The 72,089-nt window shown below is 41.5% G+C and overlaps 1 protein-coding gene and 2 non-coding genes across 3 annotated transcripts; 2 read left to right on the top strand and 1 right to left on the bottom strand.

The window, feature by feature from the left end:
• Nucleotides 1-16,402: 16,402 nt before the first annotated feature.
• CSNK2A1 (casein kinase 2 alpha 1) lies at nt 16,403-51,221 on the bottom strand. Its single transcript, XM_006154689.3, has 12 exons — nt 51,012-51,221; nt 47,807-47,918; nt 37,666-37,767; nt 37,106-37,156; nt 34,967-35,026; nt 33,145-33,228; nt 31,031-31,141; nt 26,720-26,821; nt 24,915-25,015; nt 23,945-24,093; nt 21,629-21,715; nt 16,403-18,156 (listed from the first exon to the last, which is right to left on the bottom strand). The coding sequence occupies exons 1-12, from the start codon at nt 51,110-51,112 to the stop codon at nt 18,041-18,043; spliced, it is 1,176 nt and encodes a 391-aa protein (XP_006154751.2). The 5' UTR covers nt 51,113-51,221; the 3' UTR covers nt 16,403-18,040.
• Nucleotides 20,769-20,829, top strand: LOC114008947 (U7 small nuclear RNA). The gene has a single exon (XR_003550429.1). It is a non-coding gene; the product is annotated as a U7 small nuclear RNA (small nuclear RNA).
• On the top strand, nt 44,393-44,529 carry LOC114008946 (U4 spliceosomal RNA). Its single transcript, XR_003550428.1, has one exon. It is a non-coding gene; the product is annotated as a U4 spliceosomal RNA (small nuclear RNA).
• Nucleotides 51,222-72,089: the final 20,868 nt, after the last annotated feature.

Below are 72,089 nucleotides of genomic sequence, written 5' to 3'. Positions count from 1 at the left end.
TGTAGAAATACATTCGAGGCCAACAAAACAGCGTAGGCACTGGCACAGAGCTAATGGAAAGCAAATTACAGTCTAGATATAGGAAGTAGTTTAATGTTTTTACAGTACTGTATGAAAGAGTAAACTCTGGCATCAGGGGAGAGCAGAGAAGTGTACAGAGACAGGTCAGGTGGGGCCTTAAACCATGGGTATTATTACAGTATCTTAGCATCAAATGGGGGGGGGAGTCTATAAGGTGAACTAGATTTTCTTTTTTTTTTTTGGACCCTTCTCCATTCTCCTCTTGGGATCTTGGGCACACATGCACACACGCCCAGTGTGAGTTTAAGCCACCAAGGTCCAGGACTCAAACTGCGGTCAGCTACATGGGAGTTCAGCAACATAGCCATTACACTAACTGCTGGTCCCTAGATTTTCTTTTTAAAGAATTATCTTGGGGCCGGCAGGTGGCATGGTGGATAAGGGCACTGGATTCCCACATGGCTGACTGCAGTTTGACTTCCATACCTGGCAGCTTGCTTTCTTACTTTCTCTCTCACTCTGTCCCTTTCTGGTCAAATTAAAATAAATAAATAAAATAATTATTTAAAAAATGATCTTTTTCATTTTATTCATTATTATCACTTATTTTTCCATTTGACGAGAGAGACGGAGGGAGAGAAAAAAGGCAAGTGAGAAAGCAAGCTGCCAGGTATGGAAGTCAAACTGCAGTCAGCCATGTGGGAGTCCAGTGCCCCAATCACCATGCCACCTGTTGGCCCTGAGGTGATATAGATTAATTCTCACTTCCAATATAAGAATCACCTCCACTTATCCATGGAAATACTTACTGAGCACGAAAATTATGCTAGGCTGTGCACTGGGTGGGACTTTGAGTACTAAGGTTGAGTTGCTCAGCTTTTAATAGGAACAGAGACAAGTAGCCAGGCAAGTATAAACCTAGGTGGAAAAAATATCAGTCAGGGGAGAGCCTAGAGGTCTGGGAGAATGTGGGGAATTCCAGAAACCAGAAGAAATTAGGAAGACTGAGTGTAGGTCTCAAGGAGATCAGTTAGGTCTCTGTGGTAGGCAGAATTCTAAGACGGTCCCCAACATGCCCACTGTACTTGTCCACTGTAACTGTCTGTGTAGTGTGGGTAGTACTTGTGAATATGATGGGATTTCACTCTTGTGATTAGGTTATGTTTAAGGCAAAGAAGAAAGGGTTTTACAGATAGACAGTCAGTTGACTTTTAAATAGTCAAAAGAGAGACTGACCTGGGTAAACTTCACCTGGTTGAGTCTTTAGAGGGGCCAGGGCTTCCCTGAAGGAGAAATTCAAAGCAGCACAGATGCGCTCCTGCTGGCTGTTAAACAGCCCTGACAGGGAATGGTGGCCATTCTCTAGGACTGCAGGGCATCGGCATCAAACCACAAGGAACTGAATTTTGCCAATAGTAAGTGAGCTTCAAAGAGGACCTCGAACCTCAGCTGAGATGCCTGAGATGATGCTGATGCCTCAACCTCAGCTTGCTGAGACCATGAGCAAAGGACCCAGCTAACCCACATGTAGACTCCTGACCTACAGAAACAGACACATTTGTGCCATTTTAGGTTGCTGAATTTGTAGGACTTTGTTATACAACAAGTGACTGAAAATCTCAACCAGAACAACTTCCTACAGAAATATTTATTGGCTCACGTGACTGAGAAGTCCTTATCCTTTTGCATCCCCATCCTCCATCTCTCAGCTTTCTGCCTCTTCATGTTGAATGCATTCTCCACCAGGCCTTGAGTTCATAGTATAACAGGTAGTTCTAGGTCTCACGGTCAATGTCTTACCACTGTCCCAGCTCTCTCAAGCAAAGCCTTGCAATATCTTGCTGGCTCCGATTCAGTCACCTGTCTAGGTCAGGGTAATGCCATGGGCTCACTGGCTAGGTCTGAATTTCATGCTCCACCACTGGTGGGGCTAAAAGTGGAAAAAATGCAGAGAGATTAATTTTAGTGCTTGGCTTCGGATTTATAATATACATCTTTAATAAACCAGAGTTTACCTTCAAATGACATTACCCTGCTTTACATATAGCACAGAGACCATACAACAGCAGATCCCCATTTCTTCCCTCCTGCTTTTCATGCTGTTGTCATACACATTTTAAAATCCCTTCCTTTTCTTCCCTTCTTCCTTGCATCCCCTGACCACCTGGAGATAACCACTGATCTATATAGTCACTATAAATTGGCACACATTTTCTAATTTTACATGGATAGAATCATATAGTACATAGTCTTTTTTGGTCTGGCTTCTTTAACTCACCATAATTATTTTAAGAACAACCCATGCTTGGGGCTGGCAAGTGGTGTGGTGGTTAAGGGCACTGAATTCCCACATGGCTGACCGCGGTTCAAGTTCTGGACCTGGCAGCTTGCTTTCTCACTTTCTTTCTCTCTCTCTGTCATTAAAATAAGCAAATAAATAATGTTAAATAAAAATAATTATATAAAAGAGAGAACAACCCATGCTGTTCCATGAATCAACAGTTTATTCCCTTTTATACTGACTAGTATTTCATCATATGGATATACTATAATTAATCAATACTACATTTAAATTTTTGTTTATATGTTAAATATGCACAACTCATTACTACCATTTTTGCTTTACACTAGAGATTAGCAAAGTATGGCCTGACTACCTGAAAGCTAAAACCAGACTATTGCCTGATTTTTCATGGTTCATGAGCTAAAAATTGCTTTTACATTTTTAAATGATTGGAAAAAAAAATCGAAAGTATAGTAATATTGGGGTGCATAAAAATAATCAAATTCAGTCTCAACATCTATAAATTAAGTTTCATGGCAAGATAGCCAGGTCAGCCCAGCCTGTGGCATGGTGGTTAAGTTGGCCACATGGCTGACTGTGCAGTTCTAGTCCGGGACCCAGCATCTTGAGAAAAACTTGCCCAAAATCCCAAGAGGGAGACAGAGAGAAGGGATTGTGGTGTGACCATTCTCTGTGGGGACACTTTCTTACTTTCTCTGTTTCTCCCTCATTAGCACACACATCTAAAATAAAAAAAAAAAAGAAAAGGCAGGCCAGTAGGTGGGATAGTGGTTAAGTGTTAGATTGTTAGATTCCATATGACCAACACTGTAGTTCAAGTCTCACCTTGAAAAACATGGTGGGTGCATACATGTGCATGTTCAAAATTCTAAGAGGAGAATAGAGAAGGGACTGCAGTGTGGCTATCCCCCATGGGGGATGATTTATCACTTTCCCTGGTTCTTCTTCTTCTCTCTGGTGAGTACATGCATCCTATGGCAAATAACCTTTAAAACAAAAAAGATAGCGATATTCACTCACTTATCAATTGTTGATGGTGCGTTAGTGCCAATAGTAGTAGAGATGAGTGATTGTAGCAGAGATCATATGATCTGCAGAACCTAAAATGCTTATCTGCTCTTTTACAGAAAACGTTTGCCAACCCTCTACTTTAGGATTCAATTATTTATTTTGTTTTTGGAGAGGTTTTGCCCAGCATGAGTTTAAGCCACCAGGTCCGGGACTCGAACTGTGGTCAACTACATGGGAGTCCAGGGACATAGCCATTATGCCAACTGCTGGTCCCAGGATTCACTTACTTTAAAAGTAATTAAGAATAATTTGGTGGTGGGCAGTCCTATGGTCTAGCCGTTTCAAGAGGCTGGGTCTCATACAGCTGACTATTTGGTTCAAATCCTGAACCCTGAGACTTGAAAAACACCAGGCATGATGGCTCGCAAGTGGTGTGGTGGTTAAAGGCACCAGATTCCCACATGGCTGACTTCAGTTCAAGCCTCGGACCTGGTGGCCTATTTTCTCCCTTCCCTTTCTCTCTCTCTGTCTCTTACTTGTCAAATTAAAAAATAATAACAAATGGGGAACCAGCAGTTAGCGTAATGGCTATGTCGCTGGACTCCCACGTAGTCGACCGCGGTTCATGTCCCGGACCCGGTGGCTTAAAACTCATGCCAGGCGCATGTGCCTGCGTGCCCAAGATCCCGAGAGGAGAATGGAGGAGAAGGGATTGCGGCGTGACCATCCCCCCTGGGGGGTGATTTCTCGCTTTCTGTCTCTATGTCTCTCTCTGTCTGTCTGGCGAGCGCACGCGCCCTACAGTGAAAAATCTCTCCAAAAAAAAAAAAATAACAAATGGAATTAAATAAATAAATCTTAAAAAAAAAAAGAAAAAAGAAAAAAAGAAAAACACCAGGCATGTGTGCATGTGTGCTCCAACTGCCAACAGGAAGAAATGGAGGGGAGACTGCAGAGTGACCACACCCCACTGGGTGTGTGGGGGGGTGCTTTATCTCTACCCCTCTGACAAGAAAAGTTTTGCTACAGGGCACAGGAGTGCACCAGTGAGACAGTGAGTAAGAGAATGCAAACCACCAAGTCCAGGACTTGAACCACGAACAATTATATGGGAGTCTAGTGCCTAAAGTTAACCACCATGCCACCTGTTGGTCCCCATGTCGTGTTCTTAATTTCATGGTGTAAATCCAAGTTTCTGTCTGGTATCTTATTCCTTCTGCCTCAAGAATGTCCTTCACTATTCCTTGTAGAGTAGATCTGGCACTGAATTCCTTTGTCAGAGAAAGGCTTTATTTCTCCTTCATTTTGAATGATATTATTATTATTTTAATTTGCTCTAGGGCATGTGTGCTCACCAGAGAGAGAGAGAGAGTGTGAAACAGCAAGGTGCCTGGTCTGGGATTGTGGCTGGCCATGTGGGAGTCCAGCTCCCCAGCAGCCTCACCATCTGTCGGCCCCAGCAGTATTTACTTTTTTTTTGAGAAAGATTTTTGGTATAGGGCATATGCGTATGTGGTCTGGGACTATGGTTCTTGTTTCACTCTCTTTCTCTGGTGAGTACACATGCCCTATAGCAAATTAAAATAATAACAATAAATAAAAATTGAATAATTCTTTAAAGAGAAAATAATTATTTTTAAAAATACTGCTGCTGTGTTAACTGGGTGTTAGGATTCTGGGCTGACAGTACTTTTACTTCATTTTTCCTTTCAGCACTGAAGTCACGCCATTGTCTTCGAGCTTGAATGGTTTCTGAGAGGTCTCTGAGCTTTCCCTGTGTATAATGTCTTTTTTTTCCTCTGTCTTTACGATTTTTCTCTCTCGCTACAGCACTTTGAATAAGATACACCCAGATGCATGTGTGTAAACTTAGTCTGCTTGGTGTTCTCTAAGTTTCTTTGATTTGTAATTTGGTGTCTGTCTTTAATTTTGGAAAATTTGGGGCTAGCGGGACCAGCAGTTAGTGTAATGACTATGTTGCTGGACTCCCACATAGTCAACCGTGGTTCGAGTCCCGGACCCGGTGGCTTAAACTCACGCCGGGCGCGTGTGCATGCGTGCCCATACCCACTGGGAGGATTTCTCGCTTTCTGTCTCTCTGTCTCTGTCTGTCTGGCAAGCGCACGTGCCCTATAGCATAAACCTCTCAAAAAAAAAAAAAATTGGGGGCAGCAGGTGGGGTGGTGGTTAAGGGAGCTGGATTCTCACATGGCCAACCTTGGTTAGAGTCCCGGACCTAGCAGCTTGCTTTCTCACTTTCCCTTGCTCTCTTCTCACACTCTGTCCCTCTCTTGATTGGTTGATTGGTTACATACACACGTACATGTATACGTAAAGTTAAAATAATTCTTAACTTCTTTTGGAAAATTCCCAAACTTTATTTCTTCAAATTTTTTTTCTGTTTTATAAGTAAATACTGCTGGGCTGGGGCCAGCAGACAGTGCATTGGTTAAGTAGCTGGACTCCCATGTAGTCGACAGTGGTTTAAGTCCAGAACCTGGTGGCTTGAAACTCAAGTGGGGCGCCTGTGCATGCATGCACAAAATCCAGAAAGGAGAATGGAGAAGGGGTTGCGGCATGGCCACCTCCCTCTGGGGTGTGATTTCTCACTGTCTCTCTGTCTCCCTCTGTCTTTCTGGTGACCGCATACACCCTATACCAAAAATCTTTCTCAAAAAAAAAAAGTAAATACTGCTGGGGCCAACAGATGGTGGGGCAGTTGGGGAGCTGGACTCCCATATGGCCAACCACAGTCCCAGACCAGGGACCTTGCTGTTTCATTCTCTCTCTCTTTCTCTGGTGAGCACACATGCCCTATAGCAAATTAAAATAATAATAAAAAATAAAAATTGAATAATTCTTTAAAGAAAAAGGTAAATACTGCTGCTGTGTTGACAATAATAAAAAAAACCCTCAGGACCAGCAGTTAGCGTAATGGCTATGTCGCTGGACTCCCATGTAGTCAACTGTGGTTCGCGTCCTGGACCTGGTGGCTTAAAACTCACGCTGGGCATGTGTGCATGCGTGCCCAAGATCCTGAGAGGAGAATGGAGGAGAAGGGATTGCGGCGTGACCATCCCCTCTGGGGGGTGATTTCTCGCTTTCTGTCTCTATGTCTCTCTCTGTCTGTCTGGCGAGCGCACACGCCCTATAGCAAAAACCTCTTAAAAAAAAACAAAACCTCAAAGTAACATGCATATACTTCTTACTGGTTTTTCTTTTCTTTTTTGGAGAGGTTTCTGCTATAGGGCGTGTGGGCTCGCTAGAAAGACAAGAGAGATAGAAAGTGAGAAATCACCCCTCCAGGGGGAATAGCCATGCCGCAATCCCTTCTCCTCCATTCTCCTCTCAGGATCTTGGGCACGCATGCACACATGCCCAGCGTGAGTTTTAAGCCACCAGGTCCAGGACGCGAACCACAGTTGACTACATGGGAGTCCAGCGACATAGCCATTACACCAACTGCTGGTCCCCTTATTGGTTTTTCAGTTTTAGGCATTATTTATTTCTCAATACAAAAGATGAGAGTTTAGTGACTCTTAATATGCTGAGAAGTAGTTGCCTCAAACATAAATGTACAGTTTAACAAATAATTACAGGGTCCAGCAGATGGCGTGGGGGTCGCAGTGCTTGATTTCTACATGGTAGACAATGGTTTGAATCCTGGACCCAGTGGCTTGAGAATCATGCTAGGCATGTGTGCATGAGAGCCCAAGATCCTGGGAGATGAATGGAGGAGCAAGGATTGTACATGGTGTGGCCATCCCCCCCAGGGGTGTGATTTCTCACCTTCCTTCTCACTGTCTCTAATTCTGTCTATACCTCCCCAGGGAGCACATGTGCCCTAAGGCAAAAGCATCTTAAAAAAACAAAAACAAATTACAGAGCAACATATATGTAATTATCACCCCAATAAATAGAACATTGCTGGGGACGGCAGGTGGCATGGTGGTTAAGGTGCTGGACTCCCACATGGCCAACTGTGTTTTGAGTCCTTGACCTGGTTGCTTACTTTCTTACTCTCCCCATCCCCCTCTCCGTTAAATTAAAAAAAAAAATAAATAAAAGTAAATAAATTCTTTTTTATTTTTGTTTTTTTGAGAGGTTTTGGCAATAGGGCGCGTGCGCTCGCCAGAAAGACAGAGACAGAGATATAGAAAGCAAGAAATCACCCCCCAGGGGGGATGGCCATGCCACAATCCCTTCTCCCCCTTCTCCTCCATTCTCCTCTTGGGATCTTGGGCACGCACACACGTGCCTGACATGAGTTTAAGCTGCTGGGTCTGGGACTCGAACTGTGGTTGACTACATGAGAGTTCAGCAACATAGCCGTTATGCTAACTGCTGGTCCAAAAGTAAATAAATTCTTTTTTTATTTTTTTGGAGAGGTTTTCGCTGTAGGGTGCATGCGCTCGCCAGCCAGACAGAGAGACAGAGAGAAAGAAAGCGAGAAATCGCCCCCTGGGGGGATGGCCATGCCACAATCCCTTCTCCTCCATTCTCCTCTCGGGATCTTGGGCACACACGCACACGCGCCTGGCGTGAGTTTTAAGCCACCGGGTTGGGGATGCGAATCGCGGTCGACTACGTGGGAGTCCAGCGACATAGCCATTACGTTAACTGCTGGTCCCAAAGTAAATAAATTCTTAAAAAATAAAAATAGAACATTGCTAACTTTCAAACTCTGTGCACTGGGATTTTGTTTTGTTTCTGGCCACTGATTCTTGCTATCTGTTTCTGGAAATTAAGCATTCTCTGATAAATACATATATATGTAACTTACGTATAACTTGCAAATAAAAATAAAATTACCCACAATTTCCACTCCTTAGTAACAACCAGTTGGCATAGTTTATCATGGGTGTAATCCTTTTCTTTTCTTTTTGCTATAGGGTGCATGTGCTTGCTGGAGAGAGACAGAGACAGAGAAAGAGAGAAATTACCCCCTGGGGGGATAGCCACACTGCAATCCATTTCCCTCTTGGGATTTTGGTTACACATGCAAATGTGCCTGGAATGTTTTTCAAGTCGCTGGGTCCAGGACTCGAACCATGCAGTTAGCCATGTGGGGATCCAGCACTTTAACCACACCACCTGTTGGCCCTGGTGGAATGTTTTTCAATCCTACACATACAGATATGGGGCTGTCCACTCCTACTGAGATAATATGGCCGATTTCAACTCTTCACTCCCCTGTAAGTATCCACACAACCTTTGCCATATAACCTGACATAGCGGGTATACACCCCAATGTAGGGTAATACTTCTGTGCCTCGTGGATGTTGGGCTTGGTATGGCCTGCTTTGGCCAATAGGATGACAGTACATGTGACATAAGCAAGGGCTTGAAATACGTTTGTGTCTTCATTTGGCCTCTTGAGCTTCAGACATCTACCATGAGAAAAGCATGCCCCAGGGAGCAGCTGCAGCTGCAGCTTGGGATCCAGAAGGAATCACATGGGGCAAATATGAGTCCAGTTCACATGGAGATACCCAGATGAGCCCACTCTCAACCCGAAGCACAGCTACTTGGTTGAACCCAGGCAGATCACCTGAGCTACAGCTGACATAGAGATCTGAGTAAGACTAAGCCTAGAGAGAAAGCAAAAGTGAGAGAAAGAAAAGTTTATCTATAACCACTGGCTGGAAACATAGACAGGGATGCCAGGCAGCAGTTATGCCCAAGCAGCCCAGGAAGCAAAACTGAGTAAGGAGTCAGGGTTCTGATCCCAGGTGCTGGCATCGGCAGCTTCAGTGTGCCAACACCCTTGTTCTCCCTTGCCAGCTCAGACAGATAGTAGGGTCAATTCCAATTCTCTGCTCCCCGTAAATATCCATACAACTTTGAGAAAGAAGTCTTTGAGAAGGATTCCCTGACTACTCTCCCTTCTCCAGAGTTCAGAGCTCCTTCCTAGTGACTCTTTCTGTACCATCGATCTAAACTTCATCTCCCGGGGGCAACTGGTGATAACATTTTGTTTTCTTCCAGAGGTTTTTCCCAGGAGGCAGCCTTTTCAAGTGCCAGGAGATTATTTCAGTTTCTACTGGAAAGGCCCTGGGACAGTTGCCTGTCTCCCTGGGAGCATTCAAACCCTGGCTCCTTGACTCTGAGGCCAATCTGTATCCAGGCCTGTGTCCTGGAGGTCACTGTGACTTTAATACCCACTTACCCTCAGGATTGTCTTCCTTTTTGCTACCTGGGAATTTCCATTGCTTTTTCTTTTTTTTATTTATAATTATTTTATCGAATTTTATTTATTTACTTATTTTAATTTGACCAGAGGGGGAGAGAGAGAGAGAGAGAGAGAGAGATAGAGAGAGGGAGAGAAAGAGAGAAAGCAAGCTGCCAGGTCCAGGACTCGAACCACAGTTGGCCATGTGGAAGTCTAGCACCCTAAACCACCATGCCACCTGCCAGCTCCTCCATTGTTTTTTCAAAACAGGCTACTTATTGGAAGTAAATTAGGCTATTTTGGCCAGCACCCCCACATATTTGGAGCAAGAAGAAGGTACCCACATGAATTAGCTAAGTCAACCATGTTGATTGAAAAGCTGCAATTTTACTTAAGGATATTAATTTTAAAAAATATATTTGGAGACCAACAGGTGGCATGGTGGTTAAGGTGACTGGATCCTAGACAGCAGATTGTGGTTTGAGTCCTAGACCTGGCAGCTTGCTTTTTCTCACTTTCTTTCTGGTGAGCATACATGTCCTATAGCAAAATTTTTAAAAATAATAATAAATCTTAATAAAAAAAAGAATAAGAAAAGAAAAAACATGTCAGCACAAGTGTAAATGTGCCCGACGTCCCAAAAGGAGTAATGGAGAAAAGATTAAAGTGTGGCCATTCCCATGGGGGTTGCTTTCTCACTCTTTCTGTCTCTTTCCAGCATGTACAAGTGTCCTATGGCATAAAAGGATAAAAAAAAAAACCGGGACCAGCAGGTGGTGTGGTGGTTAAAGCGCTGGACACTCCCACATGGTCAACCACGTTTGCGTCCCAACCTGGTGGATTACTTTCTCACTTCCCTTCTCTTGCTCTCTGTGTGTCTTTCTGATTGAATTAAAATAAATGAATGAATAAATAAAACAAAAAGCAAAAAAAAATCCATGTTAGATTTATTCCATGTCCACAATTTTGCTTCTCACTTTTCTATTTAACAACATGTATTTTTCCTGGGCTTGTCTCTCATCTGTCCATCTTCAGTGTTTAGCACAGAGCCAGATTCACGGATACAAAAGTGTGTCGAATTGAAGGGCACCTTAGACACAAACTCTGGAAAAACCAGCCACGGTGGGTGGGTCAGGTATCCCAGATAAACCCCTGGGTAAAGTGGGGGACATAATGTGGTATATGCCAGTGTGAAGAACTGAGATATGCCACTGTGAAGAGCTGAGAATAATGGGCAGTTAAGCAGAGTTCCTAGAACTGTTCAGAACACATAGAAGCAAGGGCTCTTTTTGAGTATGGTTACATTGCTGGACTCCCAGGTAGTCAACCACGGTTCAAGTCCTGGACCCAGCAGCTTAAATCTCATGCTGGGCGAGTGTGCGCCTGTGCCTAAGACCCTGAGAGGAGAATGGAGGAGACAGGATTGCAGAGTGGCGATACCCTCTGGGAGTGGTTTCTCACTTTCTCTCTGGTAAATGCACACATGTTATAGCATAAATCTTTCAGAGTGAAGCTGACTCAGAAACACTCAATCTCTTCTAAACTTCTTTACATGACGGACTGGCCACCCTTGAAGCTCCCATCTGAAGCTACCTGGGGTAGGGCTTCTTATATTGAGGTCCAAAGAATCCTTAGTGATTATGAACATAACAAGCCAAGTCTAATTTGTAATGTGCTACAGTGAAAAAATACTTGGCTTTCAGTAGAGAAATCAAACATTTAGAAGAGACAGAGTAAAAGAATCTTTGAGTGGAAGAGGGTGAGAACAGGGAAAAGTTGGCTGTTGTATAAATTAGAAACTTGCATCTGTTGAAAGCCTCTTCATACTTAATGAATTCAACTTTTTCTTCTAGTGAAGACACTTAACAATACTGCCATCTGCTGGAAAAACTGTCAGAAAATATATTTTTTTTCCCAAGAGGTTTTTGCTATAGGGTGCGTGCGCTCGCCAGACAAGACAGAAAGTGAAAAATCACCCCCCAGGGGGGGAAGGTCACGCCACAATCCCTTCTCCTCCATTCTCCTCTCGGGATCTTGGGCACGCACGCACATGAGCCCGGCGTGAGTTTTAAGCCACCGGGTCCGGGACGCGAACCACGGTTGACCACGTGGGAGTCCAGCGACATAGCCATTACACTAACTGCTGGTTCCCAGAAAAAAAAATTTTGTAGAGAGATTTTGCTATAAGGTTCATGTGCTCACTGGAGAGACAGAAATGGAAAAATTGTCCCCGGAGAATACCACAATCCCTTCTCTTCCATTCTTCTCAGGATCTTGGCCATGCGTGCATGCACACACGCCTGGTGTGAGTTTTAAGCTGCCAGATCCAAGACTTGAACCATGGTTGACTATGTGGGAGTCTAGCGACGTAACCATTATACTATCTACTGGTCCCCCCAGCATGTTTTTTAAGCCGTGGGGTTTGGGGCTCAAAATGTGCAGTCAACCATGTGGGAATACAGCCCCTTAACTCGCATGTCACTGGTTGTACCTCAGATTTATTTAGAGGGAAAGCAAGAAAGAAATAGTCCTCCTTGGGGCCAGCAGGTGGCATGGTGGTTAAGGGGCTTGACACCCACATGGTTGACCACACTTCAAGTCCCAGGCCCAGTGACTTAAAAATCATGCCAGGCATGTGTGTAGGTATGTCCAAAATCCCAGGAGGAGAATGAAGGAGAAAGGATTGTGGTGTGGCTATGTGACTTTTCATTTTTACTGTCACTGTCAGTCTTTCTCTGGTTAGTACACACACCCTAAGACAAAAACTTCTTAAAAACAAGAAACAAAAAATAACAGTTTCCCTTGACAGTGAGGATCCAAATCTTCCAGTCAGGATCATGAGTGGGCATGGTTTGTTTCATACTGACCTGGGACCTTCCTCATGGCTCCAGCACTGCAGAGCAACAGCTTCCTACAGCCCGTGTTTCTGGCCTATTGCCTGCACCACTGCAGCCAGGGTGGACCCACTTACTTCTTTTCTCTTTATACACACACACACACACACACACATTTATATTAAAACATCTATATGTAGTTTTTAAGGGCCCACTTTCTGTTGTTGTTAGTTTGCTATATGGGGTATGCACTTGCCAGGGACAGGCAAGCAGACACAGAGAGAGCGATAACAAGAAATCACCCCTCAAAGAGGATGGCTATGCTGGGGCCATCCCTTCTCCTCCATGGTCTTCTTGGGATTTTGGGGTACACACACACATACACACACACACACCCAAGTTGTTTCTCAAGCCTCCGGGCCTGAGATTCGACCTGCATAGTCAGACACGTGGGATCAAGTCGCTTTACCCACTATGCCACCGGCTGGACCTGGGCCCACTTCTCAATGAAGAATTTTTATGAGGACCTAGATTAGTATAACATGTGAGGCTGTCAGGGAGTTTTTACATGCAAGTGTGGAGATGGACAAAATAATACAATAAAAGTTCTGATGTTATGGGGGAAAAAAGGAGGGCAGGGGTAGTGATGGCAGTGAGGAAGCAGAGAGAAGTGACTTCAGATGGGTTGAACATGAGTAAGGTTCACACTTTTTAGACTCATTTTGAGAACTAGCACCAACTTACTTCAAAGCGTTCTGGCTATTAAGGAAAACTAACCAGGAAAAAGTCCTGCAGACAGAGTCTCTAGCACACACATCACCTATGATCAGTCACAGTCCCTGAAGCTGAGGCACAAGGGAGAAAAATAAAAACAGCTAGTGGCGAAGTACGCAAGAACTGGTGATTAATAAAAACTATTCAAACCCAGTTCTAATCTTGGGTGAGAATCTATAGTGGGGATCTGTAGACAGTGTAAGAAAAACCACATTTCTCAAGAGGTGCTCAAATGGGCAGTTTTAATTATAATCACATGTGATAACAGGTAAAGCAGAAATGAAATTTAAAGGCTGAGGAAATTAATATTTCCCAATCTGTCACCTAATCTCCAATTTTTTCCTACTACTTTAGGCACTATGGTAATTACTCATACCCTCAAGATCTATGTTACAAAATATTCCTCTTCCACAGTTGCATTCTCTTTTATTCCCTTTATGAGGGTGGGGGTGGGAGAAGGGAGAGAGGTATTTGATAAAGTCTTGCCATGTGGAAATCCTCCTGCCCTAGCTTCCCAATTAACTAGGACTACAGGGGCCCACAACTGCACCTAGTGTTCAATTTGGCTCAGGAATGGAACCTGGGCCTTCCATGTAGAAGCTTCCAGTCTCCCAAGTGTTACCGCAGCTGAGACTCTGTGACAGTCTTACTCTTAACAATTTAAACTTCTTGGAGCCAGGTGGCGTGCTAGTTAAAGGGACTGGATTCCCACAAGGCTGACTACAGTTCAAGTCCCAGACCCGATGATTTGAAAGTCACAACTAATAAATAGATAAAATGTTTTTTTAAAAAGATTTTAAACTTCCTGTCTCTTGTATAAAATATGGATAAATATGCTAGAAATTAAAGTTGGACATGCATTTCAAACACAAGATAATACATGATGGTTCCTATCCAAGCCACACTTTTCAACATCTCACAAATATTAACACCAGTATGCTGGTGTCATAAAGCAGTAAATACTTAAAAACTAGAAATGTGAACATATCAGCATTTTCTTGTGTTTCAATTTTTGTTTGTTTTGCTACAGGGTCATGTACTGGGGGGGGTGAAGTGAGAAATTAGCCCTTTGGCGGGGGAGTGGGGGATGGTGACCACACTGTAATCCATTTCCTCCATTTTCCTCTTGGGATTTTAGGCATGCACGTACACACACCTGGCATGTTTTTCAAGCTGCTGGGTCTGGGATTCAAACTATGTAGTAGGCCATGTTGGATCCAGCCGCCTTAACCACCATGACACTAGCTGGCTTTTAATTTTTTTTTTTAATGGTGAAATGTGAAAAATGTCTACTCCTGTAGATTTTATTCAGATTCGCTTGGTATAGATAAAGTGGAAGCCTGTTACACCCTTTTCTCAGCTTGTTTGATGGTTTCTATTTAAGTTGCTAAATATGTTTCTACACACTCACCAGCACCTCCAATCCAGGCCCCAGGTCTCAACAAGTTGCCTTCAGGCTGGGGATATGTCCAAAAGGCCAACCTTTGACCACTTGACTTTTCTGCCAAAACAAACTATTTCCATAGACCTTCTAGGCACAACTCAAACTTTCTAAAATCAGTGTCAAAGCTGAAAAAGACCTCAGAAGCCACCTCATTCAGACTTCCCCTACTTAAACACACACAGAGGTTCTGAGGTCTTTGCCTGCGATTGTACTGAAAATCACTGACAGAGTCAGGGTCAAGGACTGATCTTCTGTATTCGAGGACCAGGGAATTAGGTTTATCAAGGGAACAGCAGGCGCCAGACACCTGACATACACTTTTATTTACTTCTAAGGAAGCAATGGCTTAATTTTATGGAAGAAACTGATTCAGAAGTAAAGAAATCTGCCTAGAAACCAAGCGTGTAAGGACAGCATTGTTCAGCAACATCATGGTCCCTTCACTGTACCTCAGTGTAAAAAACTGAGGGGCTCCAATACTCCCTGCCCACTCTCATCCATCCCCACCTTCCATTTTCACCAACCCAGTACTAAATTCAATCACGTGAAAACTAAGCCACCCATCACATACGGTGTCGGTTGGAGAAGCATATTGCTCAGGCTGCAGGGACATTTCATTTATTTAAATGTTTTTATTTTTAAAAAAAATTAAAGACCTTCATGGCACAACTTCTTCCCAGCACAGTTAAGTTTTAGTTATACCAATTACAATACAATTACAACCAATAAATCAAGGAGGGGAGGGCGGCTTCTGACTTCAAACTTAAAAAGGGGGGGGGGCACTTCAAACAAAGTTAAAAAATAGTTTAAAAATCTTTCAGAGTCATTGCCAACACAACTGTCTTATACTGGCACTCCACTTCCTGCCATCTAAGCAATGCAGACACAGGTAGTGCTGAGAAATCAAAGTGTCCCAATACAAGGTATACAGATGAGGTAATTTACAACAACATGGAAGTTGTTACTCTGTAAACCCTTGCCTCCCCCTCCCTACCCAACTGGGTCTTTTCTCTCTTTCCATGCTTTTGCAGTGACCCTTAAAGTAGCAATTTATAAGCTTCTACTTATTTAAAAAGGCTCCTGGGTGGCACTTCAGAGTCCTCTGCATTCACCTTCAGTTTCTCACAAGGTCTGATGGGTGTAAGGAGGCCCAGCTGTCTGCAGCTCTCCATACCAGCCTCAGCTACACCTAGACTTCTGAGCTCCCAGGGTGGAGTGTGAAGTCTTGACTTACAAACCTCCTCCCCACCTCAAAATAAAGAATTCATTAGTCATAAATGTCCTGTTCAAACCACAATCCAGTGCAAACGTAATGACAAACTGCATCTCTGGCACATCTGGTGCTTTTAGCTTCTGCACAAATTCAACATGGTAACCCTCACAGCATTCTAGGGCATAAAAGGGGCAAGGGGCAAGTATGATAAATATCCACTGTTAAGTGACAAGGAAGAAAATCACACTGTCAGAGTCAGAATGTTTTCCCTCCAGCTCTCCTTATCATTGAGAAACATTATAAAAGGCGGCTTTAGTTTCCTCTAAAGTTTACAATTGTATTCACTAAAGCCATCACCTTGATCAAGCTACTAAAGCCAAGATGGGTTACAAAGTTAAGTAAATTCATTAAATTCAACTTCCCAAACAATTACGTTTACTTATGATGCCCAGGTGAGAAAGGCTTATGAATCTATAAAGATAGGAGAATGGGGAACTAAGATTTAGGCCTTAAAATATGTTGGAAGAATATTTCCTAGTCCCCCACAAGCAGCTACTGTAATGAAATAAGAGAAAATACAGAGCTGATGGTTTTGCTATTGTGCTTAAAAAACTAGGCTTCCTCAGTGAAGCACCTGATAAACTTAGGTGGTTGGATTACAGTGGAAAATCCACTCCACACACACACACACACACACATACACACACACACACACACACACACAAACTGGTGACTTTTTCCATCTCCAATCCCTGCACTGCTGAGACACAAAATGAGTTTTATGGCAAAGGATCCTTAGTCCCCAGAGACACTTTGGCTTGTGGTGCTTTTTTAAGGCCTCTCTGCCCTGCCCAGTACCATGGGTTGAATGAGGGTGGTGCATAAAAACGGGGGCCTTTGGAAGCCTCCATGGTACAGGGCTGCAGGCCCCTCAGATGTGAACATGAGACACCCACCCAGCGAGACCTTTACACAGGGAACTTAAATCTAACCTTGATAAATAAAACCAAACGTTTATTTACACCAAAGAATTCCAACACTGGATCTTTCACATATGAAGGACAAAGTATTATATATGTACACACAGCAAGGGGTGGCAGGGCTATAACAAGAGTTTATAGTTTCCCCACAATTACAGGTCTACTGTTTCAGTTTCACTGGAGACAGTGGCTCTGCTCCTACCTCTCAGATTCATTTACAAGAAGGAGGAGCAACTCTTCTCACCAGATGGCATGTGAGGGGAGGAGGGAAGGGTAAGAGGAAAAGAAGGTAGAGAGAGTAAAATAAAACTCAGTGTGGCCACGTCTCCCATTAGCTCTTGGAGGTGCTGGCATGAAACCTATATAGACAGTGTTTGTTTCTTTTGCAAAAAGCAGTAAGTTATGCCCAGGAACTAACTCAATTCAAAATGGCCAAGTCAAAGAAAACTGAGAAAGATTTTTGTCTCCCCCACTCCCCTACCAGCTATGGAGTACAGCATGTTGGGAAATGAAAAGGGAAAAGACCAAGGGATGCAGCCTGGGAGGGAAGGTATCACAATTTTAAACTAAAACTAAAAGTATGAGTTGGGTTTAAGATTAGGTCAATAAGACATGATTCATACTGAACAGAAGTTTTCAGGATCTGTCTGCACATCGGGTAGATTTCAACATCTCAGTGTAACTAAGACACGCTTCCATTAGCATCACCAGGATAACCCCATTGAAGCACTTCTGGAGTAAAATGATACGAGTGACTAGCAGTACACTGCTTATAGACTGGGTCCTCCTTTCCTTCCGGTCTCCTTCCTCCCCGCCGCCTTTGAGAAGCTATGTTTTTGTAATCTCTGGAGAAGAGCACGAGATATGAACCCCCCAAGTGTGGAATGGTGGGGAGCAATGGTGGGAATGGGAAGAAATCTCCATCCAAATGCAGCAGCCGGGATCGAGGCTGGTTTATCTTTGTTCTTTAGTAATGAGGAACTGAATTTGGAAGGGGAAAAAAAATTTGTCCGTGAAATATTCCACTTGCAGGTAATTTTTCAGGGAATCCCCTGAGTTATGAAAAGTTCGAGTTTTTTTTAAAAAAAAAAAAGAAAGAAAAAAAGAAAAAAAAGAAAATCAGCCTATTATAATTTTTTTTATGACTGAACTACTATAAATCCACAAGCAACGGTTCAGACACGGTGCTTCTGAAGTGTTTCACCCTCCCCGCCAGGCGCAAGCTGCATCAAGGAGAGGGTGGACTTCCCCACCTCTGCTCAGGCATCAGGAGACAGATGGGGCCACTACTGCTGAGCGCCAGCGGCAGCTGGAACAGGCATCCCGAGGGGGTTGGCAGCAGCAATCACTGGTGAGCCTGCCAGAGGTCCGAGGGGTGAAGGGGTTGGCACTGAAGAAATCCCTGAAAGGGAAAAGCAGACAGTGAGCCAGAGACACCAGCAAGGCAATCTAGTCATCAGTTTTTATAGCACTTATCTCTAAAGTAAAATAATGGTAACTCTTTTATTTTCCTTTTAGGTTTTTGCCATAGGGTGCATGGATTTGCTGGAGAGAGACAGCGAGGGAAAGTGAGAAATCACCCCCAGGCGGGATGGCCAACTCAGCAATTCCTTTTCCTCCATTCTCCTCTCAGGATTTTGGGCATGCATGTACACATAGTTGGTATGATTTTCAAGCTGCAAGATTTGGAAATTGAATTGTGGTCAGCCATAGAGGAGCCTAGTGCCTTAACCACCAGGCCACCCTGTTGGCCTCAATAATTCTTTCTTCATTGAAGAAATTCAGCCAGATTTTTATGCACATTTCTACTATAATCCTCACAAATTCAGTTAAAATAGTAAATCCTAGTATATTTAGGATACAGGTTAAAAAAACCTCTCAAGGTTGGGAAGTTTAAGCAATTTGTCCAAGGTACCATGGTTAGTGAGTGGATACCATGCTTAGATTCCAACCCAGTCCTGTTCAGGGCAGCACTATCCAAGAGAACTTTGGGCTCAGCAATCAAGGAAACTGGACTTTGAACCTTATCCAATTTTAATTAAGTAACCACCTGCATGTGCTCTTATATCTTGCTGCTTTGAGAACTGGTAGCTTTCAAAATTACTAGAAGAAACTTTAAGTGGAGAAAGAAGCACTTCCCAAATTTTGTTTTGGAATTTAATTCCATCTGGTTTTTTCCCCACCTCTTTAATTATCAGAATTACCTGATAGTTTTCCCTCAATGAGCAAATTCTTTAATTTTCAAGATGTTACATAATTTAATATACTCATCACATGGTGAAAAATTACAAAAGACTCCAGGGGTTTTATAGTGAAAACTCTCCCATGCCCTGTCACTCAGCCAGCTGATGACACCATTTCTGGGGGGTCTATCCTTCGAGCAGTATTTTATCCATATATATGAATATAATTTTATAAGAATATGATTACAGGGCCGGCAGGTGGCATGGTGGTTAAGGGCGCTGGATTCCCACATGGCTGACTGTGGTTTGAGTCCTGGACCTGGTGGTTTGCTTTCTCACTTTCTCTCACTCATTCACTCTGTCCTTCTATGGTCAAATTAAAAATAAATAAATAAATAAATAAATAAGCAAATTCCCACTCTTGGACATAGCCTTGGAATTGGAGCTCTAACAAACATGAAACATTGATTCGTTTCTCATATTCTTTTTTTTTTTTTAAAGAGACATTTTTGCTATAGGGTGCACGTACCTGCCAGAAAGACTGAAAGAGAGAGAGAGACAGAAAGTGAGAAATCATCTCCCCAGGGGGATGGCCGTGTTACAATCCCTTCTCCTCCATTTTGCTTTCAGGATCTTGGACAGGCATACACACGAGCCCGGTGTGAGTTTTAAGTGACCAGGATCAGGACTCAAATTGTCGTCAACTATATGGGAGTCCAGTGACATAACCATTACATCATCTGCTGGTCCCTCTCATATTCTTTTGAATGCTGGTTCCATAACTGACTTAGCCACTTCACTACCAATAGCTGTTTTTTTTCTTTTTTTTTTTTTAAAAAGAGATTTTTGGGGACTGGCAGGTGGCGTGGTGGTTAAAGGTGCTGGATTCCCATATGGCTGACCTTGGTGTGAGTCCTTGACCTAGCGGTTTGCTTTCTCACCTCACTCTCTCTCTCTCACTCTGACCCTCTCTGGTCAAATTGAAATAAACAAATAAATAAATAAAGTTAAATAAAATAATTATTAAAAAAAAAGATTTTTGCTATACGGTGTGTGTGCTTACCAGAGAGACAGAGAGAAACAGAGAGACAAAAAGTGAGAAATCACCCTCCAGGGGGATGGCCACGCAGCAATCACTTCTCCGTTATCCTCTTGGGATTTTGGGCATACATGCACACGAACCTGACTTGAGTTTTAAGTTGCCAGGTCTGGGACTCAAACTGCAGTTGATCAAGTGGGAGTCTAGTGACGTAAGGTTATGAGTAAGTAGTCTTGGATATATATCGATGTGCACATAGGCAGACAATTAAGAGGATGAAATCTAGAAGGCAGATAGGTCTTTTAAAATAAATGGAACAGGGGCTACAGGTAATGTGATGGTTAAAGCACTGGACTTCCATATGGTAATCGCAGTTTGAACCGGACCTGGTGGCTTGCTTTTTTACTTTCTCTCTCTTTCTTTCTCTGGTCAAGTTAAAAATAAATAAAGAAAATGAAAATGAAATAAACAATTCTTAAAAAAGAAAAAGTGGAACAAAAGCAGTTATTTGACAGTGCCTGACTGCACTCATATACCACATATATAACCATGTGGATGTTCTCTACATGTACAATTCTTAGGGTAGGAGCCTGTGTTTTCTTTTCAGTAACTGTGCACTCCACAGATATTCACTGTAAATCAAGATAACTCAATACTATACAGGGGCCAGCAGGTGGTGTGGTGGTAAAGACAATGGACTCCCACACATCCAATTCAAGTCTTTGACCTGGCAGCTTGCTTTCTTACTCCACTCCACCCACACATCTGGTGAAGGCATGTGCCCTATGGCAAATGTGTTACAGCTCTTTTAGAATTTGTCTAGCAGGTTTTCTAGTTTTATCAGAAAGTCCCACAAAATTTTTTTAAACTAAAATTAGTTTTTAAAAACTCTTATAAAAAAGATGTACAACAGTTTCATAACAAGTTCTTTCATTGACTAGTCACACTATCACTGCTCTGACAAAGATCAGAGAACTGTCCTTACATACATACATTCCCATGCACAAACCTACTACCTCTACTTCTCAATTTCTCAATCTGTTTTTTTTGGAAAGGTTTTCGCTATAGGGCATGTGCGCTTGCCAGACAGACAGAGAGAGATAGAGACAGAAAGCGAGAAATCACCCCCAGAGGAGATGGTCACACCACAATCCCATCTCCTCCATTCTCCTCTCGTGATCTTGGGCACGCACACGCGCCTGGCGTGAGTTTTAAGTCACCGGGTCCAGGATGCGAACCACGGTTGACTACATGGGAGTCCAGCGACATAGTCATTATGCTAACTGCTGGTTCCCTCAATCTTGTTTTTGAGGGTCATATAACTACTGTAATTTTTAAATGTGAGATGAAACATCTCCTTTTGGTTTTCATGCTTGTTGGGACTTTCAAGTCCCTCTACAAGAAAATTTCAGTTAAAAATGTCAGGATTCTGGCTACAGGACTACTGAAACCCTACTCAAGGTAGCATTACCAAAGTATGCCAGTTCCAGCTTCCTGGAACTGGTGGGAAAAGCCACATAATCTAGCATGTCATTTAGGCCATCATTACAGAGAAGAGAAGGCACACAGACACCAGGCCACAGGAGGGGGTGAAATTAAGAGTAATAACTGACTTCCACATTTTAAAAAAGAAATTTTACCAAGGAACTAACCTGACATCATATTGGCGCTGCTGACAGGCGTACTAGCCCCTGCCATGTTAGAAGAACCCATTCGAGCTTGATCTTTCACAACAGTGTCTAAAGAGAAGAAAGAAAAAAGGTTAGGCTCTCTTTTATTTGAAGGATTAAACTCACAGTCTATGGGCCTTAAAGTAGCTAATTCCATTCCTTACTTATACCCCAGATTATTTCCCAAAGAACGTAAGGCGGCCAACTGCATTCATCGTGAATCACACAAGTAGTACTAACAAAAATATCTGTCAACATGTGGTAAAGGCCAACTCTTATATCAAGTGATAGGAATATGAATTATCCATAGGAAAACTAATTTAACTGGAAGATGGTCTGCTTGGAGTGTAAAGGAAATAATATGGTCTAACATGGTCAAAGTAGTAATGTATTACCAGAGTGAATTAGTTTTAGTAGTTCATAACTTAGCTGGTCAGAGTATGGTGCCAAGTACGCCAAAGCCACAGGCTAGTGCTATGACCACAGACCTCACTCTCCCCAATCTGTCTGCCTGCTTCAGGTACAGAAGACTGGGCAACAGCATAAGTGATTCACTTCAAAACCATCCCACCAATTCTCAAGGAACTATCCATATTTTTTCCTCTTTTTTTTTCTTTTGGAGAGGTTTTTACTATAAGATGCATGCGTCGCCAGAAAGACAGAGAGAGACAGAGAGACAGAAAGCGAGAAATTACCCCCCTGGGGGATGGCCACACCACAGTCCCTTCTCCTCCATTCTCCTCTCAGGATCTTGGGCACACACGCACACGCGCCTGGTGTGAGTTTAAGCCACCGGGTCTGGGACTTGAACCGCGATTGACTACATGCACTCACCAGAGAGACAAAGAGAGACAGAAAGCAAGAAATAACTTCCTGGGGGCTGACTACGCTGCAATCCCTTCTCCTCCATTCTCCTCTCGGGATCTTGGGCATGCTCGCACATGTACCCAGCATGAGTTTAAGCCACCGGGTCCAGTACTCAAACTGTGGTCGACTACATGGGAATCCAGCGACATAGCCATTACGCTAACTGCTGATCTCTTACATATTCTTTCCTTAAAAAAAAAAAAATTATGGGACCAGCAGGTGATGTGGAGATTAAGGCAGCAGGACCCTACATGACCAACTCCAAGTTTCAATCTTGGACCCAGCAGTTTGAAAATCATGCCAGGTGGGACCAGCAGATGGCATAATGGTTACATTGCTGGACTCCATTGTAGTCAATGGTGGTTCAAGTACTAGACCTGGTGGCTTAAAACTCACACTGGGTATGTGTGTGTACGTGCTCAAAATCCCAAGAGGAGAATGGAGAAGGCACTGCAATGTGGGCGCCCCCCCCCCCACCACCAGGGGTGATTTCTTACATTCTGTCTCTGTCTGTCTCTCTGGAGAGCAAGCACACATGCCCAGAATACCAAGTGGAGAGGGGGTTGCTGTGTGACCATTTCCCCTTGGGAGTGATTTCTTACTTTTCCTCTCTCTCTGCCTCTGTCTGGTGAGGACATGTACCCTATAGCAAAAATTTTGAACAAACAAACAAACAAACAAACAAAAACAACATTTTTTTTTTTGCCAGAAGGTGTGTTTGCTTGCTAGAGACAGAGGAAGAAAAAGTGAGAATGAGACAGCACCCTCCATGGGGAATGATCACGTTGCAATCTCTTCTTCATTTCTTCTTTCAGGATCTGGGCATGCACATACATGTGCCCAGCTTCTGGCAAGTTTGTCGTGACACCAGGTCCTGAATATGAACCAATTAGTCCACCATATGAGATTTGGTCACTTTCACCACCAGATCACCAGCTGGCCCACAATCCAATGCTGATACTAATGTCACATTGAGGAAAGGGTGGGTCTAAATAGCATTTTCACAGAGGACAGCAATTAGCCATACTCACCAACCTAAATTAAGGTGTTCATGTGATAGTAAGATTTGAAGCATCACTGGATCTCTCTAATGATTACTACAGACAGACCAGATACAGGGCTGTTTGTTCTAATTCAATCATTCTAGACTAACCATTGAGAAATATAGTAAGAAAGATGTTTATTCAGGAGTGCTCACATACACTGTTAGAGAAGAATCCACCCAACAATTATGCAAGTTAGTTGTCATTACTATCTCCACTGAAGAAACTGAGGCTTAGTGGGCTAATAGAAGCTGGAATTGTAAATCTGTTCTGTAGGACTCAGGGCTCAGAGCTTTTTTTCAGAATACATTCTCTCCCACTTCTATAGTCTGCTGGGCAGGGGTGAAAGGGCCTGCACAGGCTCTGTGGACTGAACAGTTAGACTCACAAAAATAGGGGTGCTCCATCGCCTCTCTCGCAGTGAGTCGTGACTGGTGATCATATCGCAGCAGCTTGTCCAGGAAATCCAAGGCCTCAGGGCTGACAAGGTGCTGGTTTTCACTGTGCACAAAGCGTTCCCATCGCTTACGGGAGTGTCTGCAAGGCCAAAAGGGAGAGTGAGAAATGGGCCACAGGGGCAGAGGAGCCCAGCATATCATTTGTACATTTTCCTTACTGGCCAGGAGCCCAGCCAATAGCAAAGAGGGATCAACACTCAGGAGAGTAGTCTTGTACCACCCTGCCACTGGGGGGATGAAGACGCTAATTGGAGAGACTGGAAATAGCGACATTGCAGAAAAGAAAAATCTAGGTCCTCTCAATTAAAAAAATAATAATTCAGGCTAATTTGCAGGATACAAAAACTCCTGTGCAGCAAAGAGGGCCAGGTGGCTGGGCTAACCAAGCCTCTCCCCCATTCCCACACATGTTTCTGGCAATTCTGCGAGCAAAAGCTTTGCATCAGAAAAGCTCACCCCCTCCTTTAAGGGGGTATAGTGTATTAATATTGTGTCTAGTCACTACTGTCAGTCAGTTACTTACATAGTATTCTTGAATATGTTTTTCCTTTTTAAATTTCTCTTGGAGAGAATTTTGTCATTCAAAGAGGTAAGCTAAATTAAGAGAGATTTTTATATTTGATTCAACTTGTAACTCTTCTATTAGAACCTATATTTCATTAATTTCACAGGCATCTTCTGTCTTTAACCTCCATGCTCAGACTCCTGTAAATGAATCTAGGTCAACACCCTTTAACCCAATGGTTTTATCACAAGCCTATTCAATGCAGCTGGTGCAGCACTACACCACTGACATCTTAGCACTGGCACCACAGAGGTCACTATTGTGAGGATCCAAGGTGATAGTTCATACCCAAATTGCTTAGGTCACAAATGCACGAATTTTGTTTTATAACTCACCTGCCCAAGATATCATTGAAACGTGGATCTAATTCAATGTTGTATTTGTCAATATAGTCATATAAATCTTCTGTCCCCAGAACCTTGGCTATCCTCACCAACTAGTATTGAAGAGAGACAAAAATCCACAAACATGATTAAATCAATAAACCGATCATGACTGAATTAACAGAAAGGGGTACAATGCCTACAGGTATGAATGTTACCTCGTAACAGTTTATAGTTCAAATTTCTGCAAAGGAAGGAGTGGAATTCCATATAAAGTTTTCTAATCTATATAATGCTCAAGTGTTAGAAAAAGCAAACCACTTTATAACCTGGTTCCTTCCCCCCTTGAAATGTCTCTGTAGTGATGTTTCACTTTTCTTCCCTCAAAACCCAGTAAAGATGTCACTTCTTTTGGGAAGCTCCTCTTGTACACTTAAGACTATTCACTGCTACTGTCTTTGGTGTCTTGACATACTTCTAGTCTGACAGTTATGACTGTAATTTATTTCCTTGTGTATATCATTCTTTTACAAGAAAGATTATGAACTATTTAAGAGAAAAAAAAATTTATTTTTTGGTACTCCCCAGTCCTGAAGGTCCTGATAAAGAGTTGCTATCTTTGAATTCAAATGGTTTTGATTCCTTTATTATGGCCATTGTGGGGACAGCAGGTGACGTGGTGGTTAAGGTGTAGGACTCCCACATAGCTGGCTGTGGTTTGAGTCCAGACCTAGGGGCTTGCTTTCTTACCACCTGAGGGACCAGCAGATGGCATAATGGTTACATTGCTGAACTCCCACATAGCCAACTATGGTTCAAGTCCCGAACCTAGTGACTTAAAACTCATGCCGGGTGTGCGTGCATGTGCATGCCAAAAATCCCAAGAGGAGACTGGAGGAAAAGCGATCGCAGTGTGGCCATCCCCCCTGTCAGGTGATTTCTTACTTTCTATCTGTCTCTGTCTCTCTGGCAAGCATACACACCCAATGGCAAAAATGTCTCTTAAAAATATACAAAACACCATCTGTATGTCTATGGCCATACATCATCAACTCGATCCACATAAACAGTCAAGAAATAATATAAAAAGTATAAACCAAGGGAACCAGCAGTTAGCGTAATGGCTATGTTGCTGGACTCCCACGTAGTCGACCGCGGTTCGCGTCCTGGACCTGGTGGCTTAAAACTCACGCCAGGCGCGTGTGCAGGCGTGCCCAAGATCCCGAGAGGAGAATGGATTGCGGCATGACCATCCCCCCTGGGGGGTGATTTCTCGCTTTCTGTCTCTATGTCTCTGTCTGGCGAGCGCACGCGCCCTATAGCGAAAATCTCTCCAAAAAAAAAAAAAAAAAAAAAGTATAAACCAACATATTAGGAAAAAAACACTCTTAATGCTAATGAAAGCTCATGTCAGGAGATTTGAAGATAAAGTCCTATTTTTTAACCTGGATTGGAGTTATATAGTTCAGTTCAACAGTATCCTTCGAACTGTACATGTTTTATAAAATATTTTATAGGTATATTTCACAATAAAACAAACTAAGCAAACTAGAAGACCCAGGTTTGGGGAGGTCAAAAGGTCGATTTCAAAGGCTAAACTGGAAGCTCCCCAAACACCAATCTGAAGATCAATGTCAGATTGACTGAACAGTGGACTGAAAATTATTCCCTGCCATTAGATTTTGACTACTAGGTCTTAGGTTGGAAACTGGGCACCTTTATTTGAACAAGACCTACAGGAGTTTCTACTAAGTAGGCACATATGGCCATCACTGCGTTCAACCAATAAGTTCCTTTATAGGAAAAACATGTATCACCTGATCATAATTGTCATGTCCATGGAAAAATGGCTCCTTCCGGAAGATCATACTTGCTAGCATACAACCCAAACTCCACATATCCAAACTATAATCATACATCTGCATTAAAGAAAACACATCGTTATCACACATAAATCCTGAGGTTTGTCATTTTAAAATAAAACTGCTTTTTATTATATTTATACATATACACATATAAATAAATATTAGGTCATTGGGAAAGTCATGATGTACTTTTCTGTGTTTTTTCTATGTAAAAATATATCATGACTTCCCCAACAACCCAATAAAATCACTCCATTGATTCAAAGCGAAAACATTAATAACATCTTTATGTATCTCCTTTTGGTTATTTCTTCTATGCATTCTCTTGCTCATTTGAAAAACAATCTATACATACTATTTTGTATGACTTTTTCAAAAGGAAAATTTCCAAATTATTTGTCTATGGAAGCCTTTTAATGTATTATCATTAATGTTTTGTTACATGACTATTAAAATATTTTTAATTTTTAATTTCTCCTATAAGAAGACAATGTTTAAAGCCTGGATCCAGAGGCTAAAAACCATGCCAGGTTTGTGTGCATCCAAAATCTGAAGAGGAGAATGGAGGGGAAGGGATTGCAGTGTGGCTATCCCCACAAGGGGAGTTCTTTCTCAACCCCAGTCCTCCCACCACCACCCTGGCAAGTGCATGCACCCTATAGCAAAAACAAACAAAAAAAGGATTGGGTTGTCGGAAAAGTCCTGATACGTTTTTGCATAGAAAAACAAGTCATGGGGACCAGCAGATGTAATGGTTAAGTCACTGGACTCTCATGTATTCGACCACTGTTTGAGTCCCGGACCCAGGGACTTACAACTCACACTGGGCACATGAACATATGTACCTAAGATCGCAAGAAGAGAACAGAGAATGGGTTGTGGCATGGTCATTCCCCCAGGGGGTGATTTCTCTCTTTCTGTCTGTCTCTCCAGCAAGCACACAAGCCCTAAAGCAAAAAAAAAAAAATCTTTGAAAAAAAAAAAAAAAAAAAAAAAAAAAAAAAAAAAACCAAACAAACAAAAAAAACACAAAAAAACACAAAAAACAAAAAAACCCACATGACTTGTCTGACAACCCAGTTTTTTAAAATTTGCCAGGTGCATGTGTGCTCAACAGAGAGAGAGGGAGACGAAGAAGGCACCCTCTCAATGGGGTGTGGTCACAGCACCGTTTTCCTCCATTTCTCTGCAATCAGGATTTTGGACACATACATACTTGGCCTGTTTTTCAAGCTTTCAGGGCTGAAATCTGAACCATATGCTTGCCAGGTGGGATCCAGCTCCCTTAACCACAAGGTCATGGGCTCAGCCAGTAAAGAAGATTTTTTTGCAGGGCTGACCCTACCATGCAGTGGTTAAGTGCAGTGTATAGTCAGATCTCTCACTGACATCAGCAACTTGGTTCCCAGCCCTGGCAGCTTGATACCTGGAGCCAGGTGCCATGTATCCCAAATACTGATGAGATGAAGAAAAAGGATTAAGGTGTGACAATACCCCACTTTGGAATGCTCTCATTCTTTTCTTGGGAGAGCTCACGTACCCCTTGACAATAAAAACAAACGAAATTAACCAAAAACAAGGAAGACTATTTTATGCATAAAATGTTCTTTGAATTCAGGAGTAGAACCTTAAGATCCCAGAAAAGGGGGCCAGCAGTTGGTGTCACGGTTAAGTCACTGGACTCCCACATGGTGACAGTAGTTAAGAGTCTAAGACCCAATGACCTGAAACTCATGGCAGGTGCATGTGCATGTGAACCCAAGATTCCAGCAGAAGAATAGAGAAGGGATTGTGGCATGGTCATATCCCCTGGGGGTGATTTCTCAATTTTTCTCTCTCTGTCTCTCTGAAAAGAATACACACCCTAAGGCAAAAACCTTTACCAAGAACCCCCCCAGAAAGGAATTTCGAAGATGAAGGTTCTGAAATTTAAGGCATCTGACAATCCTCGAAAAAGGTATAAGAGGGTATTAAAAGAGGGGAACCAGCAGTTAGCATAATGGCTATGTCACTGGACTCCCATGTAGTTGACCACGGTTCACGTCCCGGACCCGGTGGCTTAAAACTCACGCTGGGCGAGTGTGTGCGTGTCCAAGATCCTGAGAGGAGAATGGAGGAGAAGGGATTGTGGCGTGACCATCCCCCCGGGGGGTGATTTCTCGCTTTCTGTCTCAATGTCTGTCTCTGTCTGTCTGGCGAGCGCACGTGCCCTGTAGCTAAAACCTCTCAAAAAAAAAAAAAAAAGGGTATTAAAAGGGTATGAGAGGTACTCCAAAGAATTTTATTTTAATTTTTTGATAGATGGTCTATGCCTTTACCAAAGAGAGACTGAGACAGAAAGAGAAGAAAGGCCTCCCATGGGGAGCAGTCATGCTTTGATCCCTTCTCTTTCATCCCAACCTTCTTTTAGAATTTTGGGCATGCATGCACACATGCCCAGTGTGTTCTCAAGCTTTTAGAACCACGCAAACTGTATGCTCAGCCAGGTGCTATCAGCCTGCATTAACCACCAGGTCACATAGTTGGTCCAAAGACTTTTATATTTATTTATTTAAAAAATAATTTAAAACTTAATTTTATTTATTCATTCATTTATTTTAATTTGACCAGAGAGAGAGAGAGAGAGACAGAGAAAGTGAGAAAGCAAGCCTCCAGGTTTAGGACCTGAATTGTCATCAGCCATGTGAGTGTGTCCAGCACCTTAACCACCACGCCACCTGCTGGTCCCCAAGTCCAAGGATTTTTAAAACACTTGGAAATTCCATTATTTTTAAGACAGATTTTGCTTTAGTGTACGTGTGCTCGCTGGAGACAGAAAGACAAAAAGTGAGAAATCACCCCCCAGGGAGATGTCCATGACACGATCCCTTCTCCTCGATTCTCCTCTTGGGATTCTGGGCATGCACACACATGTGCCTGGTGTGAGTTTTAAGCCACCAGGTTAGGGACCTGAACTGTGGTCAACTACATGGGAGTCCAGAGACATAACTACACCACCTGCTGGTCCCAACCCTGACACTGCTGGCAACTCCTGTCTTTTTACCATTTTTGTGTGGAGTTTTTTACATTTAGTATGTAATTAAGCAGTGACAGTCATGTCACTCACTGCTGAAGACCCTTCATTGACTATACTGCCACAAGAAAACATCTGAGACTATTAATCTTAAGAGTATGTTAAACCTAGTTTAAAATTACTAAACTAGTTCTAGAATTTCTGACTAGAAACAGTGTCTTGGGGGACAGCCAGTGTTGTGGTGGTAGGGCAGCTGGCTTCCATGTGGCCAACAGAGTGGTTTGGGCCTGGACCTGGAGGCACATACTGGGGCACATGTATGTATGTGCCCAGAATTCTGATGGAGGGAGAAAAAGAGAAGGAATTGTGGCATGACCAGTTCCTGTAAGGGGAGCTTTCTCAATTTTTCTGTTTCTGTCCAGAGTATATGTGCCCTCTGGCAAATTATTAAAACAAAAGAGGAAAAGTATCTTGAGTGTATTTTTTCTCATTAGGATCAAATGTATACCTATTCATATTTTACTAACATTTCTGCAATAAAAACATTAACTTAGGCTAAGTGAACTGAATGATTTACATTTCACATTTCATATAAAAAAGGCAAGCTTGGAACCAGCAATTGGTGCAATGACTATGTTGCTGGACTCCTATGTAGTCAACCGCAGTTTGAGTCCCTGACCCAGTGGCTTAAATTGACTCTGGGCTTGTGTGTGAGTGTGTCCAAGATCCTGAGAAGAGAATGGAGGAGAAGGGATTGCGGCATGGTCATCCTCCCTGGGGGTTGATTTCTCGCTTTCTCTCTCTTTCTGTCTGTCTCTGTCTTTCTGGTAAGCGTACAGCACGTAAAAAAAAAAACCTAAAAAAAAAAAAAAAAAAAAAAAAAAAAAGGCAAGCTGTGGTAGTCTAGCAGTAACACAATGCTCTGTGATGCTGAGGTCACATGGAAAGGTTCTGGGTTCACACCCTGAGGTCTCACATGTATGTGTACCTGTGACCTAAGCTGGTTGAGGCTAGGGGCAGGGTAGCCTGAAGGCTCTGTTGGAGGTATCTGTCTCTCTCGTCTCCCTCTCTCATGGAAGAAGAAGAAGAAGAAGAAGAAGAAGAAGAAGAAGAAGAAGAAGAAAGGATAGCTATATATAGAGTTATGGATGTGCTTAAACAGTCTATTCAACAGTACAAAGTGCCACTTTCCACAAATTATGTGCAAAATAAACATAGGACTGAAATTTTATGTGCCCTTCTCTTCTCACCTGATAGTCTACAAGTAGCTCAGGACCTTTGAAGTATCGGGAGGCAACTCGAACATTGTATTCTTGGCCCGGATGGTAAAACTCAGCCAAACCCCAGTCTATTAGCCGTAGCTGAAAGAAAAACAAGACAGAACAAAACAAATCACGAGCAATTTTATCTTCTTCTGAGTGATATCCATTTCTCTATTAAAATACTCTAAAATAAACACTAGTCATGTCACTCACTGTTGAAAACCCTTCACTGACTATTCAGCTTTTAGGATAGCAATCAAACTTCAAAAGTTTATTTACTTCTGACAAAGAAAGACAGAGGTGAGGGGAAAGAAGCCCAATAAGGCCTCCATGTGCCACTACTCAGCTGATCTGGATTATGGCTATACATGCACTTGGCATGCTCAGGGAGGCAGGTCCTAAAAAGAGAATCCAGGACTTTTCCAATGTGTATGTTTCATTATCACTGAACCACTATCTGGCATGAAAAACCAAGCGTCTTAGCTTGACAATATAGCTTTTCCCATAATCGAGTTCCTAAAAAGATACAATTTTGTGATTTTGCAAATGTTTTAACTGCTCATTTGACTACAATGTCCCTGCTATCCAACTTGTATTCCTACTGGTAAAATATTCATATCTTTTGGGATACTGAGGTTAGTTCCTCAATGAAGTCTTTTCTAATCATCCAAGTAGAACTTATCATTTCCTTCTGCCATCTGAACCTTAAATACATTTAAGAGAACCTATAACTCTTTATTACATGTTTGTTCATTACAGGGCACATGCACCCTTAGGGGGATTAAGCAGGCAAGAGAGAGGCAGAGAGAAAGTGAGAAAGCAGCCCCCTGGTGAGTGGCCATGTCACAATCCCATCTCCTCCATTCCCTTCTTTGGATATTGGGCACTCACACACTTGTGCCTGGCATGCTCCTCATGCCACCAGGTCTGGTGTTCGAACTGCACAGTTGGCCATGTGGGATACAGCTGGCTAAACCTTCATGTCACCTGCTGGCCCCCATGTTTGTTTTTTACCTTTCTTTTTCAATGTGGACTATAATCTCCTTAAGGTTATATTAACTGTTTACTCACCTTTGTAATTTTGAGAATTCCATATAATGCCCAGATTCAGAAGAAAAATGAGTAAATACTTGAATGAATAGGAAGGCCACTGTAGCACAGTGGTTAAAGGAACCAGAATCCACATGGTGACTGTGGCTCAAATTCTAGCCCTAGGTAGGTGGCTTGAAAAACACACTGGGTACATATACAAGAGTGTCCCAAATCCTGAGAGGAAGGAGAAATAGGGGAGGAAGAAGGACTGTGGTGTGACCACGCCTCACAGAGGGATATTTTCTCTCTCTCACTCTCTCTGGAGAGTGCATGCATCCTCTGGCAATTGAAAATAAAAATAATAAGAAGTATTCTTAGGAAGATGATAAGCTTTTTATTTTTGAGAGGTTTTTGCTATAGAGCGTGTGCGCTTGCCAGGAGGCGAGAAATCACCCCCTGGGGGGATGGCCACACTGCAATCCCTGCTTCTCCATTTTCCTCTCAGGATCTTGGGCACACATGCACATGTGCCTGGAGTGAGTTTAAGCCACCGGGTCCGGGACTCGAACCATGGTTGGCTACATTGAAGTCCCGTGCTGTAGCCATTCTGCCAACAGCTGGTCTCCAAGATGAATAGCCTTTAAAATGTTAATTTAATTCATGATTCATTGAGCAACTAGTCAGAAAGCGCCTAATAGGTTCTGGGGACACTGTGACAGAAGAGGTTTGAAAAAGGGCTGTTGGGACCAGCAGTTAGCGTAATGGCTATGTCGCTGGACTCCCATGTAGTCGACTGCGGTTCGAGTCCTGGACCTGGTGGCTTAAACTCATGCCGGGCGCATGTGCGTGCGTGCCCAAGATCCGAAGAGGAGAATGGAGAAGGGATTGCGGCGTGGCCATCCCCTCTGGGGGGTGATTTCTCGCTTTCTATCTCTCTGTCTTTCTGTCTGACTGGCGAGAGCACGCGCCCTATAGCAAAAAAACCTCTAAAAAAAAAAAAAAAAGAAGGGCTGTTTACCTTATCATATAAATCATATAAATAAATAAGACTTGTCAGTCTGTCACATTACCTTTCTGTGCTCATGATCAATCATGACATTATGGGGTTTCACATCTCTGTGCATAATTCCCATGCTGTGACAATAATCCAGGGCCTATGGGAATAGCAGATAATGGAAAGAGTTAACTTGCATAAGAGAGATATTTTACAGTTAAAGTCCCATACTTTCCCTTCCATTTACCTTTTCCTTGTAGCCTCAAACACCTCTGAAAGCCAGACTTAATTAAGATTCCATAGTCAGGCAAACTCAGGTCTCTGAGTATCAAGTTGCTATATTTTTTTCCAGACAGGTTCTTGCTATGTCCCAATCCTCCTGCCTCAGCGTTCTAGCTGTCAACCATTGTTTGCTACCTGGGTTGAACCGAAGTTCTGTTCCTGACATAGCTGTTTCAACATCCTTTCTGTTCAAAATGACCCCAAGTGCACACCAATCATATCACTTCCAATTTCTCTTATTCAAATCCTTGGTTATATCCACACACACAGGCCCCTTGAAAAAAAGAAAACTGGCCTGTACTACAAGTATCTTATTTGAAAAACAGTATAATTCTTTAGAAGCTAAAAGTATACAACAGAGGGCAAACCAATACTATACAGACCAATCTGGCCTACTGGCTGCTTTTGTGAATAATGTTTTATTGGAACCCAGGCAGGGCTATTAGTTTGTATCCTGTCTGTGGCTACTTTCATGCCACAAAAGCAGAATTTTATATAGTGTGACAAAGGAGGCCAGCAGGTGGCGTGGTGGTTAAGGGGCTGGACTTCTACATGGCCGTCTATGATTCAAGTCTAAGATCTGGCAGCTTGCTTTCTCACCCCACAACTCTGGTGAACTAAAACAACAAAAATAACAAATAAGATTAAATAATTCTTTTTTAAAAAAGCAGCGAGACAAAGACCCCACAGCCCACAAAGCCTAACTTATTTACGGTTCAGCCTTTTAAAAAAGTTTGCCAACTTTTGATGTAGGTCATCAAATCCAATTTAAACAGTTCCCAAACCTCAAACTAGAATGAACTGACTGGTATAACCTTAGGGGTTTGTTAATCCCAGTCTTTCAGTCACTGGCCAACTTCTTGTCCTTCCTGAAGGGCAATTTGGATTCTTAAGGTTCCCAGTCATAGGTAAGCATATCCCTAACTTTCTGAAGCTCTGCTTGCCATAAGACTGCATTAGCCAATGGGAAGCTCAATTATCTCTGCTCATACAACCTCTCCAGAGAACTTCTACAGCTCAAACAGGCAGCTTTATGTCAATTCTTATTTTGAAAGAAAGCTTAGCCAAATCTTAGCAATTCTCTTATCTTACTTTGACTATTAGAAGCAAGTTATCTGGTAATCCTGTTTTAGAAATCAAAGTCCACTCTAAATCATCATTCCTTAAGTATAGATTTACACATTTCTTAGGACAATGACCCTGGGAGGGTGGGGTTAAAGTTTACTATTTTACTAGTTGAATCTTAAGTGAAATAAAGCATAGCAGAATCCAGTAGCATGCACATCAGAAGTTGTTTTCCCAAGTTTTTACAACTGAATTTTATGTAGGGGCACAATGGCGGTTACAAATATTTGTTAGGGGTCAATTCATACTCTCATCCAAATACCTTTCTCAAACTATTCTAAATTACACTCTTACTAGACCCTATTCCATAACCTTACATTATTAGAAAAAAGTTCTGATACTATTAACTTATTAAACACTTAACATTCAGAGGCCCTGTCTTTCAACATATTGTACAATGTTAGTTAATTCGCTGGCTTTGCTACCATCAAATGACTATTTAATGAAAGGAAAACCAATTTAAAGACACACAGTTTCCGAAGCTGCCTTACCTTCAGAATCTCATACATATAAAATCGAATATCATAGTCTGTTAACGTCTGGTACAATTGCTGTTAAAGACAAATGTAACATTTGAGCCATGAAATAATACTGATAGAAAGGCAATTTCTCATTTCATTTGTCATAATTTAGGACAACACTTGGTTCATTTGCCAGTGTTCCAAGATTTGTATGTTACTTACTTATTACTTCTCTAATATATCATTACCTTTAATGATATATCTGGGTTGTCAAATCTATATGTAAACACGAACAATTACTTAAACTTATATTTCTGATGCTATAATCCACTACTTGGAAAAGTAGAAATACATACAAATACACACACACACAGACACAAAATATGCTCTGCTACACATTCACAATTTTTAGTGTGCTTTTCATTGACCTTTAGACCGTCTCAGAATACGCATTTCGGCAAATAGCCAGATTCCTTAGTAGGAAACTAACCCACCTTTGGCTTACATTTTTGGCACTGCAGATCACCAGTGGGTATGCAGGTGACATACTAAATCTGAGCTAATTTAATAGAACTATTCCTATCCCAATTTGAAAATAAATGCTATATACAATGCTGTGCATCCTTTCCAGTTTCCAAAGAGTTGCAGAATTTTTTTTACATGTACATATCTTGATATGGTTAGCGGTGCCCTCCTGAGTTTCTCGAAAGTATCCTGCTGATTCTCAAACAGTTCCTTTTTCTTTCTCCCTCCTCTCACCAAAATAATTCACTCATTTATTAATATGTAACATTCCTGATATTAAACTGATTTACAAAATGTACTCCAAGACAGTGCCTACACTTTTCTATTATGCTAGAATTAACTGTCTGAAATAAGTAGGCCACTGGATGGGCTAAAGTTCAGAGATATCTGTTGTAGAGTTTTCTTATAGCACAATTTGACAATATTCTACCCCATTATAAGAATCTATAGTCCAAAGTTTCTGAGGATTCCTAAGTAATAAGCAGTTCCTACTTTCACACAGGGACTTCACAAAGTTTATGGAGTGGGGCCATCAGATGGCTTGGTGATTGAGGTGCTGGACCCCCACATGGCCAAATGTCGTTCAAGTCCCAGACCCCAACGGCTTGAAACTCATGCTGGGTGCATGTGAGTCATGCCCAAAATCCTGAGAGAAGAATAGAGGAGGAGAGATTGCAGCGTGGCCATCCCCCATGGCGAGTGAGTGCATGGACCTTATGGCAAAAATCTCTCTTAAAAAAAAAAGAAAGTTCATGAAATAATGGAATTAAAGTACTCATTTATTTTGGTTATTTTTAAAGTTTGTTAAGTCCATGGATAGGTTTGATCATAATATAAATTTCCCATGAGGTATTTTTTTAATTAAAAAAAAACCTTATTTATTTATTCATTCTGTTTTGTTTGTTTTAATTTAACAAAAGAGAGAAAAATGTAAGAAAGCAAGCTACCAAGTCAGGGACTCAACAATCATGGTCAGTCATGTGAGAGTATCCAGCACCTCAACCATCATGTCACCTGCTAGTCCCCTCCTTGAGCTTTTTGAAGACTCCTCCTATACACATGGCATGTTCCTTGTTGAACAGTTTTTTTTTTTTGAGAGATTTTTACTATAGGGCGCGTGCGCTCGCCAGACAGACAGAGAGAGACATTAGAGACAGAAAGCGAGAAATCACCCCCAAGGGGGGATGGTCACGCCGCAATCCCTTCTCCTCCATTCTCCTCTCGGGATCTTGGGCACGCATGCACATGTGCCCGGCGTGAGTTTTAAGCCACCAGGTCCGGGACGCGAACTGCGGTCGACTACGTGGGAGTCCAGCGACATAGCCATTACGCTAACTGCTGGTTCCCTTGAACAGTTGTTTTAAAGTGAATTGCCATGAGGCCATATCCTGAGTGAACATGTGTTATCACCTTCATTCGGTAGGATGTCAGCAGAAACTGTCAAATGAGTGGTAAAGGTGGTGAGAAGTAAATACACTGATTATTAAAAAAAAAAAAAAAAAAAAAAAAAAAAGCACTAAACAAAGAGGGCAAAAATACCAATATGTGGAAAGCAGGTACTGCTTGTCCAAGAGATTCTCTATGCTAAAATTTAGCACTGCAAGGATGAAGAGCTCTTTTGAAAGGGTCAGTTATATATTATACCTTGAAATCTGTGTTGTTTACGTGTTCAAAAACCAAGGCGGGAGTTCGTGACTAGGGGAAAGAAAAAGAAAACACACATCAGCAAAAGCTCTGGCAATTTTAGTGGGCACAATGTCTGTAGATGCTGTATGGTGAATTTGGCAGTCCTTGCCTCAGTATTAAGAAACCCCCCTATTGCTACAAGCCCTCCCCATTCTGATCACCACCACACTTAAGTCACTTTTGGGGTGGATTTCAAACAGAAGACATGGAGCTGAAGTCTCACCAGGCTCTAGGCAGCCCGACAATGCGCCCATCGCCCATCGGCATCGGACCTGAGTTTGCAAAATGGATTAACACATTTCAGTTTCCAGTGCTATCAGTCTCTTAGCCTAGAATAAGAAGAAATAGTCTGTGGGTGGAGGTCCCTTTGAAAGACCCAAGCTAGTTAAATGGTATATCTGAACCAGCACTTTTAAAGCAGGACTTAATGGAGAGGGTAGGGGGAACAGAAAGGTCAGTTGTCCTCTGGGTCAAACACCACAGCCCTGGTGGGCCTTGCTAACGCCTATCATACTTACCACAGGGTCTTTTACAATATCTGCCAGTGTAATGATGTTGGGACCTCCTCTCAAATTTTCCAAAATCTTTATTTCACGCTTAATTTTCTTCTTTTTTACTGGCTGAAAAATCAGTGGAAAAATAATGAGTATTTCAAGAGGTAGTATAAAGCATAAGTGGCTTACTTATGAGTTCCCTGAAACTAGGCTATACATCAGATTTCTTTCTCAATTCCCTTCTCTTAGCTCTGTGCCATGCACTCTGCAAGTACTTCTAAGAATTGCACTTAAAAAAGATTTCTGGGCCAGATGGTGGTATGGTGGTGAAGGCAGCTGGATCCCACAGAGCCAACTGTGTAGTTCTAGTCCAGTACCTGATGGCATGAAAAACACACTGGGTGTACATGTGCACATACTCAAAATCCTGAGAGACTGACTGGAGAAGGGACTTCTGTGTGGCCATCCCTCATTGGAGATGATTTATTATCCCCCACGCCCTGTAAGTAAACATACTCTGTAACAGTAACAAAAAAGATTTCCATCCCCAAGACCATACCTCTACAGAATTAGCATTTATTTCAATCTTGCTCTTACATATTAACAGTTTAAAACCTTACAAATAACAATCTAAATGTCTAATAATCCTAAAATATATCTTAAAAAACTTTTTATCAATTATTATGAAACACAAATCTTTTCTATTTTAAGTCTAGAAATACCCTACAGTGATGAAGGAAATCAGGGTCAACAGCAAGGATTGCCAAACCATCTCTGTGCAGCATAACCTTGTACGTAAAGTATGACCCTTAGAACCAGACCACCTAAAAGCAAATCCTGTGGAGAGTGGCTAATTTAAGCAAATAAACAACATGAATCTTCCTTTAAACAGATACTGTTCTGTAGTTTCAGGTAGGGCTATTATATTTGCATGTAAATTGCTTTCATTGCCCTGCAAATGACAGCTCATGGAACCCTGTTTCTGCCTGTGTCTTAAGGTCACCATGTTTGCTCAGATTGGCCACTCGCCACAGAATCCTACTTTCATTACAGGCTAGCTAGGTACCTGGGGGCCAATTACATAATCTTTTTTTTTTTTTTAAGAGGTTTTTGCCTTAGGGGATATGTGCTCACCAGAGAGAGAGAGAGAGAGACAGAGACAGTGAGAGGCAAAGTGAGAAATCGCCCCAAGAGGGATGGCCACACTGCAATCCCTTTTCCTCCACTCTCCTCCTGGGATCCCAGTCATGCATGCACATGTGTTCGGCATGATTTTAAAGCCATTGGGTCTAGGACTTGAACTGCGGTCAGCCATGTGGGAGTCCAATGACATAGCTGCTACTCTATCTGCTGGCCCCCACAATCTAACAAGCCTTTCATCAAGAAATGAAGAACAAGAGTACCTATCACATAAGATTGCTGTAATAATCAAATGAGGTATTATAAAATAATTCAGAATATAGTTGCTACATAGCATAGAACACTTGTCTAGCCACCTTAACTCTTAACAGTATCATGAATGAAACCTTCTATTACAAAAAGACTACTCTGCGGTTTCTAGTTTTCTAGTATCTTTACATTCCTTTGTCTCACACATCCTTTCTACATCTGTTCTGGTATAGAAATTGTTTTAATTTTTCTGAGGAAGGCTATCATCCAAATTCACCTCCTTTACAAAACCTTACTTCTGAATAGTCGAAAACACTGCTGGTTAAAAAGAAATACATATAATACAAGCCACATTATGTGTACTCTTTTTAAAAGGTCTTTGTCACAGGGCATGTGCACTTGCTAAACAGAGAGAGGGAATGTGAATAATCCCCTCCCCCCCAGGGCATGGCCATGTCAGTCTCTCCTCCTCCATTCTTCTCTTCGAATTTTGGGCATGCATGCATGCACACATGCCTGGTGTGATTTCTAAGGCACCAGGTCCAGGTTCTCCACATGGAGGTCTGGTGCCTTAACCACCATACTAAACCACTGGCCCCAAATATGTATAATTTTAAAATTTCTTTCTTTCTTCCTTTATGAGAGAGAAATAGAGGGATCGTTGACAAGTCTAATCACTCCAGGATTCTCTTCCCAGTCTCGTACTTAACCAAAATCACAGATGCACCTGGGCATGTTTAGGTCAACCTGAGATCCAAATTCATCTCCCATATGGTTCCAGCACTGTGAAGCAGCATCATATCACCTATGCCACCCAATGTAGAAGTTTAAATACTCTATAACCACATTAAAAAAGAAAAGTTGAAATTAATACTTTTTAACAGACCCAAAATCTTATCACTTCAACAGACAGCTCAATATAAAAATTCTTAATGATCCATATCATACCTTCTCTTTGATACTAGCCCTTTGCAACTCGTGTATTTCTATCTTACATGTCTCAATGCAGTCCAGTCACATCTAGAACGTTTAGTAGCCACTCAGGTCTGCTGAACTAACTGCAGATCTTTTCTAGGGTACCTGACATCTTTTGACTGTTGACATGAAGACAATTCTTTTTTTCTTGAGAGAGATTGATTTTTGCTATAGGGCATGTGTGCTTGCCAAAAGAGACAAGAGACAGACAGAGACAGAAAGGGAGAGACCACTACCCCAGAGGGGATGGCAACACTGCAAACCCTTCTCCTCCATTTTCCTTTGGGGGTCTGGGGAATGCACGGACATGCGCCTGGCATGAGGTTTAAGCCGCTGGGTCCAGGACTTGAACTGCAGTTGACTATGTGGGAGGCCAGCGATGTAACCATTACACCATCTGCTGGTCCCCATCTTAAGAATCCCCATGATAGGGACCAGCATTTGGCACAATGGCTAGTTTGCTGGACTCCCATGTAGCCGACCGCAGTTCGAGTCCCGGACCCGGCGGCTTACTCACACCCGGGGTGTGTGTGTGTGTGTGTGTGCCCAAGATCCCAAGAGGAGCACGGAGGGGAAGGGACTGTGGTATGGCTATCCCCCCTAGGGGATGATTTCTCGCTTTCTGTCTCTTTGTCTGTCTGGCTAGCGCACACACCCTATAGCAAAAAAAAATAAATAATCACCTGCATTTTTTAAATATCCAGACTCAAAGAACCCACTTAGACTTACTAAATCAGAATCTCAGATTAATGACCCAGGTCTAGGGGACCTACTAAAATTTTACAAACTTAAAAAAAGGAATTATTTATTTTATTTATTATTATTTTTAAATTATATATTTAAATTTTATTTATTATTATTTTTAAAAATTTGACCAGAGAGAGAGAAAGCGAGAAAGCAACCCACCAGGTCTGGGACTCAAACTATGGTCAGCCATGTGGGATTCAGTGCCTCAACTACCACACTACCTGCTGGCTCCTATTACTATTGTTTTTATTTTGACCAGAGAGAGAGAGAAAGGAAAAGTGAGAAAGTAAACTGCCAGGTCTGGGAATCAAAATGTGGTTGACCATGTAGGAGTTCAGTGCCTTAACTATTAAGCCACCTAACAGCCCTAATTTTATAAGCTCTTAATCCTCTCTGTTTTTGTAATTGCCGGAGGGCATATGTACTAGCCAGAGAAAAGTCAGGGTTGAGGGTAGAGAGTAAACTCTACCACCCTCACATGGGACATAGCCAATTCTGCAATCCTTTTTCCTCCATTTCTCAAACATGTTGAGATTCTGGACACACATGCACATATTCCCGAAATGTTTTTCACGCTGCTGGGCCTGGGACTCAAACCATGCAGTTGGCCTTAAGGAATCTAGCCCTCTTAATCTATGGGCTGACTAAATACATCATTCAGTAGAAATCAAGTAGGTTCTGGAAACAGTCAGTCCTTAAAAGTTGGTCTTGGGGCCAGCCTGTGGTCAGGTGGTTAAAGTGGCTGGGTCTCACATGGTCAACTGCATGGTTTAAGTCCTGGACCCAGTGGCTTGAGAAATATGTCAGATGACTGTGCATACAAGCATTCCGCCAGAAGGGAGAGAGCATTGTGCTTTCTCTTTTCCCTCTCTCTTTGATGAGCACATATAAACCCAGCACAAACAAACAAAAAAGAATATATGGGCCCAATGCAAAGTAGACATCTAATAAAGGAAACTTAAAAAAAAATTTTTTTTAATCTGCCAGTGTGCACATGCGCTTGCCAAAGAAAAGATGGAGAAATCAATCCTCATCAAGGTATAGTCTTGCCATAATCCTTTTTCCATCATTTCTCTCCATCCTGTCAGGATTTTGGGCATGCACACACATGTGCCTGGCATGATTTTCAAGCCTCTAAGACCTCCTTGAACCATGCATCTGGCCATGTGGGATCTGGCTTTCTTAACCATCAGTCTAGGCTGGAAACGGTTTTATTAATACTAACTTCTACATAGTCTATATTCAATTCAATCCATGGCCTCTTACACTTGCTTCTGTTAGGACTGGTTTGTGAAACTAAGTGTTGAGAAGTTTTGTTTTGTTGCCATGGACATGTGCTTGCAGGAGAAAGGACTGTGAGGTAGGGGCTGGGGGAGGGAGTGAAAATAAGAAAGCACTCCCTAGGGGGGATGAGCAATCCCTTATCCTCCTCTCTCCTGGGCATTTTGGGCACACACACATATGTGGCCAGTGTTTTTCTCATGCTACCAGGTCTGAGACTCCAACTGTTCAATCAGCTATGTGGGATCCAGTCTCCTTAACCACCATGCCACCAGGCTGGCCTGAGAAATTTTCTGCTAGTGTATCTGGGAGATATTTCCACCCTCTAAAGACTAACTCAACATCTGTCTCCTTCCCTGTTTTATTTATTTATTTTTTTTCATTTTTTAAAACAAACTAAACCACTACTTACCTGCTGGCTTATGGCAAAAAGCTATTGGTTTACAAAAAAAATTTATCTGGGGGGGAACCAGCAGTTAGCATAATGGCTATGTCGCTGGATTCCCATGTAGTCGACCGCGGTTCACGCCCTGGACCTGGTGGCTTAAAACTCAGGCCGGGTGCGTGTGCGTGCGTGCCCAAGATCCCGAGAGGAGAATGGAGGAGAAGGGACTGTGGCGTGACCACCCCCACTGGGGGGTGATTTCTCGCTTTCTATCTCTATGTCTCTCTCTCTGTCTTTCTGGCGAGCGTACATGCCCTATAGCAAAATCTCTCTCTCAAAAAAAAAATTTACCTAGGGGGACCAGCAGTTAGCGTAATGGCTATGTTGCTGGACTCCCACGTAGTCGACAGCGGTTCACGTCCCGGACCCGGTGGCTTAAAACTCACGTTGGGCGCGTGTGCGTGCGTGCCCAAGATCCCGAGAGGAGAACGGAGGAGAAGGGACTGTGGTGTGGCTATTCCTCCTGGGAAGTGATTTCTCACTTTCTGTCTCCCTGTCTGTCTGGTGAACGCAAGCGCCCTATAGTGAAAACCTCTCCAAAAAAAATTTTTTTTTTATCTATAGAATCCTTTAAAATCTGTATGTAACTTTACAAAGGTTGGTTAGTGACATTTCAGGCAGGTGACTTAAACCCTAATTTAATGTGATCAACACAAATGTGGTCTTACTATATTAGGGAGAAGAGTGAAATTTTCAAATGTAGTTTATGAAGGAATTTCATCTATATCGGTATTATCTATCTGTACAAACACAACAAAATATATAGTACATGGGTCAGCAGTTAGTATGGAAGTTGGTCCCTGGATCCCATACAGCCGACTTTATGGTTCTCGGACTTGGTAGCTTGAGGATCACACCACGCACATGTGTGTGCACACCACGCACATGTGTGTGCATGCCCAAAATACCAAGAGGAGAAAGGAGAAGGAACTGTAATGAGTCTATCCTTCCTAGGTGGATGATTTCTCACTTTCCCTCACTCTGTCTCAGTCGGTCTCCAGTGAGTACATGTCCTATGGCAAATATCTTTAAAAAAATAAAAAGCCTTTCTTTATTCATGTATCATGTGTGTAGCATGTGTGTGTGTGTGTGTGTGTGTGAGAGAGAGAGAGAGAGAGAGAGAGAAATAAAGGGAGAAGGGGAGGGAGATAGAAGCATCTCCATTGGGTTTGGTCACACTCCTCCAATCTTCTAGCTCACAGGATCTGGAACACCTGGGCACAAGACCAGTATATTTTAGGTCAACCAGGGCAGAGATTCAGCAGAACATTACTGTTGTCCCATGGAGTAGGCCCAAGTCATAAAGTGAAAAAATTCCAGGGATTATTTTTTACGGACCTTCACCAATTTAATCTCTCATTACAAGTTCATTTCCTGTATATGGTCATATGAAATCACCCATATGAAATAGTTTTTATTTCATCCTTTGCTTCTCATCTAGGCACATTCCAGAGCATTGTTTCCCCTCCCACTCTCACCCACTCCTATCCAAACCCTCCACCCTGACAATGGCACAGGGAGCTTTTCCTAACTACCACCCTCTTCTGAACTAGGGAGCCACTATTTGTACCTTTCGCAGGGTGCTAAATAATATATCACCTCATTCTATAATATACCTTTCCATATGAATTATGTAGAATTTCAGTCTCCAAAGTATAAGGGCTCTTGAAAAAATTCACAGAAAATGTATATTATGAAAAAGTTAAGCATGGACTTCACAATTTTTTGTACTAAAATAAACTTATCCTTTAATTCCACATTTTCATGAACTTTTGGAGGTCCCCTTGTATGTTTCTATAACACAATTTTGTATCTGATCCTTCTAACAACCCTGAGAAAGGTAGCTGCAAAGCAAGATTCTCATTTTCACAGATGAAGAAATATTTTTCAGAGGTTAAAAGGACTACCATAGCTAGCTTTGCGCAGTGGCAGTATCGTAGCCAATGAGGTTTATCCGAGGCGCGATTATTGCTAATTGAAAACTTATTGCTAATTGAAAAGGACTACCATAGCTAATGGCTCAAATGTATGAATTCAAATCCAAAAGTATGGATTCAAATCCAGCTTAATTCTTGTTCTTCACGTGATAAGACAGATATGAATACTTAGAATTTGTTGGTTCTCAAATAGCATACAGCACCCTAGCAAATGTCATAGGGGCACTTTGAGACTTGAAATATTTAAGAGAAATACAATAATTAATACTTGGTATCTGTCAGGTACTGAGTGTACCGCCAGCTTAAAATACTCATAGTTTTAACATTAGATTGCTCTACTTTCCTTTTGAGGGTCTATTTTTGTGAAGCTTGATCTTCAGAGGTTGCTATGGTAAGAAGTAAGTACTGTGACAAAAATCAATGTGGAACAGGAAATGAGGGTGGTGGTATCCAACCTACATTTAAGAAGCTGTAGAGTGACTAACAGGTATATACATACACCAGTTATTAAGTAATTATGGCTATATAAGAATTAAAATTGTCTTGGGAACCAGCAGTTAGCGTAATGGCTATGTCGCTGGACTCCCACGTAGTCGACCGAGGTTCATGTCCCGGACCCGGTGGCTTAAAACTCATGCCAGGTGCATGTGTGCCCAAGATCCCGAGAGGAGAATGGAGGAGAAGGGATTGGGGCGTGACCATCCCCCCTGGGGGGTGATTTCTCGCTTTCTGTCTCTATGTCTCTGTCTGTCTGTCTGTCTGTCTGGCGAGCGCACGCGCCCTACAGTGAAAATCTCTCCAAAAAAAAAAAGTAAAAAAAAAAAAAAGAATTAAAATAGTCTTTTAATTAACTTATTAAATGGCTACAAAATTGTTAAAACATAAATACTTAGTTATATGAACATAGCTACTTAATATACAGAATTACTAGGTAGGTCCTTTTTTTTTTTTTTTTTGAGAGAGATTTTCGCTATAGGGCACATGCGCTCTCGGGATCTTGGGCACACATGCACCTGGCATGAGTTTTAAGCCACCGGGTCCAGGAAGCGAACCGCGGTCAACTACGTGGGAGTCCAGCAACATAGCCATTATGCTAACTACTGGTACCAGTAGTTCCTATTTTTTAAGTAATTATTTATTAAATTTTATTTATTATTATTATTTTAATTTGACCAGAGAGACAGAGAGAGAAAGGGAAAGTGAGAAAGCAAGCCACCAGGTCTGGGATTCAAACTACGATCAGTCATGTGACAGTCAAGTGCCTTATCCACTATGCCACCTGCTGGCCCCCATCAGACAGTTCCTTTGGCTTAGGGGTACCATGAAGAAACTGAGACAATGTAAATGCCATAAATCAATCAAGTTTGGGAACGTCTGCCTCTCTGTCAAATATGGAAAAGTTTCTGTGGTAAGAAACTATAAGCTAGGTTCCTGATATATGACAGTGCACAGTATAGTTATAACTAAATTAAGTTGCATGTTGATAGCCCTTAGGACAAATCTGGCTTGTGAAGTTTTGTTTTTGTTTTTGTTTTTTTTTAAATTTTGGGGCCAGCCTGAGGTCTGGTGGTTAAGGCACCTGGATCTTACATGGATATATGTGAGTTTTGACTCCCAGACCTAGAGGCTTGAGAAACACTCAGGCACATGTGCATGTATGCTCAAAATCCTGAAAAGAGGAAGAAAAGACCCTGGGGCTTGACCACCCCCCTATATGGAAAGGCAGTGCTTTCTCACTTTGCCTCTCTTTCCTTGCCTCTCTGGGGAGCACACACGCTCCCTGGTTAACAAAAAAATGACAAAACAACTTGGGGCCATCAGGTGGTGTGGTGGTCAAGGTGCTAGAGATTCCCACATGGCTGATGGTGGGAGGCTTGAAAATCACACTGGGCGTATAAGTGTGTGTGCTTAAAATCTCAGGAGGGGAATAAAGGAAAAGGGATTGTGGCATGTCATTCCCCCCCCGGCCCCCCAGGGTGATTTCTCATTTACTCTCTCTGGAGAGCTCATGTACCCTATGGCAAAAATCTAAAAAAAACAAAAAAACAAAAAACAACAACAACAAAAAACTTGAGCCAATATGTAAAAATCAGGAGAACTGACATATGTATGACTTCTCTTTGCAAAATAAGAGTATCAAGCAACAATGGACTCCTATTACTACAGGCCAATAATCAGCTAGAGCTAAGAAGTAGCCACCTCTTTAAGAGACATGTGCTTCCCAGTTTGCCTTAGATTCTACTACTCATATTACCCAAGCACGTGCAATTACACCAAACTGGCCGCACTGATATCTGCTTGCCCCAACAAGGCCTATTCTCTTGGATTCTTTTTTTTTAAAAAATAATAATTATTATTTTTTTATTTATTCATTCATTTATTTTTTAATTTGACCAGAGAGAGACAGAGGGTGAGAGTGAGAGAGAGAGGAAGTGAGAAAGCAAGCCACAAGATTCAGGACTTGAACCTTGGTTGGCCATGTGGGAGTGTCCAGCGCCTTAACCACCATGCCACCTGCTGGTCCCTCTATTGGATTCTTCAGCCTTATAAAATAGAAGTAATGATTCATATATTGAAAACAAAAGCATGGGACACAATTAAAACAAAAACAACAACAACAGGAAGCTGGGGCCACTGGGTGGCATAGTGGTTAAGGGCGCTGGACTACAGGTGGCTGACTGTGGTTCAAGTTCTGGAACCGACAGCTTGCTTTCTCTCTCTCTCTCTCTCTCTCTCTCTCCCTCCCTCCCTCCCTCCCTCTCTGGTCAAATTAAAATAAGTAAATACATGAATAGAGTTAAATAATTCTTAAAACAACAACAAATAGGAAGTCAATATTAGGCAAGACCCAGCAAAACACTGTAACTTCCTTCCTAGGCTACAACCTGGCTGTATAACTTGAGTCAAAGTCCATCTCTTACCTCAGTTTCCTGATTTGTACATAAAATGAGTATAACCTGTTCCATTGACTTCCTAGGATATAATAGTAATTAAAAAAAAAATACTAAGCTATGCCAAAGACCTTCCAAATACTAGTTCTTTAGAGTATCATTTAAAGGATCAGCCGACAGTATAATGGTTATGTCACTGGACTCCCATGTAGTTGATTGTGATTCGAGTCCCAGACCCAGTGGCTTAAAACTCATGCCGGGTGCCATGTACATGCATGCCAAAAATCCTGAGAGGATAATGGAGTAGAAGGGACTGCATCCCCTCTGGGGGTTGATTTTTTGCTTTCTGTATTTATCTCCCCAGTGAGTGCACGTACCTTATAGCAAAAAACAAACAAACAAAAAAACAAAAAACCCTCCCCACAAAAAAACCCCTATCATTTAAAACAATTTCTATTCCAAAATACCTTTGAAATTATTTTTGCTTTTCTTACACTCACCTTGAGAATTTTAACAACTACTTTTTCATTATTTGTAATGTTGATGGCTTCAAATACTTCACTGTATTTGCCCCGGCCTAATTTTCGAACCAGCTGGTAGTCATCTTGATTTCTGTGGATGAAAAAAGTCAAAATCACAATTAAAACAGTAAAAAAAAAAAGCATAAATTCAGCTTATAAAACTCTATTACCAATAGGAATAATAGAATAATAGTATTTCAGATAATCCCAAATTGATTTCATATTTATTAAAAAAAAAAAAAAATCAAGCCAGTTAAAAATGTGTGGGTGGACCATAAGCTGATGTAATGGCTATGTCACTGGACTCCCATGTACGTGACCACGGTTCGAGTTCCACACACGGTGGTTTAAACTCACACTGACTGTGTGCGTGTGTGCCCAAGATCCCGAGAGGAGAATGGAAGAGAAGGGATTGAGGCATGGCCATCCACCCCCTCCCCCGGGGGTGATTTCTCACTTTCTGTCTCTTTCTCTCTTCCTTTCTGGCAAGTGCATGTGCCCTATAGCAAAAAACCTCTTAAAAAAAAAAAAGTGTGGGGGCCAGCAAGTGATGTGGTGGTTAAGGCACTGAACTCCCACATGGGGGAACATGGTTCGAGTCCCAGACCCAGTGGCTTGAAAATCACACTGGGCACATGAGTGTGTGCATGTGTGCCCAAAACAATCCCGAAAGAAAAATGGAGAAGGGATTACAGTATGGCCACGCCCTTTAGGGGGTGATTTCTCACTTTCCCTCTCTGTTTCTCTTTGGCAAGTGTATGTGCCCTATGGCAAACATGTAAAATAAATAAGTCAATGAATATGTGTTCTTGGGTCAGCAAGATGTGTGGTGATTATGATGCTAGACTCCCACGTGGCCAACCTTGGTTTGAGCCCTGGACCCAGCAGCTTAAAAACATACTGGGCTCATGTGAATGAGTGTCCAAAATTTTGAGAGGAGGGGGCCAGCAAGTGGTGTGGTGGTTAAAGCACTGGATTTCCACACGACTGACCACAGTTCAAGTCCCAGACCTGGTGGCTTGAAAATCACAATAGGTGTGTGTGCATGTGTACCCAAAAACCCAAGAGGAGAATGGGGGGAGAAAACGTGTTTGTCTCCAACAACAGAAAGGTTTCCCTTAAAGAATAAATTTTATAAATTCCTGCCCCATAGTATCTGGCCCAGTGCTGGCATTCATTTTTTTTCTTTAAGGATATTTAACTTCAGTCACACTTTAAAGTTCACAAACTACTCTATAGTTCCTTAGGGATTTTCTCTACTTTTATACATATACCACGACCAGTAAAAAATATCAGAGGTAGGGGCCGGCAGGTTGGTGTGATAATTAAGGTACTGGACTTCCATGGAGCAGACCATGGTTCCAAATCCCAGACCTGGTGGCTTTAAAATTACTTGGGCATGGTTACATGCGTGCCCAAGATCTCAGGAGGGGAATGGAGAAGCACGGATTGTGACATGGCTATCCTCCCCTGGGGAGTGATTTCTAACTTTTTCTCTCTCTGGCAAGTACACATGCCCTATGGCAAAAACCTAAAACAAATAAACAAAAACCCTAAGGTAATAAATAGAGGTAAAGAAGAACTAAGGAAATGCTATTCATTATCTTCAAGAAAATAAAAAGAAACTTGAAGCAGCTAAAAAGCGAGTGTATACAGAGGGCAAAAGATACTAAGAACAATGGATAATTTAACAATCATAGTAGGTCTAAGGGAAGGAAGTTCTTAGCTCTGATGAGTTATCATCCTGTGGGAGGGCATATAAAACAAATGCAATCAAGCAAATAGCGCCATAATAGAAACACAAAAAGACTGTATAGTGCCATTTGAGCACGACTGAGCAAAAGCACTCAATTTGAAGATAGGTCAAAATTTCCACAGTAAAACACAGGTGTCACCTGAAGTCCAAAGCCTGTGATGTAAGAGGAATGTTAGATCATTAGTAGTAAAAACTTTTTTTGAGGGGAGCCAGAGGGTGTGTGTGCTCATGGTGGTGATGGAGGACACCCTCCAATGAGACATGGTCAAGCTATAATCCCTTTTCCCCCTTTTCTCCATCCTGTTGGGAATTTGAGCACAAATGCACATGTACTCATCGTGTTTTTAAAACTGCATGTGGATAAACTTACCTGTGGGATCTGGCTCCCTTAACCAGTAGTCCATGGAGCCAGCCCAATAACATAACATTTATTGGTACTGCACCATTGGTTCTTAATGATATCTTTAATAAAGCACATAGCATTTCTTTATTTAGAAGCAATATACTCACTATTAAAAATTATGGCATAGTAATGATTAAAAATATCAATTTATAAGGAGACAGTCTTTAAACTCTTACAGACTATGGAAATCACATGTAGTCAGATATAAAATACAGTGTATAGGAATTGTAAATTTATGAATTTTCAAATTGCTTTCTTTTATACCTGGATGTCAAAATGCTTATCATGAAAAGTTTAATCTGATCAATTAAATGCATACCACCCTGGGACAGGAAATACATCCAAATGAGTCTGCACAGAGAATTAAGAGGGCAAATACATCTGTTCAGGCAGACTACAACTGTTCAAAATGGAATTTGAGCTGAATTCCATGATACATATGCCTAATCTCATGGTAAGGGCAAATGTTTAAGGATTTAATTTTGCTTCTCATCAGAAAGAGGACACTTTTCTGGAGAAATGTTTTGTCTGTCCTTCAGTATCATCAGGGGACCACATTCTCCGACCTCAAAAGTACTTTATGTAAGAGTTAGGTGTTTTCCAAGTCTCTCTCAAGTATCAATTCTCGTCTATCTGCCATGCCCTTAGAGAGACAAGCTAATAGGTAACTCTTTGTTAACAGCTTCATATACAGAATATATAAATTAGAGAAAAGGGCCTGAAATGACTTTTAAAGTGCACATACCCTCTGACAATTAAAAAAAGAAAGAAAAAAGTTCAAAAAGAGAAATGATTTTTAAGTACTAAGGCCATCTTGACAAAGTAACACTCTGCTTCTTCACTAGAGAACCAAACTTGCAGCTCAAACAGAAAAAAAAAAAAAAAACAAAAAAACACACAAATTGGATTTTGATCCTCAGGTTTATGTGTGCAGAGACAGAGAGGTTTCCTGACTTAAGTTACTGAATGGACCCACAAGGTTCAGCCCTTTGAGTGACTACAGTGAAGTAAATGGAAACAATTACCCCCATTCCACCACATGTGACTCGTAATCCCAGTACTCTCGGGGTCTGTGCGTATTAACATCTGTGTAAACTCTGGCCCTGCTTGGCACGGGTCCCGACATGTCAGACAGGTTGGCGGACAAAGCTGGAGTTGATGTCTGGAGATCTGGCAGTTACCGTGTTCAGAGGCAGCTGGGGCTAAGACCCTGTTTTAAACTTATCTTCTTCAAACTGCAGAAACAAAATACACAAAGGTCAGGGAATTTTTTTTTAATTCTAAGAAATAAACATACTTAAACCAATAATAGTTCTAATCATATTCTTTCTCTTTTAAATATTTATTCTGAGAGAAGAGGAGTATCATAAACACCAACAGGGTCTTGCTCTCTGGGCTCAGACCTAGTTGGCGGCGATATGGCTAAACAACGCACCAAGAAGGTCAGCATCGTTGGTAAATATGGGATCCGCTATGGTGCCTCCCCCCTCTGGAAAATGGTGAAGAAAACTGAAATCAGCCAGCACGCCAAGTACACTTGCTCCTTCTGTGGCAAAACTAAGATGGAGAGACAGGCTGTGGGGATCTGGCACTGTGGTTCCTGCATGAAAACGGTAGCCAGTGGTGCCTGGACCTACAGAAAGCTGTAGCCAGGGGTGCCTGGCCCTACAACACCACTTCGGCTGTCACAGTAAAGTCTGCCATCAGAAGACTGAAGGAATTAAAAGACCAGTAGAAGCTCCATAGACATTTGGAATATCAATAGCCTACAATAAAAGGGCTAATTAGGTAAAAAAAAAACAAAAACAAAAACCACAACAGGGTCTTGACGCTGTGATAGACTCACAGGCCAGCCAACCCCAGATCCTCTGTACATGTATGCCTGGTATACTCTGAGAGGTGTCCAGCCTCAAATTCTGAACCGACCCAGGTGGATCAGCTTCATAGAGTCGCCTTTTCATCGCTGTGCCACCATCTGGCTCTTGTCCTAATCATATTCTGCAAAGTAGCCTGGGAGGAAAAATGGCACCAAGGAGAACTACATCAGTATTAATATACATCCTTCAGACAGTATTGGCAAGAATAGTACCTCTGCAGCTTTCTACAGCCCCACTAGCAATGCTAAAATGCTCTAGGAATGGCAGCAAAGCTAAGAGTACAGGAGGTCTTAAAAAAAAAAAAGTATGAAAAACAGGGCCAGCAGGTGGCACAGTAAAGGTGCTGGACTCCTAAATGGTTGACCATGGTTTGAGTCCTGGACTTGGTGGTGGCTTGGAAATTATGCTGGGTTTGGGCCGACAGGTGACATGGTGGTTAAAGCACTAGACTCCCACATGGTCAACAACAGTTTAAGTCCTGGACCTAGGCAGCCTGTTTTCTCTCTGGTCAAATTGGAGAATAATAATAAATAAAATTAAATGAAGAAAGAAAGGGAGAAAGAGAAAGAAGGATGTGAGGAAGGGGGAAAAAATGTCGGGCATATGTGCATGCCCCAAATCCCAAGAGAGTGGAAGAGAAGGTATTGTGATGTGGCCATGTTCCCTGGGGTTGATTTCTCGTTTCCCCTCTCTCTGTCTCTTTAATCTGTCTCTCTGGTGAGTCCAAACACCCGATGGCAAAAACCTTAAAAAAATTTATGAAAGATGCAGGAGAAAACTATGCATGGATTTTAAAATGTTTTAAATCAAAAAAATGTTTTATATAAAAATCAAACTCATATTTTAATTTCATGAACTTTCTGAAGTCCCTTCCTACAAACTATCAGTTTGATTTTAACACCTGATATAACCAAAAGGGATAGTTGCTTTCTTCTAATTTTTTAAAATAAAATTTTCTTTTTTAAATTCCTGGAGGCCATGTGTACTTACCAGAGAGAGGGAAGTGAGAAAGCGTACCACGAGGCAGGTCACTCAGCAATCCCTTCTCTATTTACCTTTTGAAGATTTTGAGCATGCATTCACATGCCCAGTGTGTTTTTCAAGCCACTTGGATCTAAGATTTGGACTGCTCAGTCAGCCACTGGCTGGCCAAAATCACTTGGAGAACTTTATATAACAAATCATAGATCCTACATCACAATTTTAAAAAAAGTTTATATATTTCTTCCATGGGAGAGTCAGAGAGAAAAAGAAAGAAGGATAGACATCCCCAAGAGTCTCCAAGCTGCAAATCTACCACCAGTTTCAGCTGGCCTGGGTCATGGGCATGTACATGTATCCATTGTCTTCAGGAAGGTCTAGGGACATGAACCCAGGACCTTTCCCATGTGGATACAGATGCATCTGTCACACCACCACCTGCCCTCCTGTCCCAACATCATTTGAAAAACATGTATGATTTCATTTTACACATATAAAAAAATCTACCTTTAAATGGTTCGGAAAAAAATGTGTGCACACACATATACACATATGTGTATATACAGAATACACACAATAAAGCAAATGGGTAAAATATTACAATAGCTCACTCTGGATAGGAGGGGATGCAGGTATTCCTTGTACTATTTTTTTTTTTGAAATGGATTTTAATTATATAAGATAGTATGTAACATAAAATATACCCTCTTAACCATGTTTAGGTGTACATTCAATATATTCCCATTTTTCTGTAACTGTTACATAATACTGTTTAATAAAAATACGTGTACAAGTATCTGTTTGAGATCCTGCTTTCAATTATTTTGAGTACATACCCAAAAGTGGAATTACTGGCTCCATAAATGTACAATTCAAATGACCAGAAAACAAGGTCATTCAAGTACTAAACCAGTCTTTAAAATTATTTCAATATTTACTTCTTTGGTTTTTACAAAACTATCTGGGTGATTTTAAACTTAAAAAAAAAAAATTTCCCTGAGTGTACACATACTTGTTAGAGAGACAGAGAGGGAGAAGGGGAAAGCACCCTCTAGTAGGGTGTGGTTATGCTGCAATCTCTTCTCCATTTCTCCATCCTGTCGGAATTTGGGGCACACGTGTGCCCAGTGTTTTTCCAAGATGCTGGGGAAAGGATTCCAACCACATAGTCAGCCATGTGAGTTTTGGCTGCTTTAATCACTAGGCCATGGAGCTAGCCCCAGCCTTGGTAACATTAATCTAATTTATATTCACTTAGTACTGGTTAAAAGTAAAAATTAATGTACCTCAAGCAAACATGAAACCAGAAAATAGGCACTTTTCTTGTAACTTTTCTTACAGAAATAAGGTCACCTGTGCTATAGAATTATTATTTTTTTTTAGTGATTACTGTGCTTTCAACTGTCAGCAGCAAGACATTAGAAAATGGGTAAATAAAGGCACATGTGAGAAAACAACCAAAACAATACAAACAACAGCATAAACCAACAGAAACACTATTCTCAGGAACTTATGACCTTTAATGACACTAAACTTTTATTTATCTTTAAAATTTGCTATAGAGAGGTGTGCTTGTTGGAGAAAGACAGAGATAGATATAGGAAGAGAAAGTGAGAAAGCAAACTCCATGGGGGAATGACCATGGCGCAACCCTACTCTCTTCCTGGGATTCTTGGGCATGCATGCACATGTGCCCGCAGTGATCTTCAAGCCGCTGGGTGGGATCTGGAACCAAACCAGTCTGTCATGTGGGAATACAATGCCTTAACCACTATACCACCTGCTGGCCCCAACACCAAACTTTTACATTCTCAGCATATTTCTCTTTGGTCTTTATATACCCATATGGGCACTTTACTCTGGCTATGGGACCTCTGCTGGGCTTTTTCACAGCTTTTGTTCATCATTTACAAAACCTGCTTACTGCACTTGCAAACTAAAGGGGACATCAAGTGACATGACTTTCCAGAAAGGGCTTAGAAACACCAAACATGTGTAAATCAATATTAAATGATTACTATACCATAGCTCCTTAGTGAAAGCTTCTTTATCTTCCTCAAATTGTCAGAGGGTGTGTACACTCACAAGAGAAAAAGAGACTCCTCCAACAGGATATGATCACATCATAGTCTTTTATTTTATTTTTTAAGGTTTCTGCCATAGGGCGTGTGCACTCGCCAGAGAGAGACAGTGAGTAATTACCCCCCAGGGAGGATGGCCATCTGGTAATCCCTTCCCCTCCATTATCTTCCTGGGGTTTTGGGCACACACATCCAGCATGATTTTCAAACAATTGGTTCTGGGACCCGCACACATCTGCCCAGCTCCCTCTCCTCCTGGGATCTTGGGCATGCACACACACACATCCAGCATGACTTTCAAACAACTGGTTCTGGGACTCGTGCACATGTGCCCAGCCCCCTTAGCCACTAAGCCATGGGGCCAACCCAATTCTTAATTTTCTTTTAAAGACAAAAGTAATAGAAGCTGTGGTTATTCCTCGCTAACTCATGAGCAGACAAAACATTACAGAACTCAAAGTTACTTGTCCTGGAAACAATCTGACTCACATCCAGACTACTCCACTCCATTTATTAGCCCATTATCTACCACATTCTTACCACCCAGTCTTCCTCTCCTAAGGTTTGGCATTCTCTGTGAAGAACAGAGTAGACTGACTACTAATGATACTCTTGAGATTCTCAAGTATTTATCTGAATGACCCATACAGCTTTAGGCCTCATCAGCTGGGACCTAATTTATGAAGTGGCAGATTTGACTCTCCACTGGGAACATGACTAGTTAACTGTTTTGCAGTACCCCAAAGACATGCTTCACTTTACTGTCATGCATACCAAACAATCTCCTGATAGTAAGAGAAGCATTCTCATGAATTTCAAACAGTTGGCCTTTGTTAGTTATGTGTACAGAATAAAACAGGATTCTTGAACTGTGGCTCTAAAACTTTAAAAAAATAAAATGGTAGTGAGAGTGTGTGGATGTGTGAAAAGATAGTGATAAAAAGGGACGGTGGGACCAGCCTATGACCTAGTGGCTAAGGGAGCCATATTCTATATGGTTGACTATGGTTCAAATCTTAACCCTGGAGGCTTGAAAACATGCCAGGCATGTACATACGTACCCCAAATCCTGGTAGGATGTAGAAATGGAGAATGGATTGTGACATGATCATGCCCCACTGGGGGGTGCTTTCTCCCTCCCTTTTTCTACATGTCTCTGGCAAATACATGTGACCTCTGACAATTAAGAAAACAGGAATGTGGGGAAAGACATTTCATCAAAAATAACCATTATTGTATTCAGAAACACTATTTCATTTGCATCCGTGTATGTATGTATGTATATTCACAAGCAGCCTAAGATGGAAAGAGTCCAAAGTTCTGAATGACTGGTTTGGATTTTTCAATACATTTCTTCCTTTGCCCATCCCTTAAATATATGAGCATATATCATTAAAAAAAAAAAAAAAAAGACACACACACACACACACACACACACAAACACACACACTATGCCAGGAATATAGTGAGTTAGCTAGGCAGTATAGTAGTGGTGGGGCCAGTGGCAAGCATGATATATAAAGGCACCAGACACCCACATGGCCAACCATGGTTCAAGTCCTGGACCTGATGGCTTGCTTTCTCACTTTCCTATTTCTCACTCTCTGGTCAAATCATAGTAATAATAAAGGTAAATAAGTCTTCTAAAAAAGGAACAGTATTGGCACAAGTATGCTATTAAAGATTTTATATGCAGGGCTAGTGTGGTGTTTAGGGCAGCTGGATCCCACATGGCCAAGTTCATGGTTCAAGTTCCAGACACAGCAGCTTGAAGTATGCCAGGCATATATGCCCAAATGTGCCCAAATTCCTGGCAATCCTTCCTGGGGGGTGATTTCTCTCTCCCTCTCCTCCCAACAAGTGACCACACACCTGACAGCAACACTCCCCAAAATAGATTTTATCTGTATATCAAGGAAAATGAAAGTTTATTGAAAAATTTTAAGTATAAAAGTGGCCTATGGTAAAATTTTTTCTCTGGTATAGGGTAGGAATCTATTACAGTAGCCTATATGAGAGAAATGACCTAGGGAGGTAGCAGTAGAGATAAGTGGACTAATTTGAGGAAAGACAATTATGATGCAAAATCAATAGTACTGGATGTACTGGAAAATGCAGTAAGACATGGCAGATGACTCTTAGGTTGTTGTCATTCACAGAGGTAAAAAAAAAATCCTGGGGAAACACTTACAAGATACATTTTAGACTTTAGGTGAAAATGACTTTCAAACATTCAAGAGGAAATTCTGAATATGTAGTTATGTATCACAGTGAGCCCAGAGCTAAATAAGCTTCTCAGCTTGAAATATCTAACACTTTCAAATTCCATGAGGCAAGCAGCACTTTCCCTAATCTACAAATAGGAAGATGGCCTAAAAAAGTTTAGTAGCTTGACCAAGAATACCTAACAGATACTTAGGATTCAAAGACAGATCAGCTGGCCTCCAAGGTTTTTCTCATTTCCATAGAACTTAAAACCTTCTATTACAAACACACATGCCAGTCTTCAAATCTTATCTTTTTTTTGAAAGTTTACTGCAGGGTGCATGTGTTCACCAGAGAGAGGCAGAGAAAGAGTGAGAAAGCACTGCCCCAGGGGAATGGCCATACTGCAATCCCTTCTCCTCTAGGGATTTTAGGCAAGCACGTACACATGCCCAGCGTGTTTTTCAAGCCATCAGATCTGGGACTTGAACTGTACTGTCAGCCTCGTGGGATCTAGCTGCCTTAACCACACCATGGGATATAGCCACCTTAACCACCATGTTACTTGCTGGCTTCCTGGTCTTCAAACCTTAATTTTCCTACTAAACCTTTAGCTCCTTTAAGTTGAGACCCATATATAAATTTACCTGTTTAATTTATAGTGTCCAGTCCACAGTTTTACACTTTGTAGTATGTTTAGTAAGCATTTATTGATAAAATTAATGTTATTTTTAAAATGAAATGAAAATGAAGTTGCCTCTAAAGTATAAGAGGTGTCTAAACACTACAGGTTAACTAGTATACAATGGCGTCTTTTTCAAGCTACTGGATCTAGGACTTGAAGTGCATGGTTTGTCATGTGGGGAACCAGCCACCTTAACCACCTTACTACAGGCTAGCTCTATTTTAGCAACTTTCATAACAGCTTATTTAGAAGTTAGTAAAAGGTCTCCAGTCCTGAATATCTGGAAAGTCAATTCTATACAAAGTAAAACTGATTTATAGAACTATTACCTTTCCCAATAGTTTCAAATTTTAAATTACCTTACTTAATTCTTACAGTTCTTATGGAATTGTATAAAAGGAGGTGTAACTAGTGGCAACCATTCCAGACCACTATGCCTACCTACAAGTCCCCAGACTGATTCCGAAGACAGTCTAGTTCACTAGACTATTCACTCTTTAGCCTAACAGAAGAAAATTAATCAACAAAAACAAAACAAAAGGAAAAGAAAACAGAAGACAATCATCTATGAAAAAGTACCTTGTCAACAAATTTTTCCCTATTAAAGCAAAGCTACACCAAAGCCAATTACATTATTCTCTATGACCTTTCTTTAAGTGCTTGGTCATATTGCAATCCTCCAGCTCTTTAACCTGCCAGGCTCCTGGCAATGTGCACGCATGCCTGGCGTGTTTTTCAAGATACCAGGGCTGAGACTCAAACCCTACTAGGTCACATAGTATCTGGGTTCCTCTGCATAGCATTCAACCACATTGCTACACAGTCAGACCTATATGACTTTTTTTTTTGTTGTTAGGTGAGGGAGGGCATAGGGTGGGTGTGCTTGCCAGAGAGAGACAGAAAGGGGGAAAGTCAGAAATCACTACCATGGGTGGATGGCTACACTGTGATCCCTTCTCCATTTTCCCCTCAAGATTTTGGACACACACACACACATAAGGCTAGCATGATTTCCAAGCTCTCATGTCTAACATTTAAATCATGGTCAGCCATGTGGGAGTCCAACACCCTAACCACCATATCACCTGCTGGTCCCCTGTTCTTTGTTCTTTCCTTAAAAATAAATTTTAATATGCTACTGGGCAAATGCACTTGCCAGAGAGAGACAGAGAAGCAAAGTGAGAAAGCACATCCCAGAGAGGATGGCCATGACACAATTCCCTCTCTTTCACCCTCCTCTTGGGATTTTGAGCATGCACACACAAAACACCCATTGCGTTTCTCAAACCACCAGGTCCAGGACTAGAACTGCTAAGCTGGCCATGTGGGACCCAGCCACCTTAAACACCATACCAGGTGGTGTAGTGGCTGGCCCCGTGACCTATCCATTAATAAAGATAAGTAAACAAAATATTAAAAAAATCATAAAGCTAAATTATACGTTGCTTAAGTCTTAAGTTTACTGATACATTTTGAATATAAAATTAATTTAAATAAAAACCCTTCTTGACCCTGTGGCCAGCCTCTACCTCTAATTTCTCCCATCCTGCTTTTCAATTTAGCTACTGAAAAGAAAACTTAGACTTAGTAATGGTCAATACTAAAAAAAGTGTACAAGTCTGATAGCCATGTTTGCTAATGACTTTTTACTAAGAAAATTCCTAGTACTAGGAGTGGCAAAGATTTTCCTGGAACTTTAATAGAAGTCAATTTTCAAACAAATACACTTTTTAATTTTTTATTTTATTACCCTAACAGGTGCCTGGGGGCCTCCATCCCCATCTAAAGCACGAGGAAGCACGTGTGTCCGAGATGCATGCCACTACAGCAGCTGAGCAGCCCCGTTCCCGGCAGTCCAGCACAGCACAGCACCCTGGCCTCGGGGAATGGACCGCACTTTGACTCTTTTTAATAAAAGTTAATTTATTTCTTCTAGAGAAAAAAAGGCACTCCTAACAGCATCCTCACACTACAACCCACCCCAGATTATGGGCATAAGTGCATTCAATGTGCAGAAGGAGGCCCTGGGACATGAACTCAACCTTCTCATGTGAGCTCATTTACATTACCACCACTGTTTGGTCTTTTTAAGTCTTTTGTGAGCTTAATGTTTATAATTTTTTAAAGAATTATTTTATTGGGACCAGCAGTTGGCATAATGACTATGTTGCTGGACTCCCAAGTAGCCGACCAAGGTTTGAGTCCTGGACCTGGTGGCTTTAACTCAGGCGTGTGTGTGTGTGTGTGTGTGTGTGTGTGTGTGTGTGTGTGTGTGCGCGCGTGCCCAGGATCCTGAGAGGAGAATGGAGAAGGGGTTGTGGTGTGGCCATCATCCCGGGGGGTGATTTCTCACTTTCTGTCTCTCTTGTCTGTCTGGAGAGTACATATGCCCTATAGCAAAAACCTCTCAAAAAAAAAAAAATTTTTTTTTTATTTAGGGGCCAGCAGGTGGCATGGTGGTTTAAAAGGTCCCAAACTCCCACAAGGCTGGCCACAGCTCGAGGCCAGACCTGGTGCCTTGCTTTCTCACTTTTCCTGTCTTTCTCACTCTGTCCCTCTCTGGTCAAATTATAAAATTATTTTATTTAACTTTATTTATTTATTTATTTTAATTTGACCAGGGTGGGGGGGGGGTGAGTGAGAAAGCAAGCTGCCAGGTTCAGGCCTGGAACCATGGTCAGCCACATGGAAATCTGGCATCCTTAACCACCACACCACCTGCCAGCCCCGTGTTTATTAGTTTCTATCATTAAAACACAAAGCAAAACTGGGTTAGCAGGTGGCATGGAGGTTGGGGCACTGGATCCCACATAGCAGGCTGCAATGTATGAATCCTGGACCTGGCCCCTTATAAATCATGCCGGTTGCACATGCGTGGCATACCGAAAATCAGCAGAGGAGACTAGGAGAAAGGATTGTGGCGTGTGGTCATCCTCCTTGGGGGAGGGGGGTGATTTCCCATTTTCTCTGTTTCTCTCTAGCAGAATAAATGAACAAGATCTAATAATCATCTATATAGGACAAAGATTTCCACATTAAAACATGGCCGGATGGTAGCACACTGGTAAAACACAATGCTCTCTAAGACAGATCCAAATAAGAAGGCTCCAAATTTGTGTCTAGAGACCTCCCAGAGCATGCTAGGCATGCACATGCCTATGATCTGGGGCTGGCTATTACTGTGAGTGGCATCAGGATCCAGTTGCTTAGACTGCGCTGATTACATGACTGTAGAACTGCTTGTTTAGAGGAATAGCAGCCTTATGAACAAAACCCCTTTTAAGCACTGGTGCAGACAACTCTTCTTCCTAGCAACCAGGCAGCATAAACTGGTAAGAGATAAAACAGGATCTGTGGAACAAACTTAGGGGGAGGGAACATAAATAACTACGTGTGCTTTCTTGACTTATGGTAGATACAAAGATAAAAATTTAATCAAACTTGTCTCTTTCCCTTTATAAAAATGGCACTGATTAAAGGGCTAGATAAACACGAGAAAATATGAGTAGCTAGTATTACTTGAATTACTTGTTTTTAATTTTTTGGAGAGGTTTTTGCTATAGGGTGTGTGCGCTCACCAGAAAGACAGAGACAAACAGAAAGAGAGAAATCACCCCCCTGGGGGGATGGCCACGCTGCCATCCCTTCTTCTCCATTCTCCTCTCAGGATCTTGGGCACAAACCTCAGTCCCTTCTCCTTCATTCTCCTCTTGGGATTTTGGGCAAGCACACATAGGCACCCGTCCTGTTTTCAAGTCACTGGGTCCAGGACTTGAACTGCATAGCCAGCCATATGGGATCTAGCAGTCTTAATCTCCATGCTACCTGCGGCCCTCTAAGCTTATTTTTGAAGGATGCAAAATAATTATTCAGATGAAAAACTCTAAAACAAGAAATTTTAAAATACTTGTTTTTTTAAAAAACGTTTTTGTTATAGGGCATGTGTGCTTGCCTCAGAAGACGGAGAGAGACAGCAGGAAAAAAAGTGAGAAATCACTCCTTGGGGGTGATTTAGAAGAGATAGCCAGACTGCAATCTTTTCTCCTTCATTTTCCTGGGATTTCAAGCACACATGTACATGTGCCTGGTGTGATTTTTAAGCCACCAGATCTGAGACTTGAACCATGATCAGCCATATGGGAATCCAGTGCCTTAACCACTATGCCACCTGCTGGCTACTGAAGTAAGAATTTTAAAGACTTTTAATTTTGTACCCTAAAACAACCAAAGGCCAGAACACTTTGTTACCACCTCAGAAACACAAGCAGCATATCTAAGCAACCTTTTCATATCTGATTGAGACTACTATTCTATTCAACTATAGTTAACTGTTTGTGCTTATAACAAAAAGAATCATTAATTCATAATCATTGTCTTTTCCTCCTAAATTATCAGAGTGTGTGTACACTTGCCAGAGAGGGAGGGAGACAGAGCATACCCACTAGAGCTTGGACACACTGCAATCCCTTTTCTCCATTCTCCTTCCTGTCAGGATTTTGGGCTCACAAACACACACGCAAAAGTCACAAAGGTCTGCAAAGGTCACAAAACAAAATGCCTAGAAAGACAAGAAGCTAAGGAATATATCATTGGGGAAATCTGGATGTATTTTTCCTTTTTTCTATGTAAAAATGTGTCATGACTTTCCAGACAACCCAACAGATGATCCCTGAAAATGTGTTAGAGATCCTCAGTTTTCTAAGTTAAAAGAGAAAAGAAAAAAAAAAAATCAAGATTTTTGCATAAAATTTTTCTGTTTTCATTAACAGTTAAGTTATTTGGATCAACACTCCAACTGATGACAACTAAAGAAGATGGATTAAATATATCCATACTCACTCTTAAATAAGACAGAGAATCAATAACAGCCAAAAGTAAGGGGGGGAGGGGAGACAGGGTACCCAGATAAATATGACAACAAGGAAGACCAAAGAGCCTCTATTGATCTTTGAAAATTAGAATTCTGATTTGAGGCAAATCAAAGCCCTTAAAGCCCTACAAGGTGAGAAGTCTAAAAGAAGACAATTTCATAAGTGGGGGTTCAGAGAGCAACATCCTTAGGGTGAAAGTGGATAGAGTGGAGTCTCCAAAAAGAAACCTTATTCCTATCAGAGCCAATGTTATATCTTTTTTCTTTTAAAGAATTATATATTTGGGGACCAGCAGTTGGTGTAATGGCTACGTCACTGGACTACCATGTAGTCGACCCTGGTTCAAGTCCTGGACCAAGTGACTTAAACTCATGCTGGGCGCATGAGCGTGCATGCCCAAGATCCCAAGAAGAGGATGGAGGAGAAGGGACTGCACCATGGCCATCACCCCTGGGGGGTGATTTCTTGCTTTCTGTCTCTGTCTTTATGGCAGAGAGAGGTTTTTGCTATAGGGCAACCTCTCCCTCTCCCAAAATGAATTATATATTTAATTTTATTTATCATTATTATTATTGTCTTTTAATTTGTTACAGGGCACGCACACTTATCAGAGAAAGAAAGCAAGCCACCAGGTCTGGGACTTGAAGCGTGGGCAGCTATGTGGGAGTGCAGCACCTCAACCACCACGCCACATGTTGGCCCCAACAATGTTGTATGTTAAGCCTGTTTTAAGGTGGTCTCTAGAACAGTAGTATCCTTGGAAACTTGATACAAGCAAGCTCTCTGTGAGGATGATTAACTTAAACTATGAAGTAATTATGCTGACTATATTTAGTGAAATAAGAGTCAAAAACTCAGTAGGGAACGGGATACTTTAAAAAGTAACAAGAGATTTCAAAGAAAGACAATCCTGAGAAATAAATGAAACAGACTTAACAGTAAATTCAACAAAGCTGAAAAGATAACTAATCAACTGAAGAACACGCTAGAAACAACCCACAATGCACCAGTAGTCTAAATAACGACAACAAAGAGTAATACAGTGAAATGGTATGATTTTATCATATACATACACAATTATGTATAATGTATATAAATTACACACACACACAGAGTTTATTTCTTTCTTTCAGAAGAGAAGCACTCCTCAACTAGGCCCTCATGCTGCAATTCATCCCTATCCTTAGCTAGCCCAGGCCACATACATGTGAGAGCTCTAAACGGAAACTGTGGACCTTTCCATGCAGATCTGTGCCACGGTCAGGCCCTAGTATAGTTTTAACTGGTACTACTAAAGGAACTAATGGGCAGAAGTAATATTTGAAGACAGTTGAGAATTTCCCAGAAGCAATCAAATGCAATGGAATTTCAGAAGCCAGAACAAGATTGGTAAAAGCAATGCACAACTAAATATCCAATAACAAAACAGCAGAAAACCTGGGACTAGCAGATGGCGTAAGAGTTACACTGCTAGACTCCCATGTAGTCAACTGTGGTTCAAGTCCCAGACTCAGCAGCTTGAAACTCACGCCAAGTGCATGTGCATGAGTGTCCAAAATCCCAAGAAGAGAGAGGGGAAGAAGGGATTATGGCATGCCCATCCCTTTACCCTGGAGTGATTTCTTGATTTCTGTCTCTCCAGCAAGTGTGCATGCCCAATAGCAAAAATCTCTCTTTCAAAATAAAATAAAATACAGTAACAGAAAAAACAAAGACAAATCTGAAAAGAACAGAGAAAAAGCAATAATATTCAAAGAGCAACTGTAGAACAGCTGATTTTCTGAAACCAACAGTGAGGCTAAGGTAGTTTAATGTCCACTGTGCTTAAAAATAACAAAAAAATTCTGCCAAATTAAAGTCCTATCATTGAGCAAGTATCTCTAGGGAGAAAGAAAAATTAAAAAGCCAAAAAAAAAAGAGGAAAATATATAGAAAACTGAACAAAAACTGACTACATAATAACATCTTGGGGAGCTTTCATGAAAATGGATTTATTGATAAAATAAATGACAACAAAAAAACATGAAAGGACTTCAAAAGTTTGTGGAAAAATAGAATTAAAGTGCAAGTTTATTGTGATGCAAAAATTTTAAATGCATGCATATTTTTTTCATAATATACATTTTCCACAAACTCTTTGAAGACCCCCTTATATATAGAAAAATGTCAGTAAAATGTTCTAAATTCCTTTTATTATCTGAAAACAGGATAGTTACTGATTAAACTCTGATAAATGATGACTGCAAGCTATAACATCTATGATGGCAACTAGCTTAGAAAAAAAATGGTATATAATTTCCAAACTTAAGGGGAGGGGATGGTAAAAAGAACCCAAGTAGATAGTAACACAAGCGATGGGGAAAAATTTAAAGGATAAGAAATATCCCACCCCCCCGCCCAAAAAAGTTAAACTGCAACCTAATTAAATAGAATTATCTAGGTAAAATACAAAGACTGTGAGACTGGATTTAAAAAGAAATCCAAATGAACCGGCAAAATAATGCTATCTGATTTTAAGACTTATCACAAAGTTATAGTTATTAAAACTGTGGTATTGGCAGAGCAAATAGATAAAACCTAAATCAATGGAACACAATGGAAGGTATGAGGGGAAGGGTCGTTAAAAAGTCCATGAGTTTAAAACTTTTTACACCCAAATAAACCCATACTTTCTCTACACACTTTTTGAAATTCCCTTGTACAGAAATACACCTTTACAAGTTCAAAAAAGTTCATGGAAAATGTATTTAAAAGATAAACATTGGGACCAGCAATTAGCGTAATGGCTATGTCGCTGGACTCCTATGTAGTCAACCGCGGCTCAAGTCCTGGACCCAAGTGGCTTACTTATGCCGGGCGCAAGTGTGTGCGTGCCCAGGATCCCCAGAGGAGAATAGAGGAGAAGGGATTGTGGCATGGCCATCTTCCCTGGGGGGTGATTTCTCACTTTCTCTCTGTCTTTCTGGGGAGCGCAAGTGCCCTATAGCAAAAATCTCTCCCAAAAAAATCCAAAACAAAAACAAACACCACTGATACTAAAAGCTGGTGATGATGCAGAGTACCAGGAACAAATGGTAGGAATACAAAATGGTATAGCCACTTTGTAAAACATAATGGCAGTTTCTTATAAAGTTAAAAATACACTTACCATACCATCAGCATCCCTACTTTGAAGTATTAACTATAGTGAAATGAAAACTTATGTTCATATAAAGACCCATAAGCAAATGTTTATAGCAGCTTGTTCATAATAAATAAAATGAAAACAACCAAGATGTCTAAGAGGCAAATGGATAAACAAATGTAACAATCATAAGATGGAATACTCTTTAGTAACAGAAAGGAGAAACTACTGACTCATGCAACAACAAGGATGAATCTTAAATATATTTTGTTAAGTGAAGCCACACCCAAAAGTTACATATTATATATTTCCATTTACATGATAGTCTGAAGTAGGCAAAACCATAGATAGGAAACAGATAAATGATTGCACAAGGGCAATCAAATGATTTAGTATAGTACTTCAGAAGTAGTTTTGTCGAAACCCATAGAGCTGTACACCACAGAGCAGACATACTAGATATGAATTCCTGTCTGCCAAGAGCTCCTAAAAGCAGTAATATTAAGTGGAAACGAGAATACCTAATGCCCAAATCTTGGTTTCTAAATACTATTCTCCAATAAAAGAAATGAGGGCTCTTTGGAGAAATGGTTGCATTTAGTATTGAGGGTTGCAATGCAAAACAGCCTGGCAAATCTTATAATAGAAGGGACATGGGACCAGCAGTTAGCATAATGGCTATGTCGCTGGATTCCCACGGAGTCAACCGTTGAGTACCGAACCTGGTGGCTTAAACTCACACCGAGTGCGTGTGCATGCGTGCCCAAGATCCCAAGAGAATGGAGGAGAAGGGATTGTGGGGTGGCCATCCCCCCTGGGGAGTGATTTCTCACTTTCTGTCGCTCTTTCTAGCGAGAGCATGCGCCCTATAGCAAGTCCCCAAAGCCAAAGCTGGAACAATCTGAACCAAATAATAACATCAGTAGACTACAACTCTAAACAATAAATATGCAAACATCTGTAATATATAAATGATTAAATAAAATTTAAAAACCTCTCAAACATAAAAATTTCAACTAATACGTTAAAAAGAGGGAATAGAATTGAAGATTAACCTTAGACCAGCACAGTAATTGCTGTAGGTTAAGATCAACATGGACACATGCTATAAGTAGTGAATAACACTTTTATGAGAACAGGGTTATTTGCATAGCCCCAAAGTATCTCCTCCAGGATATTTCTTAATTACCATGGCAGTTTTAGCATATGTACACAAATTACTTGTTATGCCTCCCCTGAGAAGGTAGAGTTTAATTTTCTTCCCCTTTGAAGTTGGGTTTGATTTAGAAATTCCCTCCTAATGAATAAGTATGGAAAGGAACAGTGACCCTATAGTGGAGAAACTTGGTAGATGTCACCCAACCCACCGTTGATTAAGTCATGTTGATATGCCCCTGACATGAATGATATGAAAAGGACGTGTCCCTTCCATGGCAGTTTCTCAAAAATCTATAACCACAATCTAATCTTGAGAAAACAGTCAAATTGAAATTGAAGGACATTCTACAAAATAACTCACAAGTCTTTCAAAAGTTTTCATGCTGCTCAAATCAAGGAAAGACTGAAAAACAAAACAAAACAAAACAACAACAACAACAAAAAACCCACTCAGACTAGAGAACACATGATGACTAGATACAATGTCCTGGATTGGATCTTTGAACAGAAGACTTAAATGCTAAAATACAATGAAAGGCTGTAGTGTAGTTAATGGTAGTGCACTGATGTTGGGGCCGGAAGGTGGCATGGTGGTTGAGGGAGCTGGACTCTCACACTACTGACTGCGAGTCCTGGACCTGGCAGCTTACTTTCTCATTTTCCCTCCTTCCCTCTCTCTTTCTCTCACTCAATCCCTCTCTGGTCAAATTAAAATAAATAAAAAGAGTAAATAAAGTGATTTCAGTATTACAGGCTAAATACTGCTAATTACCAGCTACTAGACAGAATGTGAAAGAACCAGAACTCATATACTACTAGTAGAAATGCAAAATAACATAGCACTCCTAGAACACAATTCTAGCAGATTCTTATGAAGTTAAACTTTTCACGTGATCCAGCAATCCTACTCATAAGCATTCACCCTCGGGAAGTGAAAACTTCTGTTCAGAAAAGTCTGTACTTAGGGACCAGCCGTTAGCGTAATAGCTATGTCGCTGGACTCCCACGTAGTCGACCATGGTTCGCTTAAAACTCACGCTGGGCATGTGTGCGTGCGTGCCCAAGATCCCGAGAGGAGAACGGAGGAGAAGGGATTGCCGTGTGACCATCTCCCCTGGGGGGTGATTTCTCGTTTTCTGTCTCTCTGTCTCTTTGGCGAGCGCACACGACCTATAGCAAAAACTTCTCCAAAAAAAAAAAAAAAGAAAAAGACTGTACTTAAATGTTTATATAATCTCAAAATATTACATATTGTTTGAGTACATCTATATGAAATTCCTGAAAAGAAAAACCTATAGTAAATGAGAACATAACAGTGGTTGCCAGAGATTGGGGTGGGAAGGTGAATCTGCCAGCCAAAGGTACTAAGTAGAAGGTAATGTAACTGTTCTTTGTCCTGGTTGTGAGGGTGGTTATCTGAATCAATGTGTGTATTAAAGTTCATAGAACAGTATACCCAAAAAGGAGTCAAATTTACTATACATTATATTTGAAAAAAATTAAAAAAGGAGGGCGAGCCTGTGCTGTTCAAGTCCTGTACCCATCAGCTTGGAAAAACACACTGGGGGTACCAGCAGATGGCGTAATGGTTACAGTGCTGGACTTCCAACCATGGTTTGAGTACTGGACATGGCAGCTTAAAACTTAGGTCTAGCAAGAGGAGACCAGAGTAGGGAGTGCGGCTCTTTCTTTCTCTCTGTTTCTGTCTTTCCAGCAAGCACATATGCCCTATAGCAAAAATCTCTTAAAAAAAAGAAAAAGAAAAACACTCTGGGTGTGTGTGCATGCATGTGCAAAATCCCCGAAGAAGAAGAATGTAGAAGGGATTGCAGAGTGACCACTGCAGGTAAGAGGACACCCCAACCCCAGTTTCAAGCACATATGTCCTCTGGCAAATTTTTTAATTTAAAAAGAAAAAAACACTTCTTTCATATACTGTCTTTAAAAAGATCCATCTAAAACATAGGGACAGCATATGGGACACAGTTAAAGTAGTTGAATTGTCCTAGAAACTTATAAACTTAAATGCATATGCTAGAAAAGCAGGCTAAGGATCACATCACACCCATCTCAATAAATTAAAAAATCAGAAAACAAATTTAATGAAAGCAGAAAGAAAAACAATGAAAGCAGATATTAAGAAGCACAAAACAGGGCTGGCAGGTGGCGTGGTAGTTAAAGGCGCAGGACTCCCACATGGCTGACCTGACTGTGGTTTGAGTCCCAGACCTGGTGGTTTGCGCTCTCTCTTCTTCCCTTCTTCCCTTCCCTCCTCCTCCCTCCCTCCTTCTCTCTCTCTCTCAGGTCAAAATTAAAAACAAATAAAGTTAAATAAAATAATTTAAAAAAAAGAAATACAAAACAAACAACACCAACAAAGGTTGGTTCTCTGAAAAGACTCATATCAAGAATGGAAAAGAAAACATCTTTCCTGCAGGCGGTTAAAAAGATAAAAGGATATCATGAGCCACTTTATACCAGTAATTTTTTTTTTGGGGGGGGGGAGGGCGTTTTCACGACTACGAGGTTTTTCACTATAGGGCATGTGCGCTCACCAGACAGACTGAGAGAGAGACAGAAAGTGAGAAATCACCCCCCGGGGGGATGGTCAAGATGCAATCCCTTCTCCTCCATTCTCCTCTCAGGATCTTGGGCATACACACACACACACACACACACACACACACACACACGCGTGCGCGACCGGCGTGAGTTTTAGGCCACCGGGTCCGGGACAAGAACCACGGTCAACTACGTGGGAGTCCAGCGACATAGCCATTACGCTAACTGCTGGTTCTCTATACCAGTAAATTTGAGACTCAAAAAATAAAATAAAAAAACCCCCACCCTTTTCAGTTATTGTCAGAATAAAAAGAAAATGAAAAAATAAAACTGACACAAAAAGAAATGAAAACCCTCAATCATTGGTAACCAATAAATTCAATCAATATTTAAACCTCTATCTTGTCCTAAGGTCTTTCTACAAACAGCTTAGCATTTAAAAGAACTTTCTTCCTTAAACAAAGAAGTACCAAACTTCCTTCATCCCCTTCCCCTCAGGTCTCTTAGCCTTTACACTTTCATTGTGCCTTCCAATGCTGCTTATTAGGGGAAATCCTAATCGTCATTCAAGAACCAGCAAGTTTAAAATTCACTATGAAGCTTTCCCATGCCTCTTGAAAATCAACAAGTATTTCCACTGTGGGTCAAAGCTCCCCACACATTGTATAACATTATTACTCTGAATGTAGTCTGTTTATGCACATCTCCCTCTCGATTATACGTGTTTGATGAACAGAATCTCAAGACAGTAACAGGCAATATTTTGGCAAAAATCAAATTGGCCCACATAAGGGCCCGTTTCTGTTCAAAACTGAGAAAAGTAGTTCAGCTGTATGACAGATATTTGATCTACAGCTGATTTTAAAGATGCTCTTCGTCTTGCCTATGAATGTCAACTGTATCCACTATTGGCACCAAAAGTAAAAGTGTCACACTATCACTTCCCAAAGAGGTATGAAACTAGGCAGCACGGGTGAGAAATGTTTCTTGGAACCATAAACTTCTATGAGTTTTCGGCTGTGTGATTTACTTGTGGGATGAGCATGGATGGTGCCTAACAAGCCTTGACAGAGGTTCAGAAACAGTTCAGTACCCTATTACTGGGAAGGAGGGGGGAAGGGGGATGACAAAACTGGATGACAAGGCATCATGAAGTTATAGAAAGAACAGGTACAATGGAGCCTCTAAGACCTAGAAATGACCTTGGATGTTTCATATAGTCTACATGATTACCGTGAGAAAACAGCAGAATATAGGGATTAACACTGTCCTTTCCCAGTCCTTTCTTTATTGTCATGGAGGCAGGTTAAATACTACATACTCCCTGCAGGTGAGTTGTCCTAGACTTGCCAAAAATAGAAACTAGTCTGGAACCTAAGGCAGCAAGCATTGGCTGGCTTTCAAATCTAATGATACTTTGAGAATATCTATGTCAGTCACTGATTCTGAGGATTTATATTTACCACTTTTAAACCATCACATCCAAGACCTAGGTAATATCCTTCCCATTCTATGGAAAATGAAACTGCATAACTTCTCCAATGTCACAGAGAGGTAGGTGATTTTAAAACGTTCTGTGGAACCACCAGATGGCATAATAGTTATGTCACTGGGATCTCACGCAGTTGACCACGGACTGGACCTGATGGCTTAAAACTCACACTGGGCATGCGTTCATGTGTACCCAAGATTCCGAGGAGAGTGGAGAAGGAATTGAGTCATGGCACAGGAGGAGTTGGACCCCACATGGCTGAGTACAGTTCAAATTCCAGACCTGATGGCTTGAAAAACATGCCAGGCATGTACATGCATGCCTAGGATCCCATGATGGGGGTACTTTCTCTTTTTCTCATGTATATGCATACGACCCACATACAACCCAGGGTTTTTGTTTTAAAAGAAAAATTCATATAACCTAAAATCCACCACAGCAGGGTACAATTATTTATTTTTTTTGGAGAGGTTTTTTGCTATAGGGCGCATGTGCTCGCCAGACAGAGACAGACAGAAAGTGAGAAATCACCCCCCAGAGGGGATGGCCACGCTGCAATCTCTTCTCCATTCTCCTCTTGGGATCTTGGGCGCGCACGCGCCCGGCATGAGTTTTAAGCCACCAGGTCCAGGACGTGAACCGCAGTCGACTACATGGGAGTCCAGTGACATAGCCATTACGCTAACTGCTGGTCCCACAATTCAGTTTCTTTCCAGGGTACTTCCATTACCCCCAAAACAAAGCTAATACCAAGAAAAGTGATTCCCAATACATCCCACCACACCTTACAATGCCCTGGCAACCACTAGTTGACTTTCTTTATGAGTGTGCCATTGAGGCCATTTCATACAAATAGAATCAAGCAATATATGGCCATCTTTTCGCTTAGTATGTTTTTAATATTTATCCACATTGTACTATGTATAAGAACTTCCTTTCTATGGCTGAATCTAAGTATAACTATCCACATATTGTTCATCAGTTGACAGACATTTGGGTTGTTTCCACTTTTTGGCTACTTTGACTAATATTGCTATGAACATTTGTATACAAGTTTTTCAGTGTTT

Source organism: Tupaia chinensis, unplaced genomic scaffold (assembly GCF_000334495.1).
Source record: "Tupaia chinensis unplaced genomic scaffold, TupChi_1.0 Scaffold000418_1, whole genome shotgun sequence".
Taxonomy (NCBI): Eukaryota; Metazoa; Chordata; class Mammalia; order Scandentia; family Tupaiidae; genus Tupaia; species Tupaia belangeri.
The sequence above is the reverse complement of the archived record's forward strand: the minus strand, read 5'-3'. Positions and strand labels throughout refer to the sequence as shown.

Excerpts from the sequence above, each read along its gene's own strand:
- CSNK2A1 (XM_006154689.3), bottom strand. The coding sequence starts at position 51,112 with ATGTCGGGACCCGTGCCAAGCAGGGCCAGAGTTTACACAGATGTTAAT. Across the intron at positions 35,027-37,105 it reads TAAACAACACAGATTTCAAG|CAATTGTACCAGACGTTAAC; the intron begins GTATAATATATA and ends TGTCTTTAACAG. Across the intron at positions 33,229-34,966 it reads ATATGTATGAGATTCTGAAG|GCCCTGGATTATTGTCACAG; the intron begins GTAAGGCAGCTT and ends CTATTCCCATAG.